The sequence below is a fragment of the Pan paniscus genome, chromosome 1, assembly GCF_029289425.2.
Source record: "Pan paniscus chromosome 1, NHGRI_mPanPan1-v2.0_pri, whole genome shotgun sequence".
NCBI lineage: Eukaryota > Metazoa > Chordata > Mammalia > Primates > Hominidae > Pan > Pan paniscus.
In genome coordinates this window covers 358,345-430,433 of record NC_073249.2, presented here as the reverse complement: position 1 = coordinate 430,433, position 72,089 = coordinate 358,345, and the positions used below count along the sequence as shown (strand labels likewise).

The following is a 72,089-nucleotide window of genomic DNA, read 5'->3' as shown; positions in this document are numbered from 1 at the left end:
CTTTAAACCAAAGCCAGATAAGAACACTAACTCCCAAAATATTATAGGTCAATATTCCTGATAAACAGCTTTCATAATTTTTGGTAAAAATTAACAAAATACTAACAAACCAAAGCAGTGCATTAAAAGGATACTTCACCATAATCAAGTGGGATTATTCCTAGGATGTATCAACCAAAAGTACGTGAGACAGAATCAGATTGAAAGTTTATTTCACCAAGGTAAAGGACATGCTTGGAAAAAAGAACACAGAATTACAGAAACAGTTTGTGGTCTGTGCTTTTCTTTAAAGATAATTTTAAGGACTTTAATATTTAAAGGGGAAAGCAGGCTAGAGGGGAAAGAGGGAGAGTATGATAATCCACAGGTTGCAAGAAGAAAAGAAGCAAAGAAGCAGGTAGGTGAATAGTCATTTATGTATTCCTTTCACACTCAGTAGAAGGATCATCGCTTTACGTCAGGTAAGGAGAATGTGGAGTTACTACCTGTTACTCTAACATTTTATCTATAGTTAACTGATTAGGAACAAAAAGAAAACAAAAACCAAAGGAAATGCAGTTTCTTGCATAACTCAGCTTTCAGCTTAATATCTTTTTTCCTTTTGGCATAGTAAATTGGGGTCCCAAGTTTTTTCCCCACAGATGCAAAGATGGTTCAACATACACCAATCAATAAATATGATATGCCACATTAACAGAATAAATGACAAAAAACAATTGTGCATCTCAATAGACATAGAAAAAGCATTGGATAAAATTCAACATCTTTTCATGATAAAAACTCAGCAGATTTGTTATAGAAGGAATGTGCGTTTACATAATAAATCTCACAGCTAAATCATACTCGATGGAGAGAAACAAAGATTTTCCGCTAAGATCAGGAAGAAGTCAAGAGTGCTCACTCCCACTGCTTCTATTCAACATAATACCGGAAACTAGCCAGAGCAATTAGGCAATAAAAAGAAAGAAAAGGCTTTCAAATCAGAGGAAGTTAAATTATCTTGCCATCTGTTTGCAGATGACATGATTTTACATATAAAAAACTCTAAAGACTCCACCAAAATCCCATCAGAGTTAAAGAATTCAAGAAACTTGCAGGATACAAAATAAACATATATAAATGAGTTGTATTTCTATACACCAAAAAGGAACCATCCAAATATGTAATTAAGAAAAGAATACCATTCCCAATACCATCAAATAGAATAAAATACATAGGAATAAATACAGCTGAGGGAGTGAAAGATCTGTTCACTCAAGAGGAGATAAGTGGAAAGATATCTCATGTTAATGGGTTAGAATAACTAATATTCTTTAAATGTCCATATTACTCCAGAAAATGTCTGATTCAGTATAACCCCAACTAAAATTCCACAGGCATTTTTTACATAAATAGAATAAAACCATTCTAGAAATTTTGTGAATGCACAAAAATATCAAATAGCCAAAGCAATATTGATAAAAAGAACAAAGCTGGAGGCTTCAGACTCCGATTTCAAACTATATTACAAATTATAGAAATAAAGCCATGCTTATATGGTCAATTAGTCTTTGATGAGGGTGCCAAAAATGCAGCATGAAGAAAGGATAGTCTGTTCAATAAATGGCATTGGGAAAACCAGATATATACATGCAGAGGAACGAAATTGGATTCTTATCCCACACTATTCCCCCAAAACCAAATCTAAATGGATCGAAGACTTAAATGGAAGACCTGGACTTGTAGAAGTCCTAGATGATGACATAGTGAAACAGCTCTTTGACATTGATCTTGGCCGTGATATTTTTGATATGACACGAAAATTAAGGCAACAAAAGCAAAATAAGCAAGTAGGACTGCATCAACATACAAAAACTTTTGCACAGAAAAGGAAACAACAAAATGAAAAGGTAATCTCTGCAATGGGAGAACATATCTGCAAACCATATTTTGGATAAGGAGTTATCCAAAATATAAAAGAAACTGACATTAATCATTAGCAAATATCAAATTACCCAACTTAAAAATGGTAAAGACAGTGTGAATAGGCATTTTTCCAAAGCAGCAATACAAATAGCCAACAGGTGAATGAAAAGATGTTCAACATCACTAATCATCAGGGCCACGCAAATCAAAACCACAATGAGATATCAGCTCACACCTGCTAGGATGGCTATTACCAGACAATACATAGCAAATGCTGTCAAGTGTGTGTAGAAAATGGAACCTTTGTACATGTGCATTGCTGGTAGAAACGTAAGTTGCAACAGCCTAGGTTGAAAGCTGTATGACAGTTCTATAAAGACTAAAAATAGAGCTACTATATAATTCAGCAATCCCACTCTGTACACTTTCCTGAGGTCAATAATTATATAAATAATGTAATGACAACATAAGAACAACAGTGTTAAATTAGTTATCTGTGGTGCAGGAATAATTTTCAGTGAGAAGCAAAAGTGTTCAGTCGATGTGTCATGTAAAGCAAGTACTTGTCATTTCTCTCGAAGATGCGATAGGCATGGGAACACCTGGCTTCCATCCATTGTCGGTAAATCAGGCAAGGTCAGGGCTGTGCCAAGGGGAAGTAAATTAACAGCTTCACGATACAGCTTGAGATTCAGCTTCTTGCATATTAATTAGAACAAATGTATTTCTTTCCTAATTTCTCACGTTCCAGAAATACTAGACCCATGAATTATTTTGTTAATGAAAATGATAGTGATCTGATGCTCATAGATTTACAGAAGTTACCTTTGTAGCATGATATACATCTGGCAAACTAAAGGTTAGTGACAAGTTTATAACCATTTTGCTGGTTTTCCCAGTTTCAGAAGAAACATGCTGAGGGGGTTAAGCTTTCCTAAGTCTCCATTATCGCACGCGACTGTTATGATATTTAGTGTAAACATAGTAGACCATTGTCTGGAATAGACTAAATCCTAAAGAAACTAAATCTGGAACTACTTTTATTTACATACTATGAAATAGATGAACCTATTCTTTGAATTTTGAAATGGATTCATTTTTGGTTTAGGTGGTTCCAATGGCCAATGCTAAAACTACTGGTGTTTACACTACAAAGTTCACTTCAGCCTTTGGAGAAAATGCGTTTCTTTGTACTTACTGAGACACAATAGCAGAAACACTGACCCCAGTGGCTGCCAATGTGAACCGAGGTTTACAATGTATTGCAAAGGGAGGGAGCAGCCAATACTCCCCTCTAGGGCTCTGCTAGGATTCTAAGTCTTTACAATGAGTCTCTTCGAGGGGTAAAGTGTTTAAGACCAAGTCTCATACTAAAATGCTCAATGAACCTGGGATGGGAGATAAGATAAAAGGCACTCTATAAGGTCTTTCATAGGTCAGCTACTGCAGTGCAGTTAAAAACACTCCAAAGATATGCAATCCAATGAGATAAATGGGAGCAATAAGCAGTATGGAGGGAAAATGCCATGTATAAGAAAGAAGGAAAATATGAGTGGGCTTTGTGCTGGGGACCCGGGGACCTGAGGGCAAAAGAGAGGAGAGATAGGGAGTAACAGAATTATAGAAAGAGGAGGGGACAATGCTTGCCCTTTACTACTTTTCTTGGTTCATTCTTGACTGCATCATGCTCCTCAGAGCCCTGGTGACATCTTTGTTGCGGAGACTGTAAATGAGGGGGTTCAGCACAGGAGTGAAGATGGTGTAAAAGGCAGACACCATCATGTCCTGCTCAGCTGTGTGGTAGGAACTCGGGAGCATGTAGGTGTAGAAGGAAGCACCGAAGAAGAGCAGCACTGTGATCATGTGGGAGGAGCAGGTGGCCAAGGCCTTCCTGCAGCCAGCGGCAGAATTCATCCTGTGGATGAGGTGCAGGATGAGGGTGTATGAGCTGGAGATGACCATGATGGGGGCGAGAAGCATGAGGATGCAGCACAGGTACATGAGCGTCTTATAGAGGGAGACGTCAGAGCAGGAGAGCTTCAGCAGGGCAGGAGTCTCACAGAAAAAACTCAGGATTTTCCTAGACTGGCAAAAGGGGAAGCTCATGGTAATGGGGGTGAGCAACAAACCATCAACCATTCCCAAAACCCAGCAGGCTGACACCAGGAGCTGGCACACCCTCTGGTTCATCAGCAGTGGGTAATGGAGAGGCCTGCAAACAGCAGCATATCGGTCATAGGCCATGGCAGCCAGGAGGAAAACCTCAGCTCCAGCCAGGGTCAGGTAGAAGAACATCTGGATCCCACAGCCTGACGGGGAAATGGTATAGTCTGCAGTGACCCGACCCACAAGCATCTTGGGCACCGTCACGCATAGGTACATGAGATCCATGAGCGCGAGCTGGCTGATGAAGAAGTACATGGGGGTGTGGAGGCGGGGCTCTGAGAGGATGAGGAGGATGAGGAGGGCATTCCCAGTGAGGGCCATCAAGAAAAGAAGGAAGGTCACGGTGTAGAGGAGGGCAGCATGCTTGCTCTCAGCAAAGAGTCCCGTGAGGGTGAAATCGGTGCTTGCTGTTTGATTCTGAGAAGTTTGATTCCCTGAGCACATGACTGGCTCACGGTTTCCACCTGAGGGAAAAAAAGTCATTAATTTTAAATCTTTCCTCTGTACATGGCTTTCCTGACCTTTTTCTGGTAAGACATGTGCTTTGAATTATTTTTCTAAATATTGATTTAAACTGACATAAAATCATAAGTTCAAATCTTAGAGAGGTCAAGTTGTATCTTGGCCACAAGCTAAAGTGAACTACGAAACAGATCTGGGGAGGTGACTATTCCTGAGCTAAGTCAAGAGTGAAGACATGTACACTCTTTATGTCTTATTTATTACCCCCCAGAATTAAGAACACAAGTATACTGGCCTTGTGGGATGGTTAGAGACTGAAGTAGGGAATGCACATTAGGTCTGTAACACAGTGTTAGTGTTGGGTTGAGATTTTCACTACTTTTTGGATACAGTAGCTCATCCAGGACTCAGTGATGGAAATCACAGCTGATAAGGTTAATATTAATATTGTTAATGGTACAAATATCGTAACTAATACCATGAAATAATCTGAAAACTTGAAGTCTCCTTAAATTTCTTCTACCATTATATATCTCCATTTAAGTCCACTTTCCTCATGAAAACTTTTCAATTTATTCTGCTGTTCCTCACAAGGTTGCATTCCATAAGTAGTGCTGACTGGGGCAGAGGAGCAGAGGGAGAGTCCTGCCTGCCTGAGGAGAGTAGCTTGGGGTGCAGAACTAGTGCCGAGCAGGAGAGCAGCAGTAGGGACAGTGAGCCCTCTCCCAGTCCCCAGTGAAATCTAAGGCATTTAATTTATTAACTGTCATGCAGAGAAATATTTTTACAAGAAATCACAGCAATAAATGCTGCAGATGCCCTAAATATCAAGTATTTAGTTGAAATATAAACAAAATATTTATTTTCATTTTGCTGATACCATTTATCCCCCAAAATCATGCCTAAAATGTCCAAAATTCCGTGCATGGTGATTGAAAAATGAAGTTAAAGCACATGAGGCAGTTGCGTTGAAACTTTCATAAAACCGCAGCCCTGCAACCAAGCCTAGGGATCCTCTTGTCCTGCATCTCCTTTCCGTAACAAACTAATCACCACCCCCTCCCATAAATTCATAGCTTTGCTCAGTGACTGCTTTGTCTGAATATTTCAGTTTTAATTTTCCAGTTGAATTGTTTCAATCATGCTTGATACAATTGTCTCAAAGTTAAAAAGCCCACTAACTTCTAGACTAATGAAGAGTCAGGAGCTCCATGACTGAGGTTTGGTCATCCTCAGGGTTGCTGTACTGCAGGTTAGAGAAATAATGCTGAGGAAAAAACTAACAGTGACTGAGGCACGTGGAAACGCAAAGTGAAATACAATGCACTGTTCCTAGGCCAAAAAAAAACCCAAAAACAAAAACAAAAACAAACCACACACACAAAACAAGAGACAAAACAAAAAAAACCCTGGGACTTCAGGAAACCTAAAGTCAGAATTATGAAGAGCTAGCAACAAGAGTCAGGTATCTTTGTTCCTTATTTATCCCCTTTATAAAGCACTGAAGTAACGGGTTATCAAGACACCTTTCCACAAAGAGACGAACACAGCACATAGAGCACAAACCATTTGCTCCACCTCTTCTGCTCCATCAGAGAATAAATCTAAGCCACGCCAGCTCAGTGAAGCTGCTTTCACCATTCTAAGGCCAAAGCAAAGGGGTTTAAATTCAGAATGAAAATGAGAAAATTACATCATCAGTTTCTTCACATTAGGGAATTGAGATGAGTGTTTATTGCTTAATCCTTTGCACTGTTTTCCCTTTTTTTTTTTCTGCTTATTCATCTTCCCTGTACTTGGCATTGTCTCTTCCCTGGAGCTTCTACTTTCTTTAAGACCATCTCAGAATCCATTATTTTGGTATTTTTGTTTTGTTTTGCTATTTGTTTTTGATAGTTATATTCTAACTTTCCAGTTACAGTCCACGTGGTAATTAAACATGTTTTTCATTTATGCGATGCGTCTATCCAAAAGCAAATCCATCTTTTTCATGACATTGCACATTTTTAAACAACTTCATTTTTCTAGTTTAAAATTATATTTTCGTATCTGACATTTAAAGTAAGCTCTTTGTAAAAGCAAATCTGAATTTCACAAAGGGAGGATCATGCAAAACCAGTGTCAGAAGTCTGTAAACTAAATTTAAAATCCTAAGACCCCTAATCAACTGAACAGACCCCCTCTAGGCCAAGAGGATCTCAGGAAAGCTGAAAAGCTTAATTGCAGGACATAAGAAGGGAGACACACTTCAGTATACCCCTGTCTGTTGGAATTCAGGCACAACTGACCAGCAATAACATTGAAATAGAGTTCCTAAGACTGACAAAACAGACTCTGAGTGGCAATAAGATACCAAATGCCAACCTGACTCTGGTATAGCATCACAGGACAGATAGCAGACCCTGAGGAAAATCAAAATATTCCACCCCAAAGTATGTCTTTGACATATTTTGAAATGGCCCTACAATGCCATCTTTTGTGGGGATAATTTGCATCTACAGAGACTTTCCATTAACACAGCTGCGGCTTTCCCAGATTCAGGAGAAAATATCGGAGTCTGACAACATTTAAGGTTCTAAAAGAAACATTTACCATTTATTATATTTGCTTCCAATTAATTGTGTAATCTTAGTCAAGACACTAAAAGCTCTGAGTCACTTTCTCAGAATCAAAAGAAGGAGTGTTATGTACTTGCTATGCTTCTGTGACTCTTAAGACATCTATGAATCTGATGACCGAATGTGGTCTAAGATTTCTCCATGACAGGGTGACCTTCTCCCACATCGCCCCTCTCCTTAAAGGCTCAGAGACTTCCCTTGAAATATTAGTCTCATCGAATTTAGATTATATAATTTGGGAATGAAAGAGAATGGGAAAAGGGAGCCACTTTTCTCAGTGCCTGCAAGGTTCCGAGACTGTGCTGAGTCCTTCTAGCATGACAAACGTACAAGTACTGAGTAGTGTATTCATCCCTGTGTACAGTCATCCCTCACTATCTGTCCTCAGTACCAGGACATTGTGAAAATACCAAAATCCATGATGCTAAAGACCCTAATATGAAATGGCAGAGTATTTCTATATAACCTACACAAATCTTCCCGTATCCTTGAAATCATGTCTAGATTACTTATAACAACTAATGCAATATGAATGCTATGTAAATAGCTGTTATACTATATTTTTTAGGAAATAATGACAAGGAAAAAAAGTCTGGAGGATGGAACAAGATGACAGAATAGAAGTTTCCACTGATCATCCCCCTGCAAGAACATCAATTTAAAAACTACCTACACAAAAAACACCTTTACAAGAACCAAAAATCAGGTGAGCACTCACAGTACATGGAGTTAAATTCATATTTCTGAATGAGGCATTGAAGAAGTTGGAAAAACAGTATTGCATCACTGACACTACCACCCCTTCATCCCCCAGCAGCGGTGGTGTGGTATGGAGAGCTTCTCTGTGCACTGGGGAGAGGGAGAGCCAGCAATTCTAAGACACTGAGCTCAGCGATGCCCTTCTTATAGCAGAAAGAAGACCCAGACCAAATTCAGCTGACACCCACCATGAAGGGCACATTTAAACCAGCCATTGCTGGAAGGGAATTGCGAATCCCAGTGTTTGGAACTTGAGTTACCCAAGCCTCACCATGAAGGGCTAAAGTGGCTCTGGAGCCACAGACAAACCTGAAGGGCCGTCTAGGCCACAAGAGCTGCAAATCCTAATGCTAATCTGGGCCCAGAGCCAGTGGACTCGGAGGACACATGACCTGTTAAAACACCAGCCAGGGCAGCTAAACTCATCCCCTAACCTCAGCCTCCACAGCTTGTGGCTCCAAAAGAGGCCTCTTTCCTCTGCTTTAGGAGAGGAGAGGGAAGATTGAGGAGGACTTTGTCTTGCATCTTGGATACCAGCTCAGCCACATCAGGGTTGGATACCAGCCAGAGTCATGAGGGCCTTGGGTGAGACTCTGAGACATGCTGGCTTCAGGTGAGACTCAGCATATTACCAGCTATGGTGGCTATGGGGCAAGACTCCTTCTGCTTGAGGAAAGTAGACAGAAAATTAAAGAAAATTAAAGGAGATTTTGTCTTGCACTTTAGTGCAACTATTGTTACCATTGTTATTCAACATATTACTGGAAGTTCTAGCTAGAGCAATCAGACAAGAGAAACATATATATATATATATATATATATACACACACACACACACACACACATACGGCATCAAACGTCAAAGAAAAGTAAAATTGTCTTTGTTCACAGATGATAGGACCTTATGTTTGGAAAAACCTAAAGTCTCCCCAAAAACCTATTAGAACTAATAAACAAATTCAGGAAAGTTGCAGGATACAAAATCAACATACAAAAGGCAGATCTCTATAAGTCAATAGCAAATAGATTAAAACAAATTTAAAAAGTAATGGCATTTATGATAGCCACAAATAAAATTAAAGAGGAATTAACCAAAGAAGTGAAAGAGTTCTACAATGATAACTATAAAACAGTAATAATTGAAGAGGACACTAAAAAATGAAAAGATATTCCAGGTTCATGAACCAAAAGAATCAATATTGTTAAAATGTCCATAGTACTCAAAGCAATCTATAGATTCAATGTTATCCTTATCAAAATACCAATGACATTCCTTACAGATATAGAAGACACTATCCTATCATTTGTATGAAGGCACAAAACACCCAGAGGAGCCAAAATTATTCTAAGCAAAACCACCAACCAACCAACCCACCCAAACTGGAGGAATCCCATTGCCTGACTTCAAATTATACTACAGAGCTACCATAACCAAAACAGCATGGTGCTGGCATAAATGCAGATACATAGACCAATGAAACAGAATAGAGAACTCAGAAACAAATCCACACACCTACAGTGAACTCATTTTCTACAAAGGTGCAAGGAACATACACCAGAGAAAAGATCATCTCTTCAATAAGCAGCACTGGGAAAAGTGGATATCTATATGAAGAAAAATGAAACTAGTCCCGTCTCTCACCATATACAAAGATATAGTCAAAATGGACTAAAGACTTTAAGACCTCAAACTATGAAACTACAACAAGAAAACAATGGAGAAAATCTCCAGGATATTTGTCTGGGCAAATATTTCTTGAGTAATACTCCATAACACAGACAACCAAAGCAAACATGGACAAATGAGAGCACATTATGTTAAAAAGCTTCTGCACAGTGAAGGAAATAAATCAACAAAGAGACATCCCACAAAATGTAAGAAAATGTTTTCGAACTACCCACCTGACAAGGAATTAATAACCACAATACATAGGGAGCTCAAACAAATCTATAGGAAAAAAATCTAATAATCTGATTTATATACTGATAAAAGATTGAATACACATTTCTCAAAAGACAACATACAAATCAAAAACAGGCACATAAAAAGTGCTCAACATTGATCAGAGAAATGCAGATCAAAGCTACAATGAGATACCATCTCATCCCAATTAAAATGGCTCTTATACAAAAGACATGCAAAAATAAATGCTGGTGAGGACATGGAGAAAAGGGAACCCTCAAACTCTTTGTGGGAATGTAAAGTTGCATTTAAAAGTTGTATTTAAAGGTGCAACAGAGAACAGTTTGGAGGTTCTTCAAAAAACTAAGAATAGAGCTAACGTATTATCCAGCAATCCCACTGCTGGGTATATAGCCAAAAGAAAAGAAATCAATATACTGAAGAGATATCTACACTTCCATGTTTGTTGCAGCTCTGTTCACAATAGCTAAAATTTGGAAGCAACCTATGTGTCCATCAACAGATGAATGGGTAAAGAAAATGTGGTACTTATACATGATAGTGTACTATATAGCCACAAAACAATGAAATCCTGTCATTTGCAACAACATAGATGGAATTGGAGGTCATTATGCTAAGTCAAATAAGCCAGGCACAGAAAGACAAACATTGCATGTTCTCAGTTATTTGTGGCACCTTAAAATCGAAACAACTGGACTCATGGAGATATAAATTAGAAATATGCTTAGCAGATACTGGAAAGGGTACTGGGGGGGTGAAGGGGTAGGTGGGGATGGTTCATGGATACAACAAAGTTGTTATGCTAGTACTTATTCATTCTAATAGACTGACATCGTCAATAACAATCGTACATTTAAAAATAACTAAAAGGGTATAGTAATATTGTAACACAAAAGATAAATGCTTGAGAGGATACTCCATTTTTCATCATGCATTTATTATGCATTGCATTCCTGTATCAAAACATCTCATGTACCCTGTAAATGTATACACCTATGTCACAACAAAAATAAAATTTAGAAAAGTCTGTACCAATGTGACCACGATAAGCCTAATTATATTTTAAATCCATGATTGGTTAAGTCCATGATTGGTTGAATCTTCAGATGCAGAATCCAACTCATAAGCCCAACTGCAGAAGCAGATACTGACACTAGGAGACAGAATGAGCTTATTCTCTCCTTGGCTGGTACCCACCCTGTCTTCCAACATTGCTTCTTCCAATATCTCAGAGTATCTTTAAACCACACACTTTCATATTCCTTCATAACTTCTCGTATCCTGCTTCCTTGCTGTGAATTTACCAAATGCATTTCTGTATAAACTCTACCAGTCATAAACGCTTAGATAATATGACAATTTCTTTATGAAGGCGTGCTCTACTCAATCAGTGGGAACTCTCACACCTCAGACATAACAATCCTTCTTTTATACCCTTCACACAAGCCTCAACTCACTCGTGTATTTTAATTATTTCTAAGTTTCAATGAAAATTCCACATGAATATGTATAATTAGAAATTACTTTAATGAGCTATCTAAAGGCTGTATAGGTATGAAAGTTAAAAAACTAAATAAGTGTTTAAAAATCGCAGGTGGAGGGTTGATAATATGTAAAATTGCAAAATTCTAGATACATTTTAGGTACTGCTATGAAATCCTTAATGAGCTGTACACTTATTTTATGGATATACTTCAATAGTTGTACAAGCTTCATATATAGCCACAAATATAAACATATTCAAGGACATAAAATGACAAAATGGTCAACAAATTTATCCATCATCTTAGGTCCTTGAGGGACTTTTGATGAGTGGACCCCGAGTACCATCTGACAGATTTACAATGTGAACATCACATAAACAATGTTTTTGTGCAGCTTGAGATGTTACTATGGCATTACCTTGTGCATTCTGACTAATCCATAATTATATTTAAAATTTGCAACAGTGCTCCCTATTTTATGTTCATAACATATATCATCATCTGGCATGACCACATCATATGTTTTACCTATTCACTGTTTGGGTTTTTGTTATCGCACAAGGAGACCAAAATATATTTATTTTCTTCTCTGTTGTTTTCTAACATTAGCACTATGCCTGGCATATATCACTTTTGCACCAACATAATACTAAAAATTCATTATTTGTTAAATAAATGAAGAAGGGAAAATGATGGTTAGAGATTAGTGCAACTCCTTTAGAGATGAATTTAGTAATATCTCATAACATTGAAGATGTTCTTTCTTCACTACCTAAGACTTCCAAGGAGATTATACAAGGATAGACACTCTGTTACACTATAAAGCATGAAAAAGTGGTAAACCTAAATATTCATATAAAGAAAATGCACACATGACCAATATTAATACCAATTTATTGTGAACATTTCAATAAGTGAAGTTGAAGGAAAATATATGTGGCAGAATGATCAGTGTGCTACCATTTAACAAATACATCCTGCTAAAATATTACATTTGGACACATATATCTGCAATAAAAACATTAAAAATTGATAGGGAAGATACACACCTACTGTTTAAAAAAACTTGGTCTGAGGACGCTAAGAGAGGGAATTCAAGAGAGCACAGATAAGAATTTGATGTATCTGTAAAATATATACCCCCGTTTTTGAGTCAGGGTCTTGCTCTGTCACCCAGGCTGGAGTGCAGTGTCACAATTGTGGCTCACTGCAGCTTCAATCTCCCAGGCTCAAGCGATCCTCTCACCTCAGCCTCCTGAGTAGCTAGGACTATAGACACGTGCCACTATGCCTCCCTAATTTTTTAAAATTTAATTTATGGAGATATGAGGTCTCACTGTGTTACCCAGGCTGGTCTCAAATACTTAGGCTCAAGCAATCTTCCCACCTCAGCCTTCCAGAGTGTTGGGATTATAGGGCATAAGCCACTGCCCCTGGATGATGTACCTATGATATATTTTTTTTATTTCAATGGGTTTTTGGGGAACAGTTGGTGTTTGGTTACATTAATAAGTTCTTTGGTGGCAATTTGAGAATTTGGTGCACTCATCACCCAAGTAGTGTACACTGTACCCAATGTGTAGTCTTTTATCCCTCACCTGCTCCCACCCTTTCCCCCAAGTCCCCAAAGTCTATTGTATCATTATTATCCCTTTGTATCCTCATAGCTTAGCTCCCAGGTATGAGTGAGAACAATGTTTGGTTTTTCATTCCTGAGTTGCTTCACTTGGAATAATGGTCTCTAGTTACATCTAGTTTGCTGCAAATGCCATTATTTCATTCCTTTTCATGGCTAAGTAGTATTCATATATATATATATGCATATATAGGAATACATGTATATATGTGTATATATGTATAAATATATGTATATGTGAATATATGTATGTGAATATATGAATATATACAAATATGAGAATATATGAATATATATATGATTTTCTTTATCCACTCATTGATTGATGATCATTTGGGCTGCTTCCATATTTTTGCAATTGTGAAGTGTGGTGCTGTAAACGTGTGTGTAAGTATCTTTTGAGTACAATGACTTATTTTCCTCTGGGTACACACCAAGTAGTGGGATTGCTGGATCAAATGGTAGATATACTTTTAGATCTTTAAGGAATCTCTGCACTTTTTTCCATAGTGGTTGTACAAGTTTACATTTGCACCAGCAGTGTAAAAGAGTTCCCTTTTCAGCACATCCACACCAATGTCTATTTTTTAAAGATTTTTTGATTATGGCCATTCTTGCAGGAGTGAGATGGTATTGCATTGTGGTTTTGAATTTCATTTCCCTGATAATTAGTGATGTTGAGCATTTTTTTCATGTTTGTTGGCCATTTGTATATTTTCTCTTGAGAATTGTCTATTTGTGTCCTTAGCCCACTTTTTAATGGCTTTTTGTTCGTGCTGATTTGAGTTTCTTGTAGATTCTAGATATTAGTCCTTTGTTGGATGTAGAGACTGAAGATTTTATCCCACTCCATGGGTTGTCTGTTTACTCTGATGATTATGTCTTTTGCTGTGCAGAAGATTTTTAGTTTAATTAAGTCCCATTTATTTTTGTTTTTATTGCATTTGCTTTTGGGTTCTTGGTCATGAAGTCTTTGCCTAAGCCAATGTCTACAAGTTAACATTTTCTGACGTTATTTTCCAGATTTTTAATAATTTCAGGTCTTAGGTTTAAGTCTTTGATCCATCTTGAGTTGCTTTTTCTGTAAGGTTAGAGATGAGGTTCCAGTTTCATTCTTTACATGTGGCTTGCCAATTTTCTCAGCACCATTTGTTGAATAGGGTGTCCTTTCCCCCACTTCTATGTTTTTGTTTGCTTTGTTGAAGATCAGTTGGCTGTAGTATTTGGTTTTATTTCTGGGTTCTCTATACTGTTCCATTGGTCTATATACTGATTTTTATGCCAGTACCAAGCTATTTTGGTGACTATGGCCTTATAGTATAGTTTGAAGTCGAGTAATGTGATGCCTCTGGTTTCGTTCTCTTTTCCTAGTCTTGCTTTGGCTATGTGGGCTTTTCGGTTCCATATGAATTTAGGATTGTTTAGGATTGTTGTTCTGTGAAGAATGATGGTGGTGTTTTGATGGGAATTGCATTGAATTTGTCCATTGCTTTGGCAATATGGTCATTTTCAATTATTGATTCTACCCACCCATGAGCATGGGATGTGTTTCAATTTATTTGTGTCATCTATGATCTCTTTCAGCAGTGATTTGTAGTTTTCCTCATAGAGGTCTTTTACCTCCTTGGTTAGGTATTCCTAAGTATTTTATTTTGCAGCTATTGTAAATTGGGTTGAACTCTTGATTTGCATCTCAGCTTGGTAGCTATTGCTGTATTAACAGAGCTACTGAGTCGTGTACATTAATTTTGTATTCTGAAACTTTGCTGACTTCATTTACCAGTTCCAGGAGCTTTTTGGATGAGTCTTTAGGGTTTTCTTGGTATACGATCATATTATCAGCAAACCGACAGCATAACTTCCTCTTTACTGATTCGGATGCCCTTTACTTCTTTCTCTTGTCTGATTGCTCTGGCTAGGACTTCCAGAACTATATTGAATATAAGTGGCAAAAATGGGCATCCTTGCCTTGTTCCAGTTCTCAGAGGGAATGCCTTCAACTTTTCCCCATTCAGAATAATGTTTGCTGTGGATTTGTCATAGGTGACTTTTATTACCTTACAGTGTGTCCCTTGTATGCTGATTTTGCTGAGGGTTTTAATCATAAAGGGATGGATTTTGTCAAGTGCTTTTTCTGCAACTATTGAGATATACAGAATTAAAAACAAAAGTCACATGGTTATGCGATGTATCACGAGTTGACTCATATGTTAAATCAACCCTGCATCCCTGTTAGGAAACCCACTTGATCATGATGATTTATCTTTTTGATATGTTGTTGGATTCTGTTAGACAGTATTTTGTTGAGAATTTTTGCATGTATGTTCATCAGGGATATTGGTCTATAGTTTTGTTATGTCCTTTCCTGGGTTTGGTATTAGGGTGATACTGGCTTCATAGAATGATTTAGGAAGATTTCCCTCTATCTCGTGGAATAGTGTCAGTAGGATTGATGCCAATTAATTCAGCTGTGAATCCATCTGGTCCCAGACTTTTTTTGCTGGCATTTTTTAATTGCCATTCAAATCTTGCTGCTTGTTACTGGTCTCTTCAGAGTTTCTATTTCTTCTTGGTTTAATCTAGGAGCATTGTATATTTCCAGAAATTAATTCATCTCCTGTAGGTTTTCTACTTTACACGCATAAAGCTGTTCATAGTAGCCACGAATAAGCTTTTGTATTTCTGTGATATTGGTTGTAATATCACCTGTTTCATTTCTAATTGAGCTTATTTGGCTATTCTCTTGATTAATCTTGCTAACAGTCTATCAATTTTACTTATTTTTTCAAAGAACCTACGTTGTTTCATATAGCTTTTGTATTTTTTGTTTCAATTTCATTTAGTTCTGCTCTGATGTTTGTTATTTCTTTTCTTCTGCTGGGTTTGGGTTTGGTTTGTTCTTGTTTCTCTAGTTCCTTGAGGTGTGACCTTAGATTGCCTATTTGTGCTCTTTCAGACTTTTTGATGTGGGCATTAATAGTATGAACCCCATGTGATTCAGGAATTCCATTACTAAGGATGTATCCAATTTAAATGGGCATGTCAAAGAGATATCTGCACTCCCATGTTCATTGCAACATTATTCACAATAGTCAAGATATGGAATCAACCTAAGTATCCATCAATGGATGAATAGATATAGAAAACAAGACATATATCCACAGTGAAATGTAATTCAGCCTTTAAATAGAAGAAAATCTTGTTCATGTGTCAATGTTCTATATTGTGTTGTATATATCAAAACATTATAATTGTATATATAATACATATGTGTGTATAATTTATATTATATATAATACATAATTACAATTATATGTGTAATATATATGTGTTGTATATATCAAAATTGCTAAGTGGGTACATTTTAAATGTCTCACCATGAAAATTGGTGATAATATGTTCATTAGGTTAATTTCATCATTACAAATATTCATATATTAAAATATCATATTCTACCCCATAAAAATCTATTTTTTCAATTAAAAATATTTTTAAAAATAATGCAATAAACATGAAAGTAGAAAAATGATTATAGACCTTTGGTGTGGAACTGAAATCAGAAACATGAATATTAACCTATGATTTCTACATACATTTATAAATAATTGATGGTGTCTACACTTCATTCTTTACTCGTTTTCTTTCCACATTTTGTAGATATAATTTGAGATTTTTTTATTCTATCTTCTTGAAATAGGAGATTAGTCAGTATTTAACCTTTCTTCTTAATGATCTACAGGGATAAATTTTTCTGTAACCACTGGGTTAGCTGCATCCTACACGTTTTATGTCATGTTTATATTATTGTTCTGTCAAAGGCCCACCTGTGTTTGATTTTGGTGAGAATCCCACGTGAACTAGAAAAGAACATGACTTTTCTTATTGTTGTGAGCATTGTTCCATATGTACAAAGTTTTGTTACCATTAAGTATGTTGTATAAATCTTCTATAACTTTAGTAATTTGGAGGTTTATGTGCTCTATCACATATTGGCGTGTTAACATATATACTATTAAATTGAGCAATGACTGGGCAAAAGGAAAAATCAAAAGAGAATTAAAATCTCAAGACAGACAAAAAATACACTATACTAAAACTTATGAGATGCACCAAACCCAGTACTAAGAGAAAAGTTTATTGCAATGAATAGCTACATGAAAAAAAGAATTCAAATTAACCAACTTTATATATCAAGAAACTAGAAATAGAGAGCCTAAGTCCATAGTTATAATACAGAAGAAAATATTAAAGTAGAAATGAGACTAGAAAAACTGAAGAAAAATCAGCAAATCTAAATTGTTTTTTAAAAATTTAAAGGTGATAAACCTTAGCTAGACTAAGAAAAAAAGAGTATCCTCAACTAAAATGAGAAATAGGAGGAGTCATTAGAACAAATGCCTCAAAATGAAAAGGATTATAAAAGACTATTATGAAAATTATGCACTTATAAATTAGATAATCTATAAGAAATCAAACTTGATTTATGCAACCTACCAAAACTAAATCAAGAGGAAATAGGAAGCCTGAACAGAGGAAGAAGAAGATCAAATTAGTAAACAAAAACTTCCCAAAGAAAAGACCAAACCAAATGGCTTCGTGGATGAATTCTAAACATTCAAAGAAGAACTAATAGCAATCCTTCTTAAACTCTTTCAAAAACCAGGAGAATGCCTCAAACTCATTTTATGAGGCCATCAAACACTTATATCAAAGCCAGACAAAGATAATCAAAAGAAAATAAAACTACAGGTCAATATCACTGATAAACATAGGTGTAAAAATCTTCAACAAAATACTAACAAACCAAATTCAACAGCCCATTAAAAAGAGAATAAGCCATAGCCAACTGAAATGTATCTCTGGGATGCAAGAATGCTTCAACATAGGCAAATCAATCAGTGTGATACAACACATTAAGAGAATAAAAAAAAAATTGCAGCAAAAGCATTTGACAGTTCATGTCAAAACTCTGAAAAACAGGTACAGAAGGAACTTATTTCAACACAACATATCGTATATGAAAAGCCCACAGTTAACATAATAAAAAATGAAAATGTTTTTCCTATGGTCTGGTACAAAGCAAGGATGTTCATTGTCACTTTTATTTAACATGGTACTGAAAGTCCCATCCAAAGCAATTAGACAAAAAAGCATCAAAATTAGAAAAATATTAAAATAATCTCTATGTGCAGGTGACATGGCCATATATATAAAAACCCTAAGACTACACCAAAAAACTATTCGAATAAACAAATTCAGTAAAGTTGCAGAACATAAAATAGCACACAAAAATCAGTGACATTTCTGCACACAAACGATGAGCTATTTGAAGGAAAATAAGAAAGCAATCCCATTTAAAATAGCAAAAAATAATATATTTAGGAATACTTATCCAATAGGGCAGAAGACTCCTACACTAAAAATCATAATACCTTAGTCAAAGATATTGAAGGAGACACAAATAAATGGAAAGACACTGTATTCATTGATTTGAATAATTAACAAATCTTCAAATTTGTAGATTTGAATAATTAACATTGTTTAAAATGTCCTTATTAAGCAAAACAATCTATAAATTGCAATTTCTATAAAATATCACTGGTATTTCTTTACAGAAATAAAAAAACAATAAGTAAATACATCTAGAACCATAAAAGATCTCAAATAGCCAAATCAACCTTGAACAAAACTAGAGGCATCACATTGATTTCAAAATATATTACAAAGGTATAGGAATTATCACTGTAAAGAACTGTCATAAAAAAGAAAAATGGACATATAGACTAATGAAACACAATACGGAGAACAGAAAGCAACCCGAGCATATTTGGCCAACTGATCAACAAAGTGAGAAGGCAACCTACAGAATGGGAGAAAATATCTGCAAACCATATATCTGTAAAGAGGGTAATATCCAGAACTTATAAGGAGCTCAAACAACTCAATAGCAAAAACCAGTTACCTTGATTAAAAATAAGCAAAGGGCCTGGGTAGGCATTTCTCAAAAGATGACATAAAAATGGCCACCAGGTAAATAAAAAGAGCTGAACATCACTAAGCATCGGGCAAATGCAAACTAAAACCACAACGAGGTATCACCTCCCACCGGTTAGAATAGCCATCATTACAGATGAAACAAGAGAGAGGGAAAGTGGAGAAAAAGAAACCTTTGAACATTGTTGGTGAGAATGAAAATTGGCACAGCAATTATAAGCAAACAGTACAGAGTTTCTTCAAAAAGTTAAAAATAGTACTATCATATGATCTAGCAGTCATGCTTCTAGGTAATGGTTCACCCAAAGAAGTGGGGGGGGAAGGGGAGGGAGAGCATTAGAAAAAATACCTAATGCATGTGGGGCTTGAAACCTGGATGATGGGTTAATGGGTGCAGCAAATCACCATGGCACATTATACCTATATTATACCTGTGTAACAAACCTGCACATTCTACACATGTATCCCAGAACTTAAAGTAAAATTTAAAAAAGCTATAGAGTCTTTGTGTGATGTCACTGACCACACAGTTGGGAAAGGATATGGATAATCATATCTCACCAGCTAGTGCAAGCTGGCCCCAGCACAACACTGCAGAAATGTTAGAACAGAGACTACTTCCAGGAGGAGAAAATAAGGAGGGTTAACATTACAGGCTGTGCCACCACGTCCAGCTAATTTTTGTATTTTAGTAGAAACTTGGTTTCACCATGTTGGCCAGGCTGTTCTTGAATTCCTGACCTCAAGCGATCCACCCCGCCTTGGCCTCCCAAAGTGCTGGGATTACAGGTGTGAGCCACTGTGCCTGACCAACAGTAGCTGTTTTTTTCTGCTTCTCTCTTTCCTCCCACCCTCCATCCTCTAGTGGGATCCAGTGTCTGTTGTTCCCCTTTGTGTCCTCATCATTTAGCTCCCACTTACGAGTGAGAACATGCAATATTTGGTTTTCTGTTCCTGTGTTAGTTTGCTAAGAATGATAGCCTCCAACTTCATCCATGTTTCTGCAAACAACATGATCTCATTCTTTTCATGACTGCATAGTATTGCATGATATATAGGTATCACATTTTCTTTATCCAATCTACCATTGATGGGCGTTTAGGTCGACTCTATGTCTTTGCTATTATGAACAGTGCTGTTATGAACACATGCAAGTATGTGTCCTTATGATAGAACAATTTATCTTCTTTTGGGTATATACCAAGTAATGAGACTGCTGAGTCGAATGCTAGTTCTATCTTTATATCTTCGAGGAATTGCCATAGTGTTATTCACAATGATTGAACTAATTTACACTCCCACCACCAGTGCATATGTTCCCTTTTCTCTGCAATCTCATCAACATGTTATTTTTTGACTTTTTGATAATAGTCATGCTGACTGGTGTAAGATGGCTTCTCATTGTGGGTTTGATTTTCATTTCTCTAATGATCACAGATGTTGAGATTTTTCTCATATGCTTCTTGGCCACAAGAATATCTTCTTTTGAAAAGTGTCTGTACATGTCCTTTGCCTTTTTAATTTTTTTCTTGTAAATTTAAGTTTCCTATAGATACTGGACATTAGACCTTTGTCAGATGCATAGTTTGTAAATATTTTCTCCCATTCTGTAAGTTGTCTGTTTATTCTGTTGATAGTTTCTTTTGCTGTGCAGAAGCTCCTTAGTTAGATTCCATTTGTCAGTTTTTGCTTTTGGCATCTTCATCATGAAATCTTTGCCCATTCTCATATGCTGAAAGGTATTGCCTGGGTTGTCTTCTGGGGTTTCTATAGGTTTGGATTTTGCATTTAAGTCTTTAATTCATCTAGAGTTGATTTTTGTAAATGGTGTGAGGAAGTGGTCCAGTTCTAATCTTTTGCATATGAGTAGCCAGTTTTCCCAGTACCATTTATTAAATAGGGAGTCCTCTCCCCATTGCTTATGTTTTAAGCGTTGTCAAAGATCAGATGGTTGTTGGTTTGTGGCCTTGCTTCCGAGTTCTCTATTCTGTTGCTCTATGTGTCTGTTTTTTGGACAAGTGCCATGCTGTTTGGTTACTGTATAATCTTGATGTGGTCCCAAAATGGGAGGAAGTGCAATATGCTCCACCTGGAGAGGGAGATGGAGAATGCCAAAGATTTCTGGAGAGGTGGACTAAGGCAGACCCTAGAGGGCTTGGTAAGGACGATAATCATTTCTACCACACAGTGTTGTTAAAAGATTCAGATGCAAAATCTCCCATAAATCATAGCAGGAACTACACAATCCATAAAAAGCAACCTAGTAAGATTTCAGTGAGTAGGCTACTAATTAATCAGTATGTTTCCCCTAAGCCAGCAAAAACCAATTCTAAAACAGAGTGAGAAGAAACTTACTCCAGAAAGCGAGCATAGAAATACAGGTCTAGAATTAAAGGTTCACAACATGTGCAATATCTGTGGTGAAGCATCATCACACTCTTCAAATTGGACAAAGACAGCTGGATGGAAGTCTCTACATGGTACACAGGTAGATTTCACTTAAAATAGTACAAAAATCCCAATATGACCTTTATCAAGCTTTGTTGATTTATTATTCTTGTTATGCTGGTTCTATCGTTCATACCTCCCAATTCTGTGAGCTGCTGTACGAAAAATAAAGCGTCTCCGTGCTAAAAGAAAAAAGCCAAAGAACAAGGCGGCCTCCACACTTCTACCATCTAAATCTCCTCACGTGCACCTCATCAATAGAACCTAAATTACTGGTGAATCTCAGATACCATGGAGTTTGTATACATAGATTTTAGTTTTCCAGCTTTACCAGTCAAAAGACATTTGAAGAAGTTGGGACGAAAACAAGCAAGCCAACTACAGTATCCTCGGCTTCTGCAACACACATTTAGCTTTTGCCTTTACTTCAATACCCTTTCTCTTTCAATAGGTCTGTCCGTTCAATTTATGCAAATTATGCAATTTCAATTTATGCAAATTAGAAATGGTTGGTCTCTTTTCTGACACCTTATTTTTGCTATGCTTCCTTTTTTAACTTTTTATTTCTCCCCATGTATAGTTAATTATGTGTTTGTGTTTGAGAGCTCGGTTTTTAAAATTTTTTACTTTTTCATTTTATTCATTTTTTCCAACCTCAGAAGAGCACATTGTTCTTTTAGATCTTTGGATTACTCTTATATTTCAAATAATATGCTCAAATGTCTAGTTTTTCCACAATCTAATTACTATTTAAGTACATTTACACATTTGCCACTCTCTCCACCATGCACTCAATTTTAGTTTTTCAGTTACATTATTCCTCTTAAAACCTTTTAGCATATCCCTATACTTTAATCATATAATTATATCCGTATTAACTGATTCATCAAGTATAAATTGTAAAGAGGTTGGTCTGCCAAGGAAGGTATGGATTTTGTGAAGATATAAAAGAAAATAAAAGACATGTAAATACTGGTAGAAGGAGACATCTTTATTAGTCATTTCCACATCCATCTCCCCAATTTCTACATTTTTTAATATTGTTATCACTGTCTATATTGTCTCAGTTTGTTACATTTCTATTTTAGTCATACCTTCATTTACTTATTCATATAGAGTCATTTTCTCATGTGTTTTTATTAAACGCTTTTACATATTATTAGGAACCTTTCCATTATAGTTTCTCCAGGCATCCTTTGGTGGGTTAAGGTTTGTCCTCAACCTGTTTTATTGTGATGTATATGTGGCTATTCTACTTTTCCTTTGTCTTAAATCTTAAAGAATGGCTTTGCCTTTTAAAAGATATTCCACTAAAATATTGTTAAGTATTGCTCTATTTTTTATCATTTAATATAAATAAAATTCAAAGACCGGCCTAATACCACTATATTGTGATATTTTGCCTAGATTTCCTAGTAATTCTAACTTAGACACACACGGTACCATATTTTTGTGGGACATATCTGGATATAGAAAATACTATATCACATTTTGAAAAAGTATCTGCATGTACATTTTCATTCTAATCATTTACATATATTTTTCAACCACAATATTTATGTTTGACCCTTTTTGTTGGTTTCCAAATCCATTGACACTTTTTAACCTCTCTATTATTTTCCTCAGGATTTTTAAGCCTCTTTTTCCGGTCCTTCATTATTTTAAGCTGTTTCTCTTCATTTGTTAACATATTTTTATTTTACTTTTATCTTCTATTTATTCTCTAACATCTGTCACCTCAGTATTGATTTCTGTTTTTGCTTTATACCGATTCCTTTGACCCTCATGTAGCATTTGAATTCTATTACAAAGAAATATCAGATTTCATTGCAACTTTTTCAAGGGAACCAACTTTTCATAATTTTGGTAGATATTATGTTGTATGTTTTCTATTTTGCTTTAGCTTTCTTTTTACTTTTGATATATGATGTTGCCTAAAACGAAATATTTAAGTAAATGTATTTCCATTCCTAGCTACCTATGTGTTTTAGGCAGATATGAGTTTTGAAATGTATTTGAAACCTTTTGGATCCTTTATATATGCTACATAGCTTTCATAGGACAACAAGTGATGAAATGTTTTACAGCCTTGTCTTGTATATTCTGTCCTATCCATTGTTACATGTCTGAGACCAACTTTGGCCGTTTTTATCATTTCTCTTGAACATCAGAACCTCATCTCCATAACTTTTCTGTAAATCTTGCTTTGAATTCTTCAGTCTCTCCTATGTTTAGTTATCTAATAACACATGCAATTTAATTCAGACTGATAAAGGATATTGTCTTAAATCTTTCTGCCTCTCTTTTGTCCTTACTGTGCCCCCAGTGACCAGCATAGGAATAGGCACAAAGCAGGCACCTGACTGTGGAGTGAATAAACCAATGCCTGGCAACATTTAGAATTTATAATCGGCAAATCCACTACTTAATTATATTGAGAGGATTAATTTAAAACGATCACTTGAAAACAGTTAAAATGGTAGCTCAGTTCATTTACTGAAAACAAAGGAAGCATTTTAAACAATTCTCTTGGTCTTCGTAACCTTTCAGGACTAGCCCCTAATTACCTGCAAGGATAGAAGAGCCCAGACACCTCCTGAGAAGCCCAGTTTCCTCCGTGTTCCTTATGCTTTTTCCCTTCGTGGAAAAAAGTGATTGCACCTTTCTTTCCATTTCCTAATTCTACATCATGCCTTGTATTTAGCTGGAGACTCACTCAGAGTGGGAGAGCCTGAGAGAAGAGCTGGAGACAAGCAAGGTCTGCAGGGGATTCCAGGGCAGGCCGGCCCATGACCTGGCCAGCCCTGCCATGACCTGCTTTCCCACCCAGGTAAGCTGCTTACACTTCCGAGGTGAAACTATTAGAAAATTAAGAAAAAAAAATTAGACGTATGTAAATTTAGGAGGCACAACATTTCCCTGGAGTTGAAGGGAACTATACTAAGTTCTACAGAACTTGAGTATTTGAAGATGCTTAAATTATCACTGTGCTCTATTCAGCCACAAGGATCTTGTGCTATAAATTTATCGTAGAATTTGCTGTTAAAACACACCCACACTAAAGAAGCCACCACATTACTCTATTTGTGACTTTTGTTGCAGAAATATTACTATACACTTTTATTTTTCATATTTCAGCTGTGAATTTTTAAAATCACATTCAAAGGCGTGAAGAGTTAGGTAGTGAATTGTTTACTAAAGTGTCATTTATAAAAGAAATTCAAAAGTTTATTTTACAAGTTTAAACATTTCATGTATACTTATCAGGGTCAGCCTTAATGAAGCTATGGTCTACTTAGAACTGAAACCTGCATATTAAGCTATTAAATGTTACTCAACAAAGTCACTGAAAATTTCTAGTGCCATAATCTGATGAAAACAGAAAAGAGTTATTTCTCCTCAATAGATTGTCAGTGGTTATGGTAAAAAAATTAACCAATGAAATGTGTGGTTCCTTGGCCCGACTACAACACAATTCTGGGAAAATACTACAAGTCTCAAACTTTCCATTGTGATTCACTGAACTAAGGAAGCATTACTCAGTAAATTATTATGAAAATTTAGTAAAAAGTTAGGTGAAACTAGGTCCTGTTATCACATTAAAATATCAAATTGATTAAATGTTTACATATGGAAAATGAAAATATAAAACAAGACACATGAATGGGTAAAGATTTAGCTAAACTGTTAGCAAAGGCAATGAAGAAAACATGGAAAGTAAAATTAGTATTTGAAAAATGAAAACAATCTCTGAATAAAACAAATTTTTTCTAATTAGGAAATTTATGGTTCACATGACGAATCAAAGGCTGAGGATCGGTAATGTGTAAGATTCTCTTGCATATTCATAAGACAGACATGGCAATTTTTAAAATGACACAAACATGTTAGTAAACAATTTGTGGAAGACTTGTACATACAAAATAAGACAATGACAAAAAGCACAAAAGTGTCCATTAATTTGTTGAATAACAGAGAGGCAAAAAAATGTGTGATTATCAGTGTTGCTGTGAGTCAGTGAAAACACCAGTGCTGCCTTTTGTGGTATGCCAGGGTAGATCACTGATGGGTACAACCCGAGTATATGAACATGAAAGGGACACTAACTGTTTAATAAAAATGTAATAACCGATACAATAAAGGAATTCCTTATGCAGATATTCATTATAGTATTGTTTTAGATTAGTAAAAAATTGGAAGAAATCTACATTGGAAATAAGAAAACTCAGATTCTGTTATTAAGGTAAAATATTATGAAGTTATATTCAAAACTATTTTTAAAAAGTAAACACTGAAAATATGTACACAAGAATATTTATGCAGATGTAGAGCTATATACAGCATGATTCTAATCTATAGTATTTTAATATATGTATCTATATATTAAAAATATCATTTTCTCCCACAAAAAATAAGTATGTGAGATGGATGTTTATCATCATGACATGGTCATTCCACAATGTGTACATGTATTGAAATATCTCACTGTACCCAAATATATATACAATTATTTGTCAATTAAAAACAATTTTCAAAATCCTATTTTGAAAATTTTTATTCTGACTTGATCATTATACAATGTATATATGTGTCAAAACATCACCCCATACCCCATAAAAATATACAATTGTTATGAGTCGATTAAAAACAAAATAAACTAAAATTTTTACAAAGAAAAAATTTTATAGTAAATGTGGTAGGATTTATTTTATACCTTTATTTCTCCTTTTAGTTCCATCTATGTCTTAAATTATGTATAGCACTCACAGATGTATTTATAGAGTGAAAAAGATGTTTTAAAAAGATAATATAATTTTAAGCATAAGAAATATTATTGACATGAATTTTTTTTTTTTTTTGTCACCACGCAGGGCCCCCTGGTTTGGGCCCAAACACAGCTGCCCCACTCTGGGCTGACCACACCTATTGGTAGCAGCTCTGCATTTCTCTGGGATGGGGCCCAAGAAACAAGTGAAAGGCCCTCTTCCACAACACTGCCAGGTCCCTGCTCACACTGCCTCCAGGCTGAGGGAACACAAAGCCTGAGTCACCCCAGAGGTGTGGCCTGTAGCCCAGGAGTACCAAGCTGAGATCTACAGCCAGCACTAAAGGGGGAAGAGGAGCCCACACTTTCAGAGCACTGAGAGGGAGCAAGCCTGCAATTGTGAGAAAATAGAGGAGCCGTGGGGCTGAACTAGGGCCTATCTACCGGCCATTATGCTTAAGCACCATCTACTGGATCACAGCCCAAACTTCGACACCAAAAATAATATACCTCCCCGTGAAACCAAGGCCAAGAACTCAGCTATGAGTAAAGACCCTGCACAAAGCCTTGGGCCCTCTGAAAACATCCAGAAATCAACTGACTGTACTCAAGTTACACCACAGTGAAGGGGACATGAGACCACACAGATGAGAAGGAACCAGTGCAAGAACTCTGGCAACTCAAAAAGACAGAGCATCTGTTCTCCAAACAAATGCACTAGCTCCCCCAACTAGGGTTCTTAAGTAGTCTAAAATGGTTGAAATGACAGAAATAGGATTCAGAATATAAATAGGAATGAAGACCATCAAGATTCGGGAGAGAGTTGAAACCCAAAGAATCTAAGGATTACAATAAAATAATACAGGAGTGATAGATGAAATGGCCATTATAAGAACCAAACTGATCTGTGAGAGCTGAAAAACACACTACAAGAATTTCTTAATACAATTACAAATATAAATAGCAGATAGGACTAAGCTGAAGAAAATCTCAGAGCTTGAAGATGTACTCTAAACTCAGAAAAAATTAAAAATTAAAAAGAGTGAAGAAAACATCTGAGAAATATGGAATTATGTAAAGAGACCAAATCTATGATTTATATGGTATCTCTGAAACACAGCGGGAGAAGACAAGCAATTTAGGAGACACATTTCAGGAAATTGTCCATGAAAATTTCCCCAACGTTGTTAGAGAGGCCAATATTCAAACTGAGAGCACTGAGAGAGAAACACATTTGGTCTCCCCTGTGAGCCCTTTGTCCTCTTGCTCATCACCAGGAAGGGCCCCCCTGGTTTAGGCCCATGACACAGCTGTAACACTCTGGATCAATCACACCTATTGGTAGCAGCTCTGCATTTCTCCATATTCATGTGGGGTAAAGTGTGGTTGGTCAGAGGAAGGTAGACACTCTGGCAACTCAAAAAGCCAGAGTTCTTGCACTGGTTTGTTCTCATCTCTGTGGGCTCATATCCCTTTAACTGTGGTGTAATTTGAGTACAATTAACTTCTTTTCTGCAAGACACAACACAAGAAGTCCATCACTAAGATACATAGTCATCAGATTCTCGAAGATGGAAAACAAGAAAAATGTTAAAGGCAGCTAGAGAAAAGGGGCAGGTCACCTACAAAGGAAACCCCATAAGCTAACAGCAGATCCTTTAGCAGAAACCCTACAAACCAGAAGAGGTTGGGGGCCTATGTTCAGCATTCCTAAAGAATTTTCAACCACGTATTTCATATCCAGCCAAAGGAAGCTTCATAAGCAAAGGAAAAATAAGATTCTTTTCAGACAATGCTAAGGGAGTTCCTTACAACCAGACCTGCCTTACAAGAGGTCCTGAAAGGAGTGTTAAATGTGGAAAGAAAAGACCATTACCAGTCACTACCAAAACACACTTAAATACATAGACCATTGACACTATAAAGCAACCACACAAACAAGCCTGCAAACAAACAAAAAAAAACACCTAGGAATAGGATGACAGGATCAAATCTACACATATCAATGTTAATCTTGAATGTAAACAAGCTAACTGCCTCAAAGGGCACAGAGTGGGAAGCTGGATAAAGAAGATTCAAAGGTATGCTGTCATCAAAAGACCCATTTAACATGCAATGACACCAATAGGCTCAAAGTAAAGGGATGGGAAAAAAAATCTACCAAGCAAATGGAAACAAAAAAGCAAGGGTTTCGATTCTAGTTTCAGGCAAAACAGACTTCAAACCAGCAAAGGTCACAAAAGACAAAGATGGCCATAATATAATGCTACAGGTTTCCATTCAACAAGATCTAACTATCCTAGATATCTATGCATACAACACAGAAGCACCCAGGTTCATGAAGCAAGTTCTTAAAGACCTACAAAGATACTCAGACTCCCATACAATAATAATGGGAGATTTCAGCATCCCACTGACAGTATTGAGGCAAAAAGCTAACAAAGAGACTTGAGACCTAAACTCAACACTTGGCCAAATGGACCTAATAGACATCTTCAGAACTCTGAACCCCAAAACAGAATATACATTCTTCTCACGTGTACACAGCATATACTCCAAAATTGACCAGACACAAAACAATCCTCAGCAACTTAATTATACCAACCATATTCTTGGACCACAGTACAATAGAGATCAATACTAAGAAAATCACTCAAAACAAAGTTATGTGGAAATTAAATATGCTAATGGTGACCTTTTTGTAGACAACAAAATTAAGGCAGAAATCAAGAAATTATTTGAAACTAATGAGAACAAAGGTAAAATATACCAGAATCTCTAGGATGTAGCTAAAGAAGTGTTGAGGAGTCTGCAACACTAAATATCCACATGAAAAAGTCAGAAAGACCTAAAATTAACAACCTAACAGCACACTTAGAAGAACTAGAGAAACAAGAGCAAACCAACTCCAAAACTAGCAAAGAACTAATCAAAATCCGAGCTTAATGGGAGGAAATTGAGATGTGGAAAACCATACGAAAGATCAACGAATCCAGGAGTTGGTATTTGAAAAACATAAAGAGACAAATAGACCATTAGACAGACTAAGAAAAAAGAGAAGCTACAAATAAGTACAATCAGGATTGTCAAAGAGTTCATTACCAGCAACCTGACAGAAACACCAACGAAAGAAAACCCTCAGACTACTATGAACAGCTTTATGCTAGAGAATCTAGAAGAAATCAATGAATTCCTGGACACATACAACCTCTCAACATTGAATCAGGATGAAACAGAATCCCTGAACAGACCATTAAAAAGTTCTGAAATTAAATTCATAATAGAAAGCCTGCCAACTACAAAAAGTCCAGGACCAGACAGATTCATAACTAAATTCTGCAAGAGGTACAAAGAAGAGCTCATATCATTCCTACAGAAAGTATTCCAAATAATTGAGGAGAGACCCCTCCCTAACTTATTCTATAAGGCCAGCATCATCCTGATCTCAAAACCTGGCAGAGATACACACACAAAAAGAAAAACTTCAGGCCAGTATCTTTGATTAACAGATGCAAAAATCTTCAACAAAATACAAATAGAATCTAACAGCACATCAAAAATTTATCCACCGTGACCAAAGTAGGATTCATCCCTGGGATGCAAGGTTGGTTCAACATCACATCACATAGAATTAAAAACAAAAACCACATGATTATCTCAATGATTCAGAAAAGGCTTTTAATAAATTTTAACTCCCATGTTAAAAACTCCCAATTAAGCTAGTCATTGAAGAAATATACCTCAAAATAACAAATGCCTTCTATGAAAACTCCACAGTGATCATACTGAATGCGCAAAAGCTGGAAGCATTTCCCTTAAAAACCAGCACAAGAAAAGGATGCTCTCTCTCACCACTCTTATTCAACATAGTATTGGAAGTTCTGGCCAGAGCAATCAGCAAGAGAAGGAAATAAAAGACATCCAAATAGGAAGAAAAAAAACCTCAAACTATCCCTGCTCGCAGACAACATGATACTATATCTAGTAAACCACATGGTCTCTGTCCCAAAGCTCCTTGATCTGATAAACAACTTCAGCAAAGTTTCAGGATATAAAATCAAGGTACAAAACTCAGTAGCCTTCCTATGCACTAACATTCACGCTGAGAGCCAAATCAAGAATGCAATCTCCTTCATAATAGCCACGAAAATAAAATATCTAGGAATACAGCTAACCAGAGGTGAAAGATCTCTACAATGAAAGTTACAAAACACTGCTCAAAGAAATGAGAGATGAAACAAATGGAAAAGCATTACATGCTCACGAATAGGAAGAATCAATACCATGAAAATGGTCATCCTGCCCAAGGCAATTTCCAGATTCAGTGCTATTCACATATAAAACTACCTATGGAATTCTTCACAGAATTAGAAAAAAAATATTTTAAAATTCACATGGAACCAAAAAAGAGCCCAAATAGCCAAGGCAATTCTAAGCAAAAGAACAAAGCTGGAGGCATCACACTACCCAACTTTAAATCATGCAACAGGGCTACAGTAACCAAAACAGCATGGTACTGGTACAAAAACAGATATATAGGCCAATGGGACAAAGTAGAGAGCCCAGAAATAATGACACACCTAAAACCATCTGATCTTCAACAAGGTGAACAAAAACAAGCAATAGGGAAAGAACTCCGTGTTCAGTAAATGTTGCTAAAATAACTGTATAGCCGTAATGCAAAAGATTGAAACTGGACCCTTTCCTTATACTACATAGAAAAGTCAACTCAAGATTGATTAAACCCTTAACTGTAAAACCTAAAACCATAAAACATCTGGAAAATAACCTAAGAAATATCATTCTAGACATAGGACCCAGAAAAGATTTTACGGTGAAGATGGCAATAGCAAGGTCAAGCAAGGTCAACAAAAGTGAAAACTGACAAATGGGATCTAATTAGACTAAAGAGCTTTTGCACAGTGGGCAAAGGATATTAACAGATACTTTTCCAAAAATGACTTACATGCAGGCAACAAGGATATAAAAAATGCTCAATATCACTAACCATTAGAGAAGTCCAAATGAAAACCACAATGAGATACCATCTCACACCTGTCAGTGTGTGTATTACTAAAAAGTAAAAAAATAACAGATACTGGTTAGGTTGCAGAGAATAGGGAATGCTTATACACTCCTGTTGGGAATGTAAATTAGTTCAGCCATTGTGAAAGTAGTTTGGCAATTTCTGAAAGAACATAGAATTACCTTTTGACCCAAAGGAATATAAATCATTCTACCATGAAGTCACACACACACACGTATGTTCTTCACAGCATCGTTCGTAATAGCCAAGAAATGGAATCAACCTAAACGCACATCAATGGTAGACTGAATCAAGAAAATACTGTACATATACATCATGGAATACATGCAGCCAGAAAAAACAAGATCTTGTTTTTTGTGGCAATGTTGATGGAGCTAGAGGCCACTATACTAAGTAAACTAACACAGAAACAGAAAACCAAATACCACATATTTTCACTTATGAGTGGGAGCTAAACAGAGTACCTACGGACACAAAGAATAACAGAACCCCCCACCGGGCCTACTTGAGGGTGTAGGGAGGAAAGTGAGGACTGAAAACCTACCTATCAGGAACTATGCTTATCACTTGGGTGGTGAAATAATCAGTGACATGCAATTTACCTATATAACAAACCTGCACATGTGCCCCTCAACCTGAAATAAATGTTGAAAAAAAACTTTAAAAAACAGAGAATGTCTCAAGGACAAATGCTGTCAGAATAAAACTACCAATCCCGAATTGTAAACCCAGCTATACTATCGTTCAAAAGTAAGGGTAGTTAGACAGGAGAAATAAGCTTAGATCTATTGTATAACATGATGATTACAGTTTATATCTATGTATTATATATTTATTTTCAAATTGCTAGATTTTAAATACTCCACCACTCAAAAATTATAGGATGTGAAGTAATTGATATGTTGATTAGCTTGTCTTTCCAAAATGTGTATATATGTATATACATATTAAAACATTGGGTTGTACACCATATATACAATTGTCAATTAAAATATAAACTTAAAAATTTGAAAGAAAATGGTAATAAAAAATTAAAAGGATTAAATTAACAAAAGATATTTTCAGGCCTTTTTTTGAAACATAAGTGTTTACCACTCAGTGAAGGGACTCTTATGTTTAAAGCATAAATACAGAAGAATCAAGATGTTGGGAGAAAAAACAGCAACGAAGTTTTGGAAGCTGGAAAGCCAAAGGAAACTTTTTGACTCCTAAAAATCTCAAAGCAGAACACTGAGCTGGTGAGTGGAGAAGTTCGGAAGCAATTGATTCCTACTGGAAGAACTCCTAATCAGGTCTAAATATTACAGGTAACATTGAAGTGGGAGGCTTGGCTGAAAGTTTGTATGAAAACTGTTATCCACGCACTTTAGTTAGACAACCCTTCCTCCCCGACCTGACGCGACACTAACTTGGGAGGTGGTGGTGTACCCAAGGGGCTCTGGGATTGGAAAACAGACATTGCGTGGGTGTAAGTGGGAAGTCTGCACCCTACGTTGTGAAGAACACCAGCACGTTTCCCCAACGTGGGTTCTCAGAATGCTGGCAGCCCCCAGAAAGATTTGCAAAGGAAGCAGACCATACCAAAGAAAATACCCAGGAACACTGACATTTGAGGTTTCCAAAATAAGTCATTTACATCATAGTTTAGTGACTCCTACTCGTTAAGGCTTGTCCTTATCCAGAGACTAACATTAGGAGAGAGACGGGGATTACAAAACTTGAGGAAAGCTTCTAAAATAAAGGCAGAAATCACGCAAATCAGTGAAAATAAGAGGAAATACAGTATGCAGTAAGTAGAGAAACTCTATAAAAGAACTGACTAATCTGCTATGACAGATAAGAACATACGAACAGATATTAAACTAGAACAGGGTGTTTTAAACAGAGCATTGGAGAAATTTTTAAGAGTTCTTGAACATTTAGATTATGGCAGTGTAGACTGTAAAGTAGGACAAGACAGATGCAAAAGAAGGTAGAAGAAGAGATCCCATTTGAGAGTCAGGAGGCAAATCAAGTAATAAAAATTCCAGAGGAAAAGAATGTTTTAGATGGAAGGAAAGCACATATTCCAGTCATGTTTCAGAGCAAAAATTCTGGAATTGAAAGACACGTTTCAAGATTAAAAGGTTCATCAATTGCCCAACATAATTGTTAAAAAGAGCCCTTATGAAGACATTATGAATGTTTAACACGACGGCCAAAGGAGAGCCTGAAGCCTCCAGGGGGCGACAACACAACTAAAATTGAGAGCATGGAACTCCCAGGAGAAATACTGAATGTCAGAAGACAATGGAGGAGGGACATCCTCATATTCATGAGGGAAAGCTTTTTTCAACCTACACATTGACACCTGGCCAGATCTACTGTCAAAGTGGGAGGATAAAAAAAATCATTTTCAAACATGCAAGGCCTTTAAAAAATTTCCTCCCACGTACTTTGTTTATAAACCTGTTGAAAGACATGCTCCACAATGGGGAGGTTTTAAAGTAGAAGACGTGGTACACAGACAATCAAGAATCCAGAGGGTCATGGGGAAGAGGCAGCATCTCAGGAGGAGCCCCGTGCAGCGCAGCCCATCTCTGGGGCAAGCAGCCTGGATGGAAGCGGCAGAGCAGGGGCTGCAGAAGAGGGAGGGCTGTGAAGACGGCACCGAGAATTCCTGAGGGAGTCACAGTTTCAACAGGATATTTATCAGAAGGAGATTCTATATACATATATATATACACACACACACACACACACACATATATAGAGAGAGAGAGATTAGTCAGTTATCTTTTCTTTCATGTATACATATATATGGATATATACACACACACCCATATATATGTATATACAAATACACATATCTCCTAGCTACTGGGGAGGCTGAGGTGGGAGGATTGCTAGAGACCAGGAGCTCAATCTCTTTCTTGACCCAGCTGGTCAAGAATGATTACCAACCCTCAAAACCCATCCTGTCCCCATTCAGTCACCAAAGTGATTGTGACTCTGACTTCTGACATGGTATTCTATCAGTGTCCATCTTCCATCTCTGCTCTTTAGACCTATCTGCCTCTCAGAGCATGCTCACAGGAGACTGCACCACACAACCTGCTTGTGCCCCTTAGAGTCCTCTTGTAGCCCAGCTTGCCCTCTGCACTTGCTCTTCTGCATATCACTGATGGCAGCTAGTTTTGGGACCTTGTTCACCAAGTCAGGTTTTGAGAGGTGAAGTCAAATTTTGTTCATAACTACTCTATGCTCTTCATTAATGGCTGGGACTCTGGAAATAAGCTCATTCTGATGGAAAGGCTAATAAGGAATCTGTTTTCTTTTTAAAAATTCTTTTAATCTTCCCATTTTTGTGTCTTTTCTCTTTACTGGTATTTGAAATGCACATCTTTGTAACCAGGTCACGAGAATGATTTTGCTTGGATTGTTTGGTGGCCTCAGACATAGGGTTCAGAAGCATCTTTCAATGTCATTATCTTTTTATCAGATCTTGAATTGCTTATTTGTTGTTTGTGTATGTTTATGTCCATGGGCACTAATATGGGTTCTTCTCACTACAAAAATCGGGGTCCCCTTCCTAAAATTCCGGCTAAATACTAAAGGGTTTTAAACCAAAAGTAAAATTCTAAGGCTCCCTCAACCATCTGAATAGGGCCCTCGTCTCAGCAAGGGCATTCCAAAGTTAACCTGATAAACTAGTTCAGGCCATGATAGGAAGGAAGAGCTTGACATGCCTCACGATACCCTCCCTCCCTTTTGGAATTACTGATAGAACAGATTCTTTAATCTTTAAGACTTAAGTCTGATTAAAAAACATTTACAATCTTCTCTCTGAAGCCTGCTTGTTGGAGGCCTCATCTACAAGATCAAGTCTTGGTCTCCACAAACCCTTACCATAACCAGACATTTCTTTCTACTGATAAACAACTCTTTCAGCTAATTACCAATCAGAAAATCTTTGAATCTGCCTCTGACTTAGAAACTCCTGCTTCCAATTGTTGTGTGTTTCCAGGTCAAACCACTGTACATCTTATACATGTTGACTGATGTCTTATGTCTCCCTAAAATGCGTAATACCAAGTTGTCCGGCCACCTCAGACCCATGTTCTCAGGATCTTCTGAGGGTGGTTCCATGGGCCATCGGTCACTCATTTGGCTCAGAATAAATCTTAAAATACAGGGTTTGACTTTTCATCAACAGGGTATACAATTTTATTTATATAATTTTCAATGAATAGTAAAAATTAAACTGTAGTATTTAGGAATATTTATCCAGTCATGCAAGAAAAAATCCAGGGAATAATTACTATGAAATTCATTTGGCAAAATAACTGACCAATATTCTTCGCTGTCAAGGCCCAACTAAAGAAATGTTAGAAACTTAACTGAAATGAGTGAGAATTGCTCAGTCAAGGTTTATTAAGCCAATATTAGAGTATGTCTAGAAAAATAAGCCACAGATACACCCGTGGCCATTTTTCCAAAGAGGTTTTTAGAACAGTCAGTACGTATACATTTTCTTAAGGTGGGGGAAGGCATATAGGAAGACAGGCGGGTTGGTGGTAAGGTCAATGGTTACGTTTCTGTGAGACTTCAGTTAGTGCCCAGTAAATGTACATTTTACACAGGATAAGGTCAATGTCTGAAGAGAAAGAAGGAGCCAAGGAAGAGTCAATTATGCAGAAGTCCCTGGGTAGGTGGAGGAATGATTTGTCTCATCTGGTCTTTGTTCTGCTCCTGGAAAGAAGCTTGTCATCAACATTATCAGTGTGGAATTGAGCAGACAGAAGAGTTCAAGACCAGCCTGGCCAATATGATGAAACCCTGTCTCTACTAAAAATACTAAAAATTAGCCAGGCATGGTGGTGGGCGCCTGTAATCCCAGCTACTTGGGAGGCTGTGGCAGGAGAATCACTTGAACCCAGGAGGGGAGGTTACACTGAGCTGAGATCATGCCATCGCACTCCAGCGTGGGCAGCAAGAGCAAAACTGTTTCAAAATAATGTCAGCATTAAGAGAAATTGAGTGACGGCCACATTGGAAGCTCATTGTGCTAATTTTGCACATTTTTGCATGTCTAAAAGTAGTTCAAATGAAAGTTAGAGACATTTAGAATAATGCGTTTTTGCCCTGGGGCATGTGCGGTGATCAAACAACAAGAGCGCCCTGGAGTGCTGGTTATGTTCCGTTTCTTGATGGGGTGCGGGGTTATTTCATGAATGGTTTCACAACTGTTTTCTTGAGATGATTAATAATGAGTTTTGCATGGCATTTCTAGTGTTATATTTCATAGTATAAGAAGAGATTAACACTGATTTATAATGTGATTTTCTTAGAAGCCCTGCTGTTGCCTGCATCATTAAGTGGTGATTCAATTCACTCCCTAAAATTACAAAGTGGCTGGAATTAAATATCCCCAAGCAAAGACTTCTTTCCTCTATGTTGTAGCAAATTCAATAACTTTTCAAGTTTTACCAAATAAAGTGAGGGATATTAACTATAATATTTAAAGCTATTAAATTCTATCTATAATTACAGAAATATATATGGAGAAACAAACTTTTTGGCAAATTATTTGGCAAATAATCATAGATTCAAGGTTTTTATACAATTCATTGTATTTTTTCCAATTGATTCTGGAGGGATTACAGAGTAAAAATAACTGCTAAAATGCAGAAAATGTTTAATGGCAAACAAAAATGATGTCACCATCAGTCCAAAGGTACCGATAATACATTATTCATTTTTGTGTTTTTTTTATTCTCCTAATGATACATGCAGTTTTAAAGAATAGAGAACACATGGAGTTGTTTTAGGATAATGTCATATTACTAACTGGCCACAAGGTGTCAGGAGGAGGATGTCATGGTGTCCCATAGTAACACCTGCAGGATGTCTAATACAATCTACAGATAATCACTTGGGACTTTGTATTCATGTATAGATTTCTTCTTCCTGTATGGATAGATCAGCAAGCCAAGAGAAAGTGGGGAGATATATAACCATCTTAGACGCAATCGCAAATGTCTCAGTGCAGTACCTGAGGTAGAATCTATTCAACGAACCAAGGAACTCCTGATGAGAGCTTTGCCCGGGGAACCCACAGAAGACGGCTTGGCTAGATCACTCGGGCAGAGCCCCCATGGCCTGAAGGAGCAACAGTTGTAGGCTTAGAAAATATCTGCTCTAAGAAGCCTCTTCCTCATTCTTCAACTGTGATAGACTCTGAGCAAGATAGTAAACTATGGCACAGAGAGGTTAGGTAACATGCTCAGGGCACACAGCCCAGAGAGAAATAGGCTAATATTCAGACTCCAGGGGGTTCAAGCTCCAAGTATATGGCCTTATCACCCTTAAATTGCCTTTGAAATTGGCAGATGGGGTGGAAATAATTAAAGAACAGTTAAATATTCATGGGGAAAAAACCTTATAAAAAGCTATTCAACATCTGAACAATCTGTTACTGGGCATATACGCTGGTATCACACAGTATTTTAGTGAAATCTGTGTGCCCATCTCCTCTTGGTGCCAACTACAACTAGGACACTCAGAGCAGGGACATTTTCCCACGCTAAACGGGAACCCATCACCAGAGAAGCCACCACAAAGCCAAGATTACAGAGAGAATGTTTTAGGAGTAGGGTGGAATTTAACTTCTAAACGTAAATAATTAACATTTTGAAATGAAGTGACAGTGTCACCTTATAATGCAAAATCATGCCATATTATACAAGAAACTCCACACCATGAAGAATTCTGGCTATACAACTTTTAATTGCCCAAAGAGACAAATTTATTGAAATAAACAGCTACTGAACATCTATTACATACTGCAAATTATATGCCTTGGAAAAGCATAAATATGACATACTTTATTCACAAAGGAATAAGTTTGTAGTAGTAACAACAGCAGTTGCTGATGTTATTTTGTCCTTGTTTTTAACATAATTCTAGTTAACATATTGAGTGCCTACTATTTTCTGGCCACCATCCCGAACACACATCATGAATCGTCTGACAAATGTGCTGTGCTAAATTCATAAATTCAATGCAAAGGAGGGGGAGTCCAAAGGTTGTCCTACGATCCAGATGTCTCTACTAGCTTATTAACTTGCCTCTTCTCCAAGATGATTCTCTTCTCCTCTCAAGCTTTTGACAGGACCACCCTGATCTTTACTCACAGACGCTCTCATTGATTCTAACTGCACAGAGAAGATACAAACCATCGGAAGGGAGCTTAGTTATAACACACGCTCTGCCTGACCCCCTGCTATTGTCAATGAGTTGGCCATGCTCTTACAAAAGTTCAAACTCTCCACTTCTAAACTGGTTTCTGTGCTTTTGGCCACTCTCAAAAGCCATGTTTCTGAAAGTTTCCTCCATTTCTCATATCGATTTTCTTTTTGTACTGAATTATTCCTTTGAACTTCATACTCAATATCACATGACAGCACCATTAACATCAAACACATTGGTATCACGTTTTTCTAGTTATACTCCATTTCCTTTACAAAAAAATCTAAAAATTCATACTCAACCTACCTTATCCACTTCCTCCCCCTTGATTTTACCCTGAATCATCTCTAAGCGTATCTCCATTAAAAATGGTCACTAAGGTTACAAGTAACCTTTCACGTTGCTAAATACAGTAACCAAATCTCACTTATTTCAGCCATAGACTGCACTTGTTGCAGTTGCTTTTACTGTCTTTCTTTAAACACTTTGTCTTAGATTTCTTCTAACCTCATAAAACCCTATCTTTCTAATTTTTCATGTGATGCCAGCTGCCTCAGATCTCAGTCTCAAGCTTTCTCTTAAGAAAACTCTCAAAAAACCTGTTTTTAAATGCTCTTCGTACTCTGAAGATTATTAAATGTATGCTTTATGTTCAGAACTCTAATCTGAAGTACAATTGACTTTACATATAGCTTCAATATCTTTCTGTATTTATGTATTTATTTTGAGACAAGGTCTCTCTGCCACTCAGGCTGGAGCACAGTGGTGCCATCACGGCTCACTGCAGCCTCAACTTCTCAGCCTCCCGTGATCCTCCCACCTCAGCCTCCCAAGTAGCTGGGACTACAGGCATATGCCACCACATCCAACTGATATTTGTGTTTTTGGTAGAGATGGGGTTTTGCTATGTTGGCAGGCTGGTCTCAAACTCCTGAGCTCAAGCAATCCACCCTCCTTGGTCTCCACTAAAGTGCTGGGAGTACAGGTATGAGCTACTGCACCCGGCCTAGCTTAAATACCTAATAGATATTTCCAAATTATCTTAAGTGAATTCTTGACTTCTGCTACCGACCAGTTTTCCAAATATCAATGAATATTCCATTTTTTTATTCACTTGGGCCCAAACCAATAAGTTATCCTTCACTCTACACCTGTTGCTAACACACGCCAAATCCGTGAGCTAAATCCTTTGTGTCCACCCTACACAAGCCATCCTTGTTTCTCATCTCTGAAACCTCCTGAATTGTCTTCCTGTATCCATATTTGCCCTTTGTTCTATTTTCCTACATTATAGGCATAGTGATGCTTTAAAAACGTGTCTGTTATCATGTAACACCCGCATGGAAAACTCCAAGGACTTCCCACCCCACTCAGCCAATCTCAAAGTGCCTTAAGTGTTGCTGTTGAATCACAGAACTTGGAAAAGTGAAGTTTCTGGCCATGGATGTTAACGAACCTGGTATCCTGTTAATACACCCTCAAGGAAAGTGGCAGTCGTGTTCTTTGATGCTAAGTGTTAGAGTCTATTCCCTGTGAGTAGCTGCGTCATGCTGAACCTCCACCCATTCATACTCAGTTCTGTTCAATTCACCACCATTTATTGTGGCCTAGTATTTGACAGCTGCTGTCTGTACTCAAGAGGGTCAGAGATTCAACGATATTATTAGAGCTTATAGTTACTTGGGGTTAATACTAAAATAAACACGACTAAAGTGTGTGCTTTTATCTTCTTTGCCACTTGTGTGTATTGGCATTCTTTTACTGTATTGCTGCTAATCACAGAATTTGACTGTAAACATTTGATAGCTTTTGTAGGTTTCTTTCATTATGTGTTGTTTAAACATGAACAAATGTTGTGAAGGAGATGTAGTTCAGAGTGAAAGGTTGCTGTGAACTCTAATATTTGGGGTTTTTCTTCCCTAAATAAAAAGACTAGATAAATTATTTAACTTCATAATAAACCATTTTTGATACTTCACTGAAAGATCTCTGCATAACAGTAAAACATCTTTCCCTTGCTCCCCTGAGGAGCAAGAATCCAGACAGGGTGAATCATCTTAACTGCCAGTAGTAAGTGTAGGTTGATAGCTGAGCAGATCATCTCTAGGGCAACAGGGCAAATGGAGGAAGTTCTTAGGAAGCCTTATCCTCTGAGCAGTGACTCTCTAAGCATCACTTGTTGCTACTTTCCGAGCAGATGAGCAACATGCAAATACCTTTTTACATGCCCCTATGACGTCCTTGTTTCTGAGGCTGTAGATGAGAGGATTAAGCATGGGCGTGACAATGGTATAGAAGGCTGACACTACTTTGTCCTGCTCGGGGGTGTGGAAGGACTGGGGCAGCACGTATGTGTAGAAGGCAGCCCCGTAGAAGATGCTAACTACAGTCAAGTGGGAGGAACAAGTGGTGAAGGCCTTTTTGCGACCTTCAGCAGAGCGCATGCGGTGGATGGTTAACAAGATGAGGGAGTAGGAAGTGGAGATGATAGAGATGGGGATGAGCAACATGAGGACACAGCAGATGTACATCAGAGTTTCATACAAGGACGTGTCTGCACAGGCCAGTTTCAGAACTGCTGGGATCTCACAGAAAAAATGGTTGATACTTCGGGAGCCACAGTAAGGGACATTCATGGTGATGGGAGTGAGCAGAAAGCCATCGAGGGAGCCCCCAAACCAGGCACCAGCAGCCAGCAAAAGACACTTCTTGCGGTTCATCAGGACTGGGTATCTCAGAGGGTTACAGACAGCCACGTAGCGGTCATAGGCCATGAGACCCAGGAGGAAGAACTCAGAACCAATCATGGTCAGGTAGAGGAAGATCTGGATGCCACAGGCAACAAAGGAAATGGTCTTCTCTTTAGAAACCATGTCTGCCAGGAGCTTTGGGACAGTGGTACAGATGAAAAGGGTGTCCATGATGGACAGCTGACTGAGCAGAAAGTACATGGGGGTGTGGAGGCGAGAGTCCACCTGAATCAAGAATATCATGACCAAATTTGCAGTCATGGCCCCCACGAAAACAGCAAGAATCACTGTAAATACAATCCCGGCAGCCTCACTGTTCACCAGAAGCCCCAGGAGGGTGAAGTCAGAGGATGATGTGTTCGTCATTGATATGGCCCACGAGCGTCCCAGGGCAACGGGAAGACACAAGGACCAGGAAGGAGGCAAGAGAACACGGTCAAGATGGGAAAGGTCTGCAGTAGAGGTGACACTTCCGAGGGTACTGTCAGGATGAAGCTTCCAGGCTAGAGGCTAGAGAACAGCAGGCAGACCAACATGCACATCATGAAGCAGAAACCATGGCTGCATTTCCCTGTCAGAGAACAGCTCCTTCTATATTGCGTCTATGGTTCATCATGCTGCTGGAGGTTATGGTAACTGCGTGATACAATTGCTGTATGCTACACCAAGAATGGGGTTTTAACCATATCTGTTCTGTCCATGCTGCATTTCTTGTATCCAGAAAGTTATCTAGCCCATAGTAGGGTTAAGTAAATACTAGTTGGAAAAAAGGGTGATTCATTGACCAAATGGATAAAGGGGAGTGAAGTAAATCACTGAAGAAATGAAGGGTTAGGATAACTATTAGGGAACATTTTATTCACGAAGCCCCATGTTTCTGTTCTATTTCTTTTTAATTATTTGTATAAGTTTAAGGACAAGTGCAGTGTCATGACATGGATGTATCGCATAGTGGAGTCTTGTCTTTTAGGGTAACCATAAGTCAAATAGCGTAGGTTGTGCTCATATTACTAATTTCTCACCCCTCGCTCCCCTTTCACCCCCTACTCTTCCAAGTCTTCGATGCCTATTATTCCACTGTTTATGTCTAAAGTTGGGACTCCTCACTGTTCTTTGTGCTGTTTTGCTAACCTTTTTACAGATCTTTCTTCAGATATATTAGAAGGTAAAAAAAACTATTTGCAAAAAGCTCCCAGAATTAAGTTTTTAAAAAGCAGTTTATGACACTAAGCTGACTCCCTGCGTTGCTCTCCATTGCTACTGTAGGTTTGGGAAATGGGCAGGGAAATTAAAGGAAAATGTTGGTAGGTTGAAGCTATGTCAGCAGCAGACACACAGGAGCAGGGTTCACCAAGCTACACGTCTGCCAGCACTTACCAGAACTGAGGCCAGAGCCAAACTCAGGCTTAGAAAGCTACGGAGCAGATACATGGAAATGTGACAGCAACAGGCCACCGTTTAAGAAGGAATTTTATCTTTAACATACCAGGTGGAAGATAGATTTAACTGTTAGACAAGAGAAAGAACCATACATGTAGTAAGAATCGCCCCCCTCTCCCCACCAGCACCTCCTCCCCGGCATGGTAGGCCTCAGTGGCTTGAGTCTCAAACATTTGTGTAAAAATGAAAGTCCGATCAACGGGGGAGCCCGGATGCTGCAGGGTTTCCCCCCATTCACATGTTGCTAGACACACCTTGGCTCCGCTATCTAGTGTTGCCAGATTTAGCAAAGATACAGGATTCTCAGCTATGTTTGACTTTCAGATAATCAAAAACTGTTTTAGTGTAAGTTCATAATGTACTTAACACCAAAAAAAAGGGTTCACTGTACATCTGAAATTCAAATTTAGCTGGTTGTCCTTTACCATGCTGAAGTCATACCTGGTTTCACAAAGGTACCAGCATTGTTATGACCTTGAAAAGTGACCAGTAGAATCAGTACAAATTAATAGAGTCTAAACAAAAAAGTTATTTACTAACATCAGAATTAAATTGGCTTACTCCCAATTTCCCTCGGATTGATATATTCAGATTACTGTGAAAGGGGCTAAGGACTGTGGCCTCCTCTGTCAGGCCTCCCAGAAATACTCCGTGGTCAAAACTACTTCAGTGAGTCTTAGCCTCCTGATCCACTCCTGATCGTTTCAATTCTATGCCATTTCCCAAGGATAGTGAACACAAATATTGCCTAAAAATATATTCTGCTAATTCAAAGTCCAAAAGTATAAAAGAAACATTCTATATTAGACTCCAAAAACTTCCTAATAGAATTAACCCACACTAAGGAGAAGAGAGCACATCTCTTTGTCATATTAAACAAATTCAAACGTTTTACCCAAAATGTATAAAACAGTAAAAACAGGCCAGGTGTGGTGGTTCGTGCCTGTAACCCCAGCACTTAGGGAGGCCAGGGCAGAAGGATCACTTGAAGCCAGGAGTTTGAGATGAGCCTGGGTAACATAGAGCTCGTCTTTATAAAAAACTAGCCAGGCGTGGTGGTGCAGGTCAGTCGTACCAGCTACTCAGGAGGGAGGTCGAGTTGGGAGAATTGCTTGAGGCTAGGAGTTTGAGGTTACAGAGAGCTATGATTGTGCCACTGCACTCCAGCCTGGGTGACAGAGCAAGACCCTATTTCTAAAAAAGAAATGAATAAGTAAAACTTATTTATTAACAATTAAAAACCTATAATATTTCTCATGTCCATAGCTAGTAGGTGCCTGGCTTAATCCATCATGACACATTTTACCTGGTTGTTCCACGAACTTTCCCACGATCTCCCTGCTGTCTCATGAATCCCTCCAGTCTAGTCTCAGCACAACCATCAAAGTCACATCGGGACCCATGCATCACGCCACGCCACTTTCTGCTTGAAACCCTGCAGTTGTGGCTTTACATCATACATTAAGGCCCATCACGTTCTGAACATTTTGTCTTCAGAAATGATCTCCTGCCGACTCCAGTCTGTCTGTCCCTGGGCTGCAGCGACGGTGGCTTCCTTGTCCTCTGTCCCCAACTTTGCAAGAGCCCCGAGCCCAGGCCATTGCCTCTGCTGCTCCCCTTGCCTGGGGCTCCTCCTCCAACCGTGCAAGGCCATCCATCCCCTCATGTACTTCAGGGCTTTGCTCAAAAGCCACCTGCTCAGAGGTCCTATGACTATTTTTCTTCACTTTTCTTAACACCGTCTGACACTACACTACCTTGTGTTTTGTGTTTCTCTCTTCAAGCTAGAAAGTAAACTTCATGTGCATAAGGATTTGTGCCTATTTTGTTAACTGTGTACTCTCACCATCTAAAGATACGACTGGCACAATGTAAATCTTTGTTGAATAAATCATTTTTAAACACATTCAGCTAGCAAAAATGCAAATTATTTTATGCTTTTTAAGGTATACCTTTAGAATTCCTTCAAAACACCTCCTGATTTTATATAATGTGCTGAAGAGAAATAATTTTTTTTAATGCTAGGCACTTGTGTTTATCTTCAATGCAAAGTAGACAAAAAAATGGGATCCACCAATATTTGATCAAAAAAAACTTCATTCTAGGAAAAATAAATCACAAGTTTCTAAGATCAGACAGCAATACAACTTACTTCTAAATCATTAAGTTTTATATACAGTACAAATTTGAGACAATTACGCTCTGGTTTAAAATACTTAGAGTAACTAAGATGTCAGCATAATTCACAAAAAAGGAGGGACTCGCCACTTCCTCTGTCTTCTGAATCTGTCCTTGCTCTGACAGCTCTTCAACTCAGGTACCAATTAATAGGTTGAAGATAACTTTAGCTTCAAGTGTTATTATACACCCAGAGATTGTACTGCAGATGTTAATCTAGTTAGAATTCACCTTATGTTAAACAGATAAAATTGTGTATGATTTATTGGAAAATGTCATCTGCCTTCTGTGATCAGAATTGTCTTCAATAATGCCATAGGGCTTATTAATTTGCTACTTAAATTGAACGACACTGTAATAGACAGTGTTAAATATAACCACATGTGGGCAGAATCATCTTCCACCTCCAGCAAATGTCCTCACGTGCTAATGTCTGGAACCGATGAATATGCTCTCAAGTGGCAAAAAAGACTGTGGGTATGATTAAGAACTCTGAGATGAGATTATTCTGAATTACGCTGTTGGACTCAATGCAAATGCCAAGGCCTTACATGGGAGAGAGCAGGAAGGAGAGTCAGAGACGTGATATGAAAACAGGTCGGAGGGACTCAGTCGGTCTCCGGGTTTGACGATAGAGGGGACCCCAAGCCAAGGAATGTAGATGGTCTCTAGAAACTGGAGAGGGCTAAGAAATAGATTCTCTCCTAAAACCTCATAGAAAAGAAGGTAGCCTTCCCAACATCGTGATTTCAATCCAGTGAGACCAGTTTCCAACTTCTGACCTCCAGGCTCTGATATTATAAAGTGTGGTCATTTGGTACCACAGCCATAGGGAGCTTCTATGCTGATAAATGATTTTCTTACTTAGCTTTTAAACAAAACTGAGACATGTTGCAATAATGAATTGGCCAGCACTTGTGTAGTGCTTGCTGGGTATCAGGCACCGTGGACGTGCGCCAACGTTTCCACGTGCTCTTCACAGCACCTCGACAGGCCGATCACTGTAATTATCACCATCTCACAGCTGGTAAAACTGAGGCTCAGAGGAGTCAGGTGGGAGGAGCTGGATCCAGGCTCAAGGACTCAACTTTTGTTTTTCATGCTCTCTGCCACTACCCTTAACTTCTCCCCAAAGACAATATCCCTTTGAGCATCACTTCCGTTTACAACCAGCCAAAGAGAAGTTAAATGAATGCAGGGTAAGAGGCCATAAACACACTCAAGGAAAAGTTGAATTTCTGATCACAAGTTGTCAACAAAGCAATAAAGTGACAACATGAAGTTAGTTTTCCAGAAACTCAAAATTCTCCCTAACTCCTAGGCAATTCTCAGTCACTACACACCTGCCTGCAGGTATCTGGCTTTATATTGAGGTACATTAAAAAAATCTCATCAAATGTACCCCAAAGAAAGGTCTTACAAATGCCACTCACATGTCACTGTTGTGAGATTGCAGAGGGCAATGACTCATCTCCCAGCAGACATCATAATGCCCCATTCAATAGGCATGTTTCCAGTCCTGAACAGCATCACCGCTGTTAACATGCAGCCCTGTACGTACTATTCCCTGTTTGGGGATTTGAGATTTGAAGATCTCTGTAATGTGGCAGAGTTCACTTAAGGAGAGAATAATTCCAACGTTTCTAGCATAAAGAAAATACAAATATATATTTAAGGTAATGGATATCTCAATTACATTGATCTTTACAAATCATATGAATGTGTTATCACATGTACCCTAAGAAAAACAGAACGACCCTTGAAAAATCTTACATGAAGAATAAACAAATTCATTTCAAAAAAAATTACAGAAGTGTGAACCGAGTTTAAATCCTTGTGGAATCAATTGAAATGATACTAGTGATCCTATCAATGATTTATGAAACAATGAGTTAAATTATAATTTTTTTCAACATAATTGTCCTCGTATCCTATATTTTCCTAGGTACTTGAAGACCCCTAATGGACAGGAGATTTTTTTAAAAGACAATTTAAAGGGCCAACTGTGTAGTCAGACTTTGTATTCTTATGGTGATGTTTACTTTTGTTGTAACACACTAGATCACTTTCTTAGAAGTTCCCTAAAGGTGGGGGTTTGGGGGAACTAAGTTACAGGAGAGTCTCCCTGCTGTGGATTGGGGACAGTTGAGGGACCATTTTTGAAATGATTATTCACGACTTGAGCCAGATCAGATTATCTAGACTTAGTTATTGAACTAAACATCTTTGGAAAATTAACGGTGTTTTTGGCCTCTTGCCAATCAAGTGGTCTTTTCAGGCCTCTCTTAGGTGGAGTCATGAAAACAACTCATCACTCCCTCAATACGTGTCTATCGCTGCGCAGTCAGGGTCACATTCTTCTTACTCTTGCAAGGCGATGAAATGCAATGAAATGCAGATCTACTCAGCTGGGCCTTGGATTGCCAGAGGCAGAGGGCTTGAACTTAGTTTTATTCTTACCTAGAGCATGAGCCCACGAAGCTTCCTCAATAGGATAGCAATGTAGAAGGGCCACAGTGCAGAAATAGAGTTTCAGTTAATCTTATTCAACTTGAACTTCCTACATGAGAGCTAGGTTGTATCAACATTGAGGATAAAGGGGGGAATCTCAAACTGCTGGTGGGAATTACAATGGGTTTTCTGTCTTGTTTTCTGGTTTGAGAGCGTGCACTGAGTCAACGCCAGGAGTTTTAAAAAATACGTACAAGCTTCCACTCCTAGGGAAGCGTAGTATGGAAATAATCAGATGAGTGGGCAATTTATTTAAGAAGTCCATTCCGGTGTTATTTGCAATAAGAAAGTGGAAGTAACCTAAGCATCTGCTACTGGACACGTACTAAATAATTTAGGTTTTAGTACATAATAGAATTCTAAGTGACCACTGGAATGTGAGGTGATCTATGTTCATCTTCATCCTATAGCAGGTTCATTGTATTCTTAAGTGAAAAGGTGGCATATTTTCAACCTATGTAATCATCTCCTTACAACTGTATTCTCTATCTTTGAAATGAAATCCCTTAATACATACACAGCATGTATTATAATCTTGTTCTTAGAAATAATCAAAAAAGGTAAAGATTTTTACAGTCTTTCAAATTACACAAAGCCATTATTTGCAAGCATTCCTGCCTTGGGCCAAAATTATATTATCCTTTCTCCCTTTCAAGTAGTTTCCCCAGTTTATACAGGGAGACAGAAAAGCAGTTCTCCTCATTAAACCTTCAGCTATTCAGAAGCTGAGGCCCAAAGATATGGTTTTAACTATGTTCAAACATGTTTTCTGATTTTAATTTTTCCAAGTTTATAGAATACTTCATTAACATCACTGGTCATTTCAATTAAACACTTTGGAAATCCAGGGAAAGAACAATTTTGACAACATCAACTGACATATGTAATCCTAAACTTTGCATTTAAATTTTCAGTCATGAAAGAGTTTTCTGCTTCCACCCTTGAGAAATGCCCCTAATGGGACTTACCTCCTGTTTGCTTCAAAGAAGGAATATATGAAGAATCTAGCAAAAGCCAATGACTTTTTTACATAAGCTCCAATTTTAAAATAGTTAATAGAAATCACTTATCAGTGAAGCTGGAAATAATTTAAGTAGTTTTTTGGTGTTTTTTTTTTTGCTTCTAGCATCACCCTTGACATGCAGTTCTATGTGAGCCTATAAAAGTCTAACTTTGTTAATCTTCAGTTTCCACGTCGTCTCTTCAAACCTGAGATGCCAAGGAAACTTTCTTTTAAAGATTTTTAGAAGGTACTAAGCCTTCTAAAGTGAAAGTTTTCATTCATTTATTACACTAATATTTATTAAGGGCAAATTCTATGTTAGGAAAAGTTTTAAGTGCTTGCGATGCATAACAATTCTTGTTTTTAGGTATGTGATGATTTAACAAAACCAAATAAGCTTAAAGTGCTCATAAAAAATACAATGTGAAACAACCAGAGTTGAAGCTACAGGTATTTATTTACCATTTTATATTCTTAGCTAGTTGTATAAACCAAAGGAATGTAGTCAAAGCAAACCAAGTATTTTCTTGGCCTTTATTACCTGGGATTTAGAAGGAAGCACACAGTGAAATGCTGCTAAGTGTGTGACATGGTCACGGGAGTCACCCAGGTTTAAGAAATCCATCCTCAGTACAATCCCAGCTGAGAAAAAAGCTTAAAAATGCATCTGGTTTTTATCATTTGTGTGTGAATCAGCCTGTTTTAACTAAATAACCTATCGATGCCATAAAGTTGTCTATGAATACAATTGCTTTATGTATGGAACTTCTTTGTAGAGTCAGGACCTGACGTTTCAGTCATTTTGTTTTCACAGAATTGTCAGAATTCTTAGCAGAACTTCATTTAAAGTCAGTTATCCAACTTGACAGGGATGTTCTGTCACTTTTCCAGATTTTTAATTTTTGTGGATACAGAGGTCTGCGTTTTTTCTTTACGCTAAATAATTATCTAATTATCTTCAATTTCTCTGATCATTCCTTTTTGCCTGATATCTTCCTGAGCATTGAATAAAGCAGTTAATAAGGTATTTAATAAGTAGACTTTATGCTTTCTTCTATTACAATTTTATATTGCATATAGATGTTTATTGTATAAAACAAGTCTGTAGAAGCAAGGGTTCAGTTAATTTTATATCCATATGCCTTACCTGCAGAAAGACCCCACAGGGAATCTGATTACCCCTCAATGTGGGTCATCAGGTCCTTGGCTAGACCAGCCTAACTGGCATCCAACAGCAAATGAACATGGCTTTTATCAGCATGTTGCTCTGAAGGGACCTTTGTCCCCAGGTCATTATTAGGGTTAACAAGCTGGCAGCTACACATTGTGCCATGTGCTTCTCCCCTTTGTTTTGTTTTTGAGACAGTCTTGCCCTGTTGCCAAGGCTGGAGTGCAGTGGCACAATCTTGACTCACTGTAACCTCCACTCTGAGTTCAAGCGATTCTCCTGCCTCAGCCTACCAAGTAGCTGAGATTACAGGCATGTGCCACCACGCCCAGTTAATTTTTTGTATTTTTAGTAGAGACAGGGTTTCGCCATGTTGGCCAGGCTGGTCTCGAACACCTGGCCTCAAGTGATCCAACTGCCTCGGCCTCCCAAAGTGCTGAGATTACAGGCGTGAGCCACCATGCCCGGCCACTTCTCTCATTTGTAAATTGTTTATCAGTATCATGGCTTGGCACAAAACACCAGACTAGAGGTTAGAAGACGTGGTTCTGAAGCCCCATCTGCCTCTTGCTTGAATGGGGCAATAATTTGCTGTGAACATCAGCTTCTTCATCTCCCATGGGGCTAATTCTTTCTCTAAATACTTTATAAGATTTTGTGAAGATCAGAATCAAAATCAGGTAATGTAGTTAAATGTTTTCAAAACTAGGGACAGTCTTCTATTTTTTCCTCATTACCTGGATTAGTGCATGCCATGTTTCAGGTATACAACTGATAATTTAGTCACTTAAATATTATGTATGTTACTCAATATTAAAATTTATATATTATTTTAATAAAGAAGCAAATCTGGTGACCACAAATTACCTTATGTAAGAATTTGGTGAGATGACTGGGGAAAAATCCTTGGTCACTCCCTTTTACAGTGGGACTAGTTTTATGTGTGAAGGGAGTGGATACACACCATGTGTAAAATGAGATTAAAATTTTTTTTAAGTTGTATTAAAGTAGAGCCTACAATACAAAAGTGCACACACATCAACAGTGGAAAGATTGATAAATCACCAAGAAAAGAACATGTTGATGTAACCACCATGAAATTTGTTGAATAGACTCAAACATTGAATAAGTCACCTCCTTCCATGCCCTGATCAGTAATGTCCATGATATCCCTAGAAACTTGTCAAAATGCATTTCACTGATTGCTTCAGGTATACTCTTGAAATGTCTGTCAATGTTAGAGTTAAATATTCTAGTTAAATATGCAAAGAATTAATCTTGGAAACATAAGAATAAAAGTCCTAATTTTTAATACATAGCAACTGAGGAAATGGGAAAGAAAACACAGATGTCCCAGGATAGAGCACAAATGCAATGTGAACTGAAGTTGTTTTGTAGAGGGAAGAAAGATCGAGAAGGTGCTAGCTAAGGCAGGAGAATGGAGAATAGGGAGGCCATTAGTGCAGACACACAAAGGAATAAAATGTGAATGGAGCTGAATTGAAATAACACTGAGGATATTTCATAAATGAATCCTGGTCTGTTTCTTCACTTAATCCCTCCAGGACATTCTTCCATCTCTTTTCCATGTGTTTGATTTCAGGGTAAAGATCAAATTATTAGGAACCTTCTGAATGAAAAGCCACCTAGGGGTTAGCATATTGAAGGGAATATTCTTTATCTACATCAGCAACAATGGAGGAAACATTTTTTCCTTCTGTCTCTGTGTTGACACTAGAACATAAGGCTGAGTAACCTTTGCTTAGTCTTTGTCAACTATGTAACCGCTCTGTCCAATGTTTTCTAAGCCTTGTATCAACAAAGAAAATAAACACCAGGTCCGTCAATATTTATGTCTCATATTTCAGGACCTTACACACAGGAGAAACTAAAGTTACATGAATGGTGGGGTCAGTGTAGTCTTTGCTTAGTTAGTATTCCACCAAAGTTACACATCTATCAAAGCACCACACCTAACTCCAACTAATTACAAAAATACTTGTCTTTAGCATATTAGTGAAGATGTTGAGAATAAGAAAATTGAGAAACTTATTCCACGGGAACTAAGTTAGCTAATAAAATGTCTTGGTTTATTCATTCTACATTTATCTATTAACAATTTGAGCATAAATGGCAGTTTTGTAGGTTTTTGGCCATGTAACAATCTTAATGGCAGAGTCAATTTTCAATCAATGAATCAATATTTCCAGGAATATATTGGACTCCATGTGAATAAAGGCAGGGCAAGTATTTAATTTCAGAGGTAAGTGATAACATTCATAAAATGTAACTAAGAACATGGAACCAAAAATAGTATCACCTTCCTAAATGTTTTCTAAATAAAATTGCTACACATTTAGCACTAGAAAATATTTTACTTGTATTGAATGTTTGAAATTAAGTCATCAAGGAGGTGGAAAATGCTCCTTCCAATTTCCATTCAAAAGTTGGTCAGCAATACAGACAGGCAGGACTGATGATCACAGGTTAACAATAGAGACAGGCAGGACTCATAATCACATGTTGGCAATACAGACAGGAAGGACTCATCACACGTTAGCAATACAGACAGGAAGGACTCATGATCTCACGTCAGCAATACAGACGGGCAGGACTCATGGTCACATGTTAACATGGGCACTTCCAAGAGCTGCTTGGCATGCCATGGTTTGTAGGGCTACTTGACTGAGAATGCCCTCTGGAAATGTGTGTGAATCCAGTTGAACAAAGTTGACTAATGCGGAGATGCTCACCAACCTCACTACTGTTCCTAAGTAATCCTTGCAACAGGATGATTTTGCCTGTTAATTCTGAATTGCTAAAAGTGACACTGAACATTCTTCAGAACCAATACCATATTTTCTGTAATAGCTGCGTTATTGGCCACAGCACCGCAGATGTTTGCACTAGTCCCTGCTAGTCCTTCCTGATCACAGTCACCACCCCTGATGCTCTGGGAGTCCCCGCTAGTCCTTCCTGATCATAGTCACCACGCTGATACTCTGGGAGTCCCTGCTAGTCCTTCCTGATCACAGTCGCCACCCTGATGCTCTAGGAGTCCCCGCTAGTCCTTCCTGATCATAGTCACCACGCTGATACTCTGGGAGTCCCTGCTAGTCCTTCCTGATCCCAGTCATCACCCTGATGCTCTGGGAGGAGGCACATCTCCCTAGTACTTTCCTCAGAGCTGCAGCCACATCTTTATTCCTCAAGCTGTAGATGAGTGGGTTGAGCATGGGTGTGAGGATGGTGTAGAAGGCAGACACCACTTTATCTTTCTCTGGAGTGTGGTAGGAGTGGGGCAGCACGTTGGTGTAGAAGGCTGCCCCGTAGAAAACGCTCACCACCATAATGTGGGAGGAACACGTAGCAAAGGCTTTGCGCCGGCCCTCAACAGAGTTCATCCTGTGGACAGTCAGGAGGATGTGCGTGTAGGACACAGAGATGACAGATAGAGGGATAAGCAGCATCAGCACACAGCAGGCATACATCAGGGTCTCATAGAGTGACGTGTCTGTGCAAGACAACTTCAGCACGGCTGGGATCTCACAGAAAAAGTGATTGATCTCTCGGGATCTACAGAAGGGGAAACTCATAGTGACAGGAGTCAGCATGAACCCATCCAAGGAACCACCAACCCAGGAGCCGACCACTATGAATAAGCAAACCCTGCGGTTCATGAGGAGAGGGTACCGTAGAGGGTTGCACACAGCCACATAGCGGTCATAGGCCATGAGACCCAGCAGGAAGAATGCCCCTCCAATCAGGGTCAGGTAGAGGAAGATTTGAACTGCACAGCCCAGGAAGGAAATGGTCTTGTCCTTGGACAGGAGGTCCTGGAGCATCTTGGGGACAGTGATACAGATGTAGATGGTATCCATGATGGAGAGCTGGCTGAGCAAGAAGTACATGGGTGTATGGAGGCGGGAGTCCATGTGGATGAGCAGAATCATGACCACGTTGGCTGTTATAGCCACCACAAAGATGGAGAAGACTATTGCAAAGAGAAGCCCGGGGAAGGCAGGATGGGTGATGAGGCCTGTGAGGACGAAGTTAGTGGAGTTCTGGAGAAGACCCTCCATGCCCATGGTCCATGACAAGCTCCTTGGGCTGTAAAGGCAGAAATCTGGCAGCTTATTTAACGACCTGATATGTAGGAAGAGCCCACCAGGAATAGTATGTCAGAAGCAGAGTGAGATCAAGAAACGATCACCTACTTCAGGATCATTTGAAATCCTGGGTTTCAGTATTAATGATCTGTATGATATTGGACAGAAAATTAATCTCAACTCAATTTCATCATCTGTGAAAGGTCATCATAGTTCTGTACTCTACAGGCTGGATGTGAGATGTAAATGTAATTCATACAGTACCTGGTTTAGAATCTGAGTTTTACTTTGAACTATCTTCTGAATACATTTCATAATCATCACTTTTAGATTGAAAGTTTTCTGAGGGTAGTTACTGTGCCTTATTTCCCATTTCGCCTTGCAATACATGGTTTGAATTTAAATTGCTCTCTGCATCTCCATTGAGATGACTGTACTAAAGTCATCCACAGACATCTATTTGTGACTTAAGAGATTGATAGAAAACATCTAGACAACTGACTTTTTTGGCTGTTGTTACTGAACAGCTTTATGAAAGTCTGGAACATCAAAGCAGTACAGATGACCTCATTTGGGGTCAGGAGCCACACTGTCTTGTGGTTAGACTTTTGTCCTGCAAAAGGAGTTCATGTTTTAGGCATGGACTGCTGTGAGAACTTGTGTCTATTTGTTCTCACAGAATAATTTGGGGATCATAAATCTGTCAGGACAACCACCACAAACTGCTTCAGAGCAGGGCTTTAGTTTCATTATCATGGTGGTCTTTCTGGTTGACAACTCTGCTAAAAATTTTATGACTAGATACTGCATCATAGAATTCAATCATGACCTAATCTTCTTAAAATATTGTTTAGCCAAAATGTTAGAGTTTCTCTGACAGAGTGGCATCCTGAACCTGTCCTAATATTATATCATCCTAGTAATCCACTGCTAGTTGGGTTTTTTCCTCAAGTTTATTTCTCTACCATTATTACTGATCCTTCATCTTTATAAGTAAAAATAACTACAGTCGGGTGCAGTGGCTCACACCCGTGATCCTAGCACTTTGGGTGGCCGAGGCAGGCAGATCACCTGAGGTCAAGACTTCGAGACCAGCCTGGCCAACATGGTGAAACCTCATCTCTACTAAAAATACAAAGATTAGTCGGGCATGGTGGCCGGTGCCTGTAAAATCCCAGCTACTCAGGAGGCTGAGGAAGGAGAATCGCTTGAACTTGAGAGGCAGAGGTTGCAGTGAGATGAGATCGTGCCATTGCACTCCAGCCTGAGGGACAAGAGTAAGACTTCGTCTAAAAAAAAAAAACAAAACAAAACAAGAAAACAAAAACTATAGATGGTAAAGAAATTTCTGAACTCAGATGACACAGCAGTATCAAACATTCCTTGAATAAATGGAATGAATTCTCATGCTTTTTTGAGTAATGTGAATGCGTGTCCCTTTTATATGTTCAGGGATACTGAAGGATGAATTGTTCTTTATTAGATTATGGTGTATTTCTTCTCATTTTAGTGACAGGATTACTGAAGAAACTTATTTCTGTCAAACGTTTTGGCCACCAATACTACAAATATATCTGAATCTTTTGGTTCTAGAATAGTCAAAATTTACAGTCCCTGAAGCATCAAAAAGGAATAAACTCCCCTTATGTTGAAGCAAAAACAATAGGAACAGTAGAGACAGTTTTCCTTCTTAGTGCTCAAAGATGGAGATATGAGTAATAGGCCTAAAAGATGAGTAAACATCCAAAGGGAGAAAGAAAAAAAAAAAAAGCAATTTTTGTGTTGGTCTGTGCTGAAACTTCAGTTTGTCACACCTTGGTTGAGGAGAAAGAAATACATGAGCATCAAATATTAACTCCTGTCAAGCATGATAAAAGTCAGCTACTTTTGCCTTCTCTAACAGGTGAAAGATTTTCTTGTGATAGCCACAGCTTTGACTCATGGGTCAAGAGACTATTTAAATATACAATTCCATTTGCAGTGGCTTTTGCAATAGCTTGTTGGAAATTAAAAATATTAATCTCGCAGACAGTAAGTTTGTCTTGACCCACATCTATTGTTTCAGTTAAATGCATTATGGATATTACACATTAATTACTATAGTGTTAAGTTAGCTGACAATCATCCTTTTAAAAATATACTTTGAGAAACTGAAATAGGCAAGAATGAGACAAATGAAAATGACCTAAGAAAATAACCAATTACTTTTGAATCAGAACATGAACCAGAGCATTTTGTTTCATGTAAATAATCAGACTCCACTTCACAAGGTATTCAAAGAGGAGGCAAAACACTCTATTGCCTCAAATGTCTATGATAAAAGGATAAGAACGTTTTCAACTCCTAGATCTTATCTTACTGTAGGATCCCAGAAGAGGAGAGTAAAAAAGCTGAAACAGGAGAAAGATATGATTTTAGCCACCTCCTTTATTTTTATACAACCGAGACCATGTTAAAAAAAGAGGTTCCTTGTGAGTGTGAGTGTTGTGCATACATGTGTGTAGTGTGTTCATATGTGAGTGTGTGAGCATGGTATGTGTGGTGTGTGCATCTGTGAGTGGGTAGGGATATGTGTAGGGAAAAGGCCTTGCTAAAGAGCAGAACTATACTGCTTGGCACAAACGAGCAATTCACCCATTTCAATGAAGCCAATATTTAGAACCAAATGTGACATGTTCAAATGCATGCCTAATATTATTCCATAGGATACTGGGCATTGCAAGTAGACAGTGAAAATATCTGCATTATGGACAAAACATGTCAGTTACTTCTGTTTACATCAGTTCCGAGCATCTACATTTTAACATTAGAGTTGATGCTATTGTTTAGCATTATGTGTGGTTTGGCTTATTCACACATACAAGATCCTCGATTCCATTCCCCATCAGCTCATCTTTCCCTCACTATCATCATTCTCCACTCTAAGACACTTAGGTCCCTTCATCAACTAGTCTTTCCAAAAAAAGAAAAAAAAAAGCTTATTTGCGTGATCAAAGCTTCAGGCTCTTCAAGGCGGGGAGTGATTTCTCCCCAGTGCAGATTAGAACATAACCCAGAACCCCTGATCCCCAGGACCAGTTATAACATCACCCAGTGTTGCAACATAACTATCTGGCAGGAATGGGAGGGTGGGAAGATCAAGCCGAGAGGTGGAGGACACCGAGCACAGAAGCTCCACATCTGTTATCTGCACACTTGGGGCTGATGGGTGAGGGATGAGTGAGCTTGCCAAGAGGCATTTATTCTACCTGTGGTCTGCCACATGGAGAAGAGGGAAAGAGGAGGAGGAGAATCTCGCAGGGTGCCAGGTGATCAAAGCTGTATGTTTCAGGACAACAGCCCTGGAGTTGTTCTGGGAGAAGCCATAGAAATCAGGAACAATTGGTGACTCACCGAAAGTTGAAGAGATCTCCAAGAGAGGTCAGATGTTCTTCTACCAGGGAGAAGAGCTTAGAGCAATTCATTCTGACACCCCTTTCCGGGAATTCAGCATGACTAGAGCTATGAGAAGTATCTGCCAGTGTCCTTTCTGTGGCAATAAAGCTGCTAACCAGAACTGATCTTCTCCACTTGACACAACGTACGTGTAAAGCTTGAAAGGGAAGGGTTTTCCATTCCATCCTTAGAGACAGAATGCCTGAAGCACAAACACATTCCGTGTTCAAAACACTCACCTAGTACTGGGTGAGCTATGAAGATTGATAGAACTGACAATATTCTTAAGGGGTATATATAGTTAAGTTTGATTAATGTATCATATCAAAAATCCTCATAGAAGCAGATCATTTTAAGTCTAAAGTGGGGATTTCTAAAAATGAAAATATATTGGGGACTTTTTAAAGGTGTTTAGCCACAAATAACAGCTAATGCCATTGTGCTTTGCTCAGCTGTCAAATTGCTCTGGGGATGACACGCATAGTTACTTCTCCAGACCTCAGTGTTCTTTCAGTAAAAGAATGGCATGTCACCAACATGTTACCAATCCTAAGTGCCACATAGCTCTAAGAGTGATCGATTATTTGTTCCTGAATGAGAAAAAGGGGGCCAAGGATAGTATATTGGGATCTTTCTGCTTTGATTAAAGCTTATGAGAGAAGATAAATGGTGTGGAAGGCACTAAGATGGAAAAAGAGAAACAGGAAGTTTGGTATTCCCCAAACCATAAACCAATAGGGCTTTATGTGTGCCGGGTACTTTAGAAGTTTTACATACATGAAGTCATAGCAAACCAGAAGATGCTATGCATCAGTTTGAGTAGTGGACAAAGGTACAATTTCCCCTTATCAGTGGGAGACAGTTTTCAAGACCCCCGCTGGATATCTGGAACTGCAGACAGTACTGAGCCCTATATATACACCATATTTTATCCCATGCCTACATACCTATGATCAAGTTGAATTTATAAGTTAGGCACAGTAAGAGATTAATAAAATAGAATACCTAAGACAATATACTGTGGCTATAACTTTTTCAGTTTGATGTGTGACAGCAAAACTTGCATAATTTTTTCCTTCTACATGATTTCAAAGATAGTTTTTCTTAACATAGATCTTGGCAAACTCAGCTTATGAGGGTTTCTCCTCAAGTCAAGAACTTTCACCTTTTTAGTTAAAGCAAGCACCTTACAGCCTCTCTTTGGCACATCTAAATCGCCAGCTTCACTAACTCCATCTCTTTGGGGCCATTAAGAAAAACTGAGTTACTTGAACACAAGCACTGAGTCCGCCACAGTCGATTTGATAACCTAGACAGCTACTGAATGACTCAGGGGGTAGCATAGACAGTGTGAATCAACTACACAGAGGGATGATGTTTCCACCACACTACTCAAAATGGTGTGCAATCTAAAATTTGAGATTTTTCATTTAATATTTTTTACACATGGTAGATAGCAACCTGGCGGATTGCAGGTTAACTAAAACTATGGAAATGAAAGTGTTAAGAGAGGAATACCATGTCAGAATTCTTTACCTCAAAGGTTCACCCTGGGGCTAGAGACTGAAAGGATCTTAAAGCATGAAACTTTTAAAGAGAATCTAAGTGATCACTGCTTTGAAAATAGTGGATCACAAGAACCAGGAGAAGACAGGAGTCAGTTCAGTTAAACAGTGCAATAGTAGAGAGGGAAACCGGTCTGATTCCGAAACTCGAGACTGAAGGAGAGAGGACATGATCAGAGACAATGTAAATAATGTCAAAAGGCTCGAAAATGGGAATTACCAGGCACTAGGGGTGGAAGAAAGAGGGGAGAGTCCAGTCTAACTACAGCTGAAGAGCCCGTGGAGAGCTGAGGTGTGTGGGGTGGAGTGCGGCTGGAAAGTGAAGGCGGAGAGACCAGAACTCAGCGTCGAGAAATAAGGTGCAAATGGGAGTTGTTTCAGTCAGAAAGTCACATGCTGAAATAAGGTACTTATGAAAGATCCACCTGGCAGTTTTAGTCTCGAAAGCAAGATTAATATTAATTGCTACTCATAAGTGTTCACAGCCACAGTGGGCTTTGGCCAGGAACTCTTCTTCTACCTACACAAGCTACTCCTGGACTCCGTCTGCTTTTATGAATGAACGCATTTGGACCTTGCTTCCTACATTCATCAGATTTTATCCCCTTCTCTCCACAGCAACGTAGTATCCAAGGATGTGAATTTCTCTTTTCCCTTATCTCCAGTTCTAATTACATACTGCCTTAGTTACCACCCCCCTTTATCTGCCTATTTATTTAAATGGTAACTGTTTTCATTCGTGGAGAAGTAGTCTACTTTCCCTCCCATCCCAACTGACAATTTGGAAATTTTCAGTGTGGAAAGTTAGGCATAAGATAGAAGTTTTCTTGGCTTAAAAAAAATCAGCACTATAATGGCATGTAGGTGAACATTTATTGAACGCTTACTATGCCAGAAATTAGTTCAGTTTGAAGAATACAGGTTTTAATGCTACATGCCAACTTACCTAAACTACATTGTCAAGGATATCACCAATGGACTAGAGAGAAAGAAGTGCATCTGGTTTCCTGGAGCATTGAGAGTAAAAGGTCTAAATTCCAAGCTGCCAGCAGGAGGGCTGTGATGTGGATGTGCAGGGGAATGCTTCTGGGAAGCAGTGTCAGTTCGTGTGGTGGCAAATAGAAATCAAAGGATCTGGCATATGGCCCATCCAGTCCACCCTAATGCTGTAGAAGAGGGAGAGTGAGAGGGCATGGAGGATTACACAGGAGCGGTGGAGGTGAGTTTGGCCCATCTAGTCCACCCTGCTAATGCTGTGGAAGAGGAAATGGAGAGTAAGGGAATGGAGGATTACACAGGAGCAGCAGTGGTGAGGTGAGATGAGGTGAGGCGAGCTGAGGTTGGCCCATCTAGTCCACCCTACTAATGCTGTGGAAGAGGAAATGGAGAGTGAGGGCATGGAGGATCACACAGGAACAGCAGTGGTGAGGTGAGCTGAAGCAAGGGGCAGACACCTGCAGCTATAAACACAATGCACTCATTATTATACCCCTACAGTCTGAGCTTCCAACATGTCCACATCTCCCCCTGGGCTCCAGTTACTCAGCTCAACAGGCTTTTATATGCCATGCTAAGATGGCTTCTAGGAGACCTCTAATAGTTTTATTAAAAAAAAAAAAGATTTTATCTTAAGGCACATGTGGATGCCTTATGGGTTCAATAAAAGAGGAAGGAGGTTAAAACGAAAAAAATCATAATTTCCCTCCAAGCATGAAGTCTTCAGCCACACCTAAATGCATATGAACGGAGCAATTAATCATTTAACTTAAAATGTAAATTAAAATTTTAACAAAATATTCAGAGGGCAAACTATGCTTATCCAATAGTATGCACCCCTGCTACCAATTAAGTCTGAAACTTTCTCATTGTGCATACCAAGCACATTCTTCCAACTGTTGGCTCGTACATGCCATTTTCCTTCAGTAAATCTATTCATGTTCTTCTAAACTATTACATTTCCCTTAGCTTCCCATGTTTCATGCTAAATGCCCTTTTCCAGTTGTCTGCTTGCCAGATAGTGAATATATGTTATTTATGCTTAATCTTGAGAAGACCACTGCCTCAGTTATTAGCAGATAAGCTCACAGTAGTAATAGTTACAGAGTAATACCTGAAGAAAACATCCCAGTATCTGGGTGATGTTCTGTTTTTCATGAAAATCTAAGGATCCTACCTCAGAGAAGCTGGGTCCAAGTCTTTCTAAAGCAGTAGTAGAATGTCAGACTTCTTAAATACATTGTGTAGGGGTGAGGCTAGGTCAAAAAGTCTTTTCACTAATAGAGTCCCACATCCCCCAGGAAGAATTCCTGGGTTAGCAATTAATCCAGGTTGACTGGGTTCACCATGAACTTTAGAAGCAGCCCGTCCTTTCTTGCAGAGGGTGCATTGTTTTCCCAAGTGAAGGACTGGAATCGTTTCTTGGTATTTCATCATGAAAATGTCTTACTGAATCTTGGCATCTCTCCAGAGAGATTTTAAGGGCAGTGATGTGGGGATAAGAGCCTCGCTCGAAATTGAAAATTAGATTTTAAATTTCTTTAGAAATAGAGGCTATGACAAACTAAAAAAGCTCTTTCTCAAAAGTCACTGGCCTCTTTTGTTTGGGGAGAAATCTTTAAAGTTATAAATAAGTGTGAATCAAAAAGCATTGGAGCCAAGTCTCAATCAATGTAGATGTTTCTGGTGCCAAGGTTGAGGATGCACCTGGGAAAAAGGAACACAAGATGACAGGAGCATCTGAGATTTGTGCTTCTTCCAAAGAGGGTTGGGAGACTTCAATATTTAAAAGGGAAACAGTGGGCATTAGAGGAAAAAAGAAAAAGGAAGTGTGAATAAATGAAGTAGTTTCCTCCTTCTTTCCAGGCTTTAATCAGTGTTGACTGAATTCGCACTTTAGATGTGACAGGAGACGGTTTAGAGGAACACTCAACTGGGCGTTCATCTCCTGCTCAGTGAATATGGATTGTATATAAGATAAGGTACACAGTAGAGGAAGCAGTCAAATATGCATTTGTTTCAGGGGAGTGGAGGGATGACTCCCAGGCCTGTCTTTGTCTACTGCCTGTCAAGATAAGCCATTCATTTACATTGTCAGCATGACATTCAACAGAATGGTTTTCAGGTAAAGATCTTTGGGCCAGCAAGGAATTTCCTTGCTAGCAGATTGTGAGGGAGGTCCCTTGGGGAGGTATGTAGCCTTCTACCTGTGTAGCTGTCCATTCCGGAACAGTATGGAATCTGTAGCCATACAGTCGGGAACAGATATGGAATATAGTTTTGCATGACAGAGGTCCCAAGCTTGACTTTTCCCTTTGGCTTAGTGAGTTTGGGTCCCAAGAGATTTTCCTTCTACTTTCTCCTATCTTCTATTTTCACAAAAGTGGCATGTCACTTAGGTTAAATGTTTTTCAGAATTATTTGTCTTACGTGTACTACAGAAGAATATTGAATTCAATAGGAATAAAGGAGACATGAGAAATAAGAAAAGTGATGGAAATAATGCAATTGGTAGAGAAGAAAAATAGAGGGTAATACAAGTTTATACATTTTCTAAAATTTTCACCAGAGCATATTAAGATATTTAAACATTAGGAAAATTGAACTTCCTAACATTTATTTCTGTAATGGGGAAAAGAAGATGGTCTTATTACTAAAGTTCTGCTTCCCAAACATCATTGAATGCTTTTCATGCATTAAGTCAGCTAATGGGCACATTACTTGTGATTTCTAGTCATCACAAATCCATTGGACACATACTTTATACCCTCTGTTACGGGTAAGCAGAACACCCTATACCTTTTTCAGCCTTTAGAATGTGATTCCATAATTCCTGAAGAATATTTTATATGTCATCCATAAATAAAGTTCTCCAACTAACTATTGGATTGATTGGATACACTCTTCCCTCTGGTGTGATGTGTCTTTCTCCAGAGCCACAAATGGGTTACAACCAATATTGATCCTCTCAACCCTGGATTGATCTTCAGTGCCCGATTTGGCTACAGCCACAGGGGAGCTGATTTTGCTGTCAACAGCCACATCAGTTTTCCTCAAGGTGCCATATCACTAATTTTTATGTTATGTCATGAAAGCGTTTGAGAAGTGCTGCTATATCAGTTGGGAAACAGTTGGGAAAATTGTTAACACAAGCCCAACATAAGGAAAAAATAACAGACCTGTGAACAATGTATTGATTGGTATTAGTTTCTAACTCATGTTCATGTGTCACAATACTTTGTCTAGTGAACTTAGTTATATAAATAATTTAGACTTTTTACAAGCGATATTTTGTGGTGTCTCAATCTTCCATGTTTCTTATTCACCTTTTTTCCTTCCCTTTAACTCTTTTCAGGAAGTAATCCTTTTATATCAGTAGATATAGACTTGGTTGCTACAAGCCATGACTGACTCCCACAGTTTGGAGTTTAGATTGTTTTAATTTCAGATAATTCTGCCTGCTCACTCTCACTCCATTCCAAAGTGCCACTTGACATTTTTGGGTGAATCTGTATTTGGCAAAACCTTGCTAGCTCCTAAAAGACTTAATTTTTTAGTGTTCTATATTTCTGAAGATATTGGCCCTCTGCTCATGTCTCTGAAAAACAGACTATTAATCCATTTTCACACTGCTATACAACACCCCAAACTGGGTAATCTATAAAGAGGTTAAGTGGGCTCAGTTCCACATGGCTGGGGAGGCCTCACAGCCAATGGTGGAAGGTGAAGGTGAAGGAGAAGCAAAGGCATGTCTTACATGGCAGCAGGCAAGATGCATGTGCAGGGGAACCACCCTTTGTAAAACCATCAGATCTCGTGAGACTTATTCATCATGAGAACAGCATGGGAAAAACCCACCCCCAGGATTCAATTAACTCCCACCAGGCCCCTCCCACTACACATGGGGATGATAGGAGCTACAATTCAAGATGATATTTGGGTGGGGAAACAGCCAAACCATTATCAGAGACACATTCCAATAAGTTCTTAACTGGAGGTTCTGGCAAGAAAAAAAATATGCTGAGATTGCCAAGATCTACAGTAAGAATGAATCTTCTTTGAAATTGTGTAGAAGGAAACACATATTTATGGTAATTTTGCTGTCACACCTCAAACTGCAAAACTTACAGCCACAGTGTAATAAGTTCTTAGGTGAGAGAGTGTATTACATTTATGGTAGAAGATGAGCAAATATGTTGTGACTGACAGCAGTCAGGTTCTATAGTTCTATACTATGGTTTCAGGCTTCCCCCAAAAGACTTAGAACACAGCCTGAGGATAAGATGGTGACTGCTATATTTGAAATATGATAAATATTTGAGTTGATTCTTTATAATGGTCAATGGACAGACTGTCTAAAGGGGAAAAGTCGAGAGAAGTCAGGGAAGTAGTTGAAGATGACCGTTTTTGTCATAACTGAGCAGAGCCAGAAACAGGCTACTCCATGATTTTTAGTGGAATACACACCTTGTTAAGAGCTCATGAGTGACTACTAAACCTCAACTTTATGCCTACCCCATCCCAAACTGTTCATTGTTCAGAGCCTTCATACCTTTCAAAAAAATGAAATCCTTAAAATCCCAGGCAGCTTTCCAAATCCCATAAATACCCCACAGTTGCTGGCATGGGGGTGACTTGTTTCCAGGCAGATATTTAAATTCAAGGGCAATGATAAAGTCTTGTATCCTTCATTTCAAGTCTTTAGCAAGCAGCATACGAAATTTCTTTAGAAAGTGGTTACCTTTCCTGAGGACACACACCTCCCCACAACCTTCTGTAGGGCCCCCGTGACATCCTTGTTCCTAAGGCTGTAAGTGAGTGGATTGAGCATGGGAGTGAGGATGGTGTAGAAGGCAGATACAGCTTTGTCCTGCTCAGGGGTGTGGTAAGAATGAGGCAGCACGTATGTGTACATGGCAGCCCCATAGAAGACGCTGACAACCACCATGTGTGAGGAGCACGTGGCCACAGCCTTTCGCCTCCCCTCTGCCTCGCTCATCCTATAAACAGTAATGAGAATTCTTGTGTAAGAGCCCGAGATGACAGAGAAAGGGATGAGGAGCATCATAATACAGCAGACCTACATGGCTGTCTCGTAGGCTGATGTGTCCGTGCAGGAGAGCTTCAGAAGGGCAGGCACCTCGCAGAAGAAGTGGTTGATCTCCCAAGAGGCACAGAAGGGGAACTGCATGGTGACAGGGGTGAGCAAGAAACCATCGATAGACCCTCCCAGCCAGGCTGCCGCCACAATCAACCAGATCTTGCGGCTCATGAGGACAGGATAGTGCAGAGGGTTGCAGATGGCTACGTAGCGATCATAGGACATGAGTCCTAGGAGGAAGAACTCAGCCCCTGCTAAGGTCAAGTAGAGGAAGTGTTGGGCAGTGCATCCTGCAAAGGAAATGGCTCTCTGGCTCATCACCTAGTCGACCAGCATTTTGGGCACAATGGTGGAAATATACAAGATGTCCCTGAGGGAGAGCTGGCTGAGCAGGAAGTACATGGGGGTGTGGAGGCGGGAGTCTATGTGGATGAGAATGATCTTGACCATGTTGCTGGCTACGGAGGTCACAAAGACCAGGAGAATAAGGGCAAAGAGAAGCCAGGGGAAACGGGCTTTGCTGAACAAACCCAAAAGGATAAAGTCGGCATACACGGAATAATTGCTCTGCTCCATAGCTCTGTAGGGTACACAAAAGAGATATGATAAAGTTGGAAAGGTATCTGATTTACATAAAACATTATGATGTAGTCATGAACAAACCAAGGTCAAAATCTTATTTCTTGAAGCTCATAATTTCCCTGAGAGAACTGCCTGAGCAGGATTGTGCTACATCTCATTATACCATCATTGTTCATTTAAGGATTTTCTTGATTTGGTGATTACTATTTAGAGTTCATGATCAAACAATCTTTTTGTTCATGACCATTTATTTCTGTCTTTCGAGTACCTTACATTGGTGAGGATGCATATAAGACATAAGAGTGGAACCAGCCTGATTCAATAGGATAGGGTGGTGGGGAGGAAAGGAGGATTGTCCACATCCTACACTGCTCTCCTTATACTAGACTCTAGTTCTCACACTTAGAATCCAGTTTGAAGATCACCACGAGTATATATTTGCCTATGGAAGAATAACTGCATTATTTGACCTAATTTACACCATTCTTGACACACTTGTACATTGTAAAATGAGTACTCAACTTACATGTATCAGGTGGAGTATTGCAGAATGAGCCTGTGTTGAATAAAAAGAGCTGAGTTCTGAGAAGTCATCCAAGAATTCATAGGAGGAAAAATCATGGGAGAAAACGTTGAGGGTCAAGTGGTGTTTGCTTTCCTTCTTGCAGCAGCAAACTACCGATTATTAACATACAACTCGTTAAAGTGTTAGAATCCCATTTAACTTATGAAAAAATAAACTAGTTTAAGTATTAGAGATAGGGTATCCCAAAAGAAGGGATCTCTCAAACTTGAAGTTAGATTCTGCATATATATCCATATCAGTTAAATATTTTACCACAATTTAGGAACACTTATGAGTGATTTGGATAGCTTCTCCCTGCATCATATAGATCTGCACTATCCAGGGTGGTAGCCATGAGGCTTATGAAGCTGTGGAGCCCCTGAAACATGACTGCTCCAAATCAAGATGTGCCATCAGCACAAAGTTAACAATTCAAACACCTGTTAAAAATATATGCAACACGTCTCCTTAAAACTTTATATTATGGTAACTTTTAGATATATTTGGATAATATACATTAAAATTAGTTTCACCTATTTTTTACATTTTTAATGTGGTTACTAGAAAATTTAGAATTCTCTGTGGCTCCCCTAGGATTTCTACTAGGCAGCACTGGTCTAGAGTTATCCCTGAGAATATGACAGCTCCAAATACCTTCATCCAAACAAGTCCTCCAGAGTTAAACACACCACAAATTAGAATTGAGCCAAAAATTTAGGTGTGTACAAAATTAGAAAAATGGCTTTACTTGTATATGCATTCACCCTCAAATAGCAGTAAGAACATTAATAAGTGATTCATAAATTTTACGTTTCCAAACAACTTTGTAAGATACTAGACCATTCTACAGTTGAAAATGAGGCTTAAGGAAACTTCCCCAAGGAGGAACATTGTTCTTTAAACAGTGACAGTATAATTGTTCTATGCTGTTTTCCAACAGGACAAAGTAGACATCAATTCATTCCATAAATATTTCCCAAGAGGCACGTTGGGTAAGCCAAAATTTGATATTCTGAAAGGCCCTGAAAGAATGTAAGACATCGTCTAGTCTTCGAGCCTAGAATTGAGGCACATGAACGTGTGTTGTGTGACCACAGGTGCACTTTCAGAATGGTTTTAAGACCTCAGCAGTTTTGACTTATTTGGTATGTGAACAAAGGACAATAAAAATGATGGAAGCTGCAGCCCACTGGCTGGTAGACAGGAACTTCACACCAGGGCCCCTCAGTACATTCCACCACAACCATGCCACAGTGGATGGATGGAAAGCAATGAAAATTCAGATTTTTACTGATGAAACCCACATTATATCCTTATGCATTTTTCAGTTTTCATTCTTGAAATATTACCAGCTTTATGCCAGAGCTTTCCATCAGCTGATTTATAATGTATCTTTGTTATTTTAAAAACTGTTAAACCAGTGGGAAAATTAAAGGCAAACATTTAGTAGCAAATTCATATGATGGAGAGTGCTGAATGCTCACCCAGACCTGGTTGTCCATAATTTAATAAGAACAAGATCCTTGGAGGGCTATGCTTGTTATTTCACAGTAAATTCAGAGAATGATGGCTACCCTACTGGAGACCAGCCACAGTGACTGCTATTGGTCCACTGGGAATATTAAAGCCCAAGAGGAAAAAATGGGTCCAAAAATATCCTTATCAGGGCAGCTGTGTCCCGAACCCTGACCATGAATACTCCTGGCCCTGAAACTTGCTAATGAGACCCTGGGGATCTCCCCAGCTTACTTCACAAAGGGAAAGGGGAGATATGAGTGGCTCCATAACCACTCAGATTTTACAACCACCTTCCAACTCTGGTAGTGTTGATTCATTCACTGTATTTTAAGAATTACCCAGTATAGCAACATTTAAGAATACGTGGAAAATAAAGGAATCAACTGGATTATACCATGCCCCATGTAATAACTGTCTATGCCTAATTCCAAACCTTAGTAAACGTCCAGTTCTATATATACTTAATATTTAGCACATCTTTCCCAGTCTTTATAGAGAATATTGCTGTGATTGAATATGAGACACCCAGCTTGGTTCACATTCACGTTGTTGAGTTTGCTTATATACAGTATTGTGAGGTGAATTCTCTGGCATAATTCATGTACAATGGTTTACTATGCTTTAGAAGCTTATCACCAAGTTGTTAAATGCTTAACAGTAAGAACACACTTGCGGCAGCATCATGCTTGCCCCAGCATTATAGCACTAGTATCGAAACTCACAATATGGAGTTCTTTATGAAGAAAATTGAACATAGTGTATATTTTGGCTATTTTGATTTTTCATGACCTTTTCTATATAGGTGATTTGTCAAGATTAGTGTCTATAGAAGATTTTTATTTTTTATTTTCTTATGTTCTATTTAGTGCAGCTATTTTGCCCCCCGAGTTACATGTAATTTTAACTTTGATGTTTAGGCCAAGAAGTTTTTAAATATTTCAGACATTCATTCTGTGTGCTGGATTTTTGAAAAAAATTTTCCATCCAGGTATGTGATTAATATACAATTTAAAATTTACAATGTAATTTTCTATGCATTTAAAATCTTTGGTCTAGACATTAAAACTATGCAACCATTGGTTTATGAGGTCAACCATGATAAATTTGTACTTTGAGATCATGCCAGTGAATTCTATCTAATTGGAGTTCTTCAAATAAGCAGGAGTTCAAGTGTGAATGATGAGCAGGAATGACCTAAGTAACAAGGAGAACTGTTGGAAATGTGGGAACACTGTCATGGGTAAAATAAGTTTTCACCCTTGTTGCATGTATAAATTCTGGTATAAAAAGTGGGTACTAAAAATGAGTGCCAGGTTAGCCTAAAGATTGTAATAGCGACAGTTAGCTTTGGGAATCTCACCCTTTGCTGTCTATTATGTTTTTCCCTTCAATAGCAGATCCAGCAGCAGGTAGCCAAGTTTTCTACTTTTTCACTTTTGTTGTCGTTCTGTCAGACTCTGCTGCTCTGCATCAAAGATTGGCACAATTCTTGGTGACCATCTAACTCAGAATACGTTTGAGTGCTAAAGGCTAAGCTAGACAGGACATGAGGACAACACGCGTAAGAAAGGGAATAATCTTGAGAAAACAGGGCTAAATGGTGACCCTGACTATAAGACATTTAATTCTCTGTACAATCAGATTCATTGTTTCCTCCTCAGCAATATTTTCACATGAAGTGTCACTTCTAGTTGTGGAAGAAAAGCTATTTTCTAAAGTAAAATCACTTGGGGAATCTTTAGAACGATAGAGAAGTTTTGATTAAGGCTGAGGGATTGTCTTGAAGCAGACCAAGGGCATGATCACCTTCAGTCTCTACAGAAGTTGAACTGAGTTCTTCCCCTGTCTATTCCTACCCCTAAAACATTCTTGGCATTTGTCATGTAGCACTGTGAACATTAAACATGGTTTTTAATCAAAGCTGGCTGTATATATTCTATCTTCATCACTAATAAGCTTCTGGACGTCTGGGAAGCCACTCACATTCTTTTCAGCTTCTGGGAACTTCTAAGTATTCAGTATGCTGCAATGGTTTCTCGGAGCAGGATATGGAGGGTCTTCCTAACTAAACCATTTTTAGAGATGCTTATGAGGTACCTAACAAGGTGGAATACTACGATTTAGATAAGCCCTTTATGAAGATTTTAAAATTATAGGTGAATATGTTGCAATGATAAAAACTGTTGGAATCATTATGCAGACAGATCTGTATAGAATTCAAGTAATCTGCTACATTCTGATGTACAGAAAAGATGAGTCCATAACTACTAAGAAACGAGATTGAATTATCTAAGATTTATATATGAGTAGTACTATCCACAAGTATCTGCAGTTCAAAGTCAGATGTATCAACTTCAACATTCTCCAGTATTTCTCTGGTTTGAACCAAAACTTTCTAGTAAGTCCAGAATCTATTTAAAGCATCCTGCAATTGATCAGCATCAAGACTGCAAACTTACCTTACACAGTATCTTCCCCAAACACGATGATCTGAAGATTTAGAGAAAAACCTTACAGAACTAAGGTAGTACATGCAATTGTTCAGCATTTCCTTTAATGTAGTAAGTATGGGGAACTAAGAGGCATACATCAGACTTTCTAAACTGGAAGTATTCTATATTCTGTATTTCAAACTTGTTTTCTGAACTGAAACGGGAGAGTACAGGCAGGGAGAGTCTATGAATTCAAACAAGAAGGTACAGTGGATTAGGCATGGGAATTACATCTTGTTGGCAGAAGGATAAGGGTCAGTCCCTAACTTATTGAGACTTTTTAAAATACAGTGATAGGTGAATCGTTTGAAGATCTAGAAATAGACCAGCCTGAATCTGTAAATGCCTAATGTCAGTTGACAGCAGCTGCATTATGCAGGCTGTTAAGAAGATAGAGATCCAGTGACTTAAATAGGAGAGCTTGCATCATGGTGATGGCTAGTACTCCCATTCAGGAGATACATTGACGTCACTGTCTCTGGGGTCCTTGTCCCCAGCCTACAATTACAATTTATAAAATGTGACAAACTCCTTCACCTTAAGAAAAATGTAACCTCTCAGTTTACAAATTAAACACCCAGATAAGTCAGGTTGCTGGCAGCTGCAACTTAAGTTGTTTTCTCTTTTACTTTGTTCACGACATTGTTTTGAAAGTTTCTCTTTTTACACTTCCAACTTTCAGGCATCTCTCTTGAAATAGAAATCAACGTTTCTAAGTATTGTCTTGCAAAAGATACATTTTGAGCCATTCCCCATCACTCAAGTATTAGTATGTAATCATCCTGTCTTTCTTGTAACTTGTAATACATAAACTTTCAGCATTGCAAGCATTTAAAAATATTCATTTTACTAATCTCAGTGTATATAAGATCTTTGAGTTACTTCAAGTAGTAAGACCTTTTCTCATCCAGTATTCTCACAAGGGCCCACACCGATTCCTGGGGGGAGCGGGGAAGGGCGGGGGGGAATTTTAGACCCTGCAGTCTTGCTGTGCTGCAATCTATGCCTGCATGATCTTGGCTCTTTCATGTAATTCATATTTACCTCACTGGTGTTTAAATTAGTGGGGGTTGGAATTCAGGTTTTCTGAGACTGAAGCTTATGCAATCTGGGGCATCTTAAGAAAACAAGCTACAAATCATGATTGCACAGGTATAATATTCTCTTCAGTGAAACTCCAACAAATTACACCTTTAGAAAGCTGACAAAATGCCACAAAGAAATACACAAACACCCCAACTTAAATCTTACTTAACTGGTTGAACGTACCACTTTTACCATTTTTTCCAACTGGCTACATTGCTATGTACTCTAATATTTTCTATAAGCAAGAAGAGATGATTCAATCCTAGTATGGTTGGTTGAAATTTTTATTTTTGGTAGTTTAGAAAATTCTTTGGGTCTTTCCCCTTTGTTTAGGATTGAGGTCCAATCTGAGAAAGCCACTGTTAAATTACTTTCATATATGACCTGCCTTAGCTTCCCCAAAAGTTGACCTTAGAAAATATTTGAAACTGAGAAAAATGATTCAGAGCAGTCTGAAGAATGTGAGCTTTACCAAACGTCTTAGGCTCAGACACGAGCATAAGAATTCAATAACTTCCCTACCCAGCCCTGCTCACACATGCGCACCTGGGGTTGTTTAAAGGAATTTTGTACTTCCCCCCCCCGCTCCCCCGAAGTTTCCAGACTAGCTGATAAGTTACCTAAAATGTTACAAGTTGTACAATATGACCTTTACCAACCGTCTTCATGTTCCCTACAGAGAATAGTGTATAGCTGATCAATAGCTACAAAAGAGCAATGTCTAGTTGATCAATAGTTTGTCAGCTTAGAACTTTCCCTTTTCCCTTAGAAGCCCCATTATAACTGCTGTTAGTTGGAGCATTTATTTAAGGCTACTAGAATCTCTTCTTAGATTGCATTTCCCAATCTTGGTCCAAATATACGTGTTAATTTTGCCTCAGTTTTTTCCTTTAGGTTGATACAACCATCACCACCATCCATCTCCAGGACTTTTTCCTCATCCCAAGCAAATCTTCTGTACCCATTAAACTAACTATTTTCTCCTTTTCCTCATCTCTGGTAAGGTCTATTCTGTTTCTGTGGATTTTCCTCTTCTAGGTACACTGTAGCAAAGCTGTACAATTACTACTTGAGACCGTCACTACCGCAGTTACTGTTACTGCTTGAGATGCTCATTACAGGACTGAGCGAAGGGAGGGAGGTAGAAGTGGG

The 72,089-nt window shown here is 38.4% G+C and overlaps 4 protein-coding genes across 4 annotated transcripts; all 4 read right to left on the bottom strand.

Annotated features, from left to right (window-relative positions):
* Positions 1–3,558: 3,558 nt before the first annotated feature.
* LOC100972251 (olfactory receptor 2T3) lies at positions 3,559–4,515 on the bottom strand. Its single transcript, XM_008968262.4, has one exon. The coding sequence runs from the start codon at positions 4,513–4,515 to the stop codon at positions 3,559–3,561; it is 957 nt and encodes a 318-aa protein (XP_008966510.4).
* A 33,449-nt stretch (positions 4,516–37,964) lies between these two features.
* Positions 37,965–49,521, bottom strand: LOC100972584 (olfactory receptor 2T11). The gene is made up of 2 exons (XM_057300749.2): positions 49,468–49,521; positions 37,965–41,698 (listed from the first exon to the last, which is right to left on the bottom strand). The coding sequence occupies exon 2, from the start codon at positions 41,552–41,554 to the stop codon at positions 40,604–40,606; it is 951 nt and encodes a 316-aa protein (XP_057156732.1). The 5' UTR covers positions 41,555–41,698; positions 49,468–49,521; the 3' UTR covers positions 37,965–40,603.
* Positions 49,522–52,601: 3,080 nt separating this feature from the next.
* Positions 52,602–53,576, bottom strand: LOC100969970 (olfactory receptor 2T2). Its single transcript, XM_008968257.5, has one exon. It carries the CDS (start codon positions 53,574–53,576, stop codon positions 52,602–52,604), a length of 975 nt encoding a protein of 324 aa, XP_008966505.4.
* A 10,743-nt stretch (positions 53,577–64,319) lies between these two features.
* LOC100969633 (olfactory receptor 2T27) lies at positions 64,320–65,270 on the bottom strand. Its single transcript, XM_008968256.3, is given in 1 exon segment — positions 64,320–65,270. A coding segment is annotated over 1 exon segment (951 nt).
* Between the last annotated feature and the right edge of the window lie 6,819 nt (positions 65,271–72,089).

Bases quoted from the DNA above. Each gene is read 5' to 3' on its own strand.
- LOC100969970 (XM_008968257.5), bottom strand. From the start codon at position 53,576: ATGGGCATGGAGGGTCTTCTCCAGAACTCCACTAACTTCGTCCTCACA.
- LOC100972251 (XM_008968262.4), bottom strand. From the start codon at position 4,515: ATGTGCTCAGGGAATCAAACTTCTCAGAATCAAACAGCAAGCACCGAT.
- LOC100972584 (XM_057300749.2), bottom strand. From the start codon at position 41,554: ATGACGAACACATCATCCTCTGACTTCACCCTCCTGGGGCTTCTGGTG.